Genomic DNA, 67,061 nt, shown 5'->3' with positions numbered 1-67,061 from the left:
ATGTTGGGAAGGGCTCAGAGGCCAAAAGAGAGTCGCTGGGCTCGCTGCTACAGTCTGGCATAAACAGTGCCAGCGATTTCCTCCAACTCTGCTGCTCGGGTGTGGGCCCCAGAGTCTCTTAGATGCCTCCAGCCGCGCTTGTTCTACCGGCCGATCAACGCGTGCGAAGTGTGCAGTGCGACCTGTTTCGTAAATAGATCTCATTTGGGCTGTGACTTTGAAAGCCAGCCAAAGGCCCCAACCTAAAATAGTCAGCCTACTGCCCTGTTATTTTCACGGCTTAAAAAAACAAAAAAACAAACAAAAAACCCTTCCAAAGCATAGCATGTATATTTTTATCACAGGCCTGCTTCGAATAGCAACACCTATTTACTTGGAGGGAGGAGACTGCGGGGCGACTTTCCGCGCTTCGGTTATTATCCAGACCCGGGGACCCAGTGCACTCAGTCCACAGAAGAGGGTCCTCCCCATCACAGGGCCAGTCCAGCGGCCTCTCCAGCCTTCACCCCTCACCCCAGTACACAATCCATATCCTGGCCCCCACGCACCTCACTTTCTACACTGCTCCTGGGCCTCCAGGTCATGACCACAGGCCTTGCTTTCATGCTGGTTGCCTCCCCTCAACCCTCAGACTGTGTGCAGCCTTCACCCTTTGCTTCTCTCCGTGGCCGGAGTGTGGCTCGTCTGTGGCCTGCGGCTCACGACCTAAGGAGCATCCATCAGCCACGAATAATCCTAATCACAACTGAATTTTTAGGGAGCACTCACTGGCTGCCAAGAACCATGCTAAGCATTTCTCCCCTATTATCTCACTGAATTTTTAGGCCTGTTCTGTGAGGTTCCGTTTTGCAGAAGGGAAAACGGAAATTTCGCTGAGCTGCCCAGGGTCACACAGTCAGAGGACAGGCTGGGAGACCTGAACCCAGCTGAATGGCTCCCAGTGCTGTGAGCTCTACATAATTCTCTCATCATTGTAGCTTTTTATTACATGCAGATGATATTATCCCATTTTGTATAACACGTATTTGTGACCATCTGCTAACATGACGCCAAAATGCTACTTCTGGGGAGGGGCAGGGAGTGAAAGTTTGAGACATTTTTTACTTGTTTCTTTAAATGTTCCTGTTTATTTTTTTATGAGCATGTATTTGTTACATTATCAGAAAAACAAACAATAGTTTGAGAAAAACAGATAGAAGCAAGCCCTCAGCATCTCTGGTAGAGGTAGTGTGTGTAGTGGCTAACAGCCCACACACTCAGGAGCCAGGCGCCCCTAGCATTGCCACTTCCCAGCTGTGTGACCTTGGGTAATTCATCTAGCATCTCTGTCCCTGTTTCCTCACTCATGGAATGGAGGCTAAAAATAACATCTACCTCATAGGCCGGGCAGGAGGATAAACGTGTTAAAAGTGCTCGAGGCAGTGTCTGGCACACCCTAAGGACTCCAGAAGAGCTTGACACCATCCAGCACCTCAGATTGTAGAGGGAAGGCAAGGAGGTGCAAAAGCAAAGGTCCTCAGGGACCCAGCAGGCATGGGGAGGTCAGCAGCTGTCAGTACTCCAAGGGGTAAGGCTTGTGGCAATCGGCAGAGTGCAAAATTGTGGCTGGAAGGGGCTGCAGTGTTTTAAGATCCAATGCATTTTCTGAAAGAGCTATAACTCCAGGATTTTATTAAAAGTCCCTTAAGGTTTAATGTTGCCTCAAATTGAACAACACAAAGAAGAACCTGCAGAGCCCTTTGGCCCCAGGCTGCCAGCCTGCAGCCTCGCTCCCATGGGCCTTCTGCTTCAATGGTGCTGGCTCCCCAGAGGAACCCTGACACCCAGCAGCTGACAGTGAGAGGCGCGATGAGTAACAGACACCTGTGTTTGGAGGGAAGCGGCACCAGCTAACTAGGCAGGGATCCTCATCTCCATTTCACAGATGACGTAACTGAAGGTCAGGGAGGGATAGCAATTTACCCAAGGTCCTGCAGCACAGTGTCTTATAGAGCCAGGATTCAAACCCAGGAACTTCTGATTCCACAGCCTGTGTTTCTAGGGCTATTTATGAGTCTCGTCCTTTCCTTCTCTAACAGTTCCTCCAACATCAGCTTTCTGACAACAGTAATTAAGAAAAGAAATTTGGGGACTTCCCAGGTGGTGCAGTGGTTAAGAATCCGCCTGCCAATGCAGGGGACACGGGTTTGAGCCCTGGTCCAGGAAGATCCCACATGCCGCGAAGCAACGAAGCCCGTGCGCCACAGCTACTGTGCTCTAGAGCCCATGAGCCACAACTACTGAGCCTGTGAGCCACAACTACTGAAGCCCGCGCGCCTAGAGCCCGTGCACCGCAACGAAGAGTAGCCCCGCTCACCGCAACTGGAGAAATCCCACGCGCAGCAACAAAGACCCCACGCAGCCAAAAATAAATTAATTAATTTTTTTTAAAATGGGGGAATGGTATTGCCCACAGTACCAGCTCAATTAAAAAAAAGGAAAAAAGAAAAAAATTTCTCCCTGTAGCATTTTTTTCTCTTAATTTTTTTTTTTTGCCTTGATATAAAAACCGTTGACTCCAACATCATCTCTAAATGAAATGAGGTTTTCCTCCACAGGGCATACAAATGGTTAGATTAAAGGTTTAGCTGGCCGCACACGCTGGCGCTGGCTTGCAGTCATCTGCCTCTACTCAGCATCTCTCTGAACACGTCAGCAACCGTTCTTGAGGTGCCCACTTTCCATGAAGGACTCTGCTAACTGTTAAGAAACTAATCAGAGCCCTGCAAGCACGAGAGGCTAAAGCTGGGTGGAGATGAGGATGCAAAGAGGACTTGTATCCAGTCAGCCCCCACTGCACGCCAGGCATGCTGACTCTTCCCAACAACACACTTCTAAATTATTGTGAAACCTCCTGGGGGTTTCCTGTGATGTGGGTATTACTATCCCCATTTTATAGCTGATAGATCCAAAGGTCTGAAAGAAGAAGGAATTCCCTCAAGATTATGTTCGTTGTAAGAGAGAAGTTACATCTCTCTAGACTCTCGCTCCTCCACGCATGGTCCCTGGACCAGCCACATCGGAATCACCTGGGAGCTTGTTAGAAACAGATAGTATCGGGCCCACCCCAGATCTGCCGGTCAGAAGCTGCATTTTACAGGACACTGCAAGGAGTCTCACGCACACCAAGGTCTGAGAGGTGCTGCCCTAACTAACCCCTTCCCCCCCAAGTCCTCTGTCTCCTGTGCATTTCAAATTCTGTGCTGGGGTACAGTTGGCAGCTTTCTGCTCTTTATTCCCTAAGTTCAAAAGTACTTTGGCATCAAACCTGAGAGTTGAAAGAAAATCCTAAACATAAGTACCACAAATCAGCATTTGTGCATCATTTCCTTAACGGTAGCTTACCCAGGACTGAGGGAGTTTCTTGGGATGCAGGATTTTCAGCGTTAAAACTGGGGCAGTTCTTGGCAAACTGGGATGGCTGGTCACCATATCCCTATTCCCAGCCTCTCAAACACAGGTAATTCCTTTCGTATAGTAGTTCTCAGCCCTGGATGCACCTTAGAATCACCTGGGGAGATCTGAAAAAAACAAATGCCTGCTCACTAACCCAGATGAATTAAATCAGAACCTCTGCGGGTAGGTCTGGCCACTGATACGTTAAAAAAGACTCCCCGTGTGCTTTGAATGCACAGGGTCTAGAGCCACTGTTCCTGCCTAAAGTTATTTTTTTGCTCTGAGTAGCACATTTTTCAGGAACATGAAGAACTGACTGAAGGAAGGAAAAGGGGGAAGGGACTCGCCCTTACTGGGTCCATGCCTCTCATGCTGGTTAGCACCCAAGTGCCAGAAGCCGAGCTACCTGTGAACTAGGAGTTATTTGTGTCCATTATGCAGATAAGAACACTGAGGGTGAGAGAAGTATCTCACCCAAGTTCACACAACTAGGAAATGGTGAACTGTGACTTCAGGTCTGTCTTCTTTTATAACCCCGGGAGGATGTTCTACACACTACCTCCAAGATACCTAGATTTTAACTTTGCCATTGATCATGAAGAGATTCTGAGAATGGTCTGCTGCAGAGTAGAAGATGAGGCCCACCTGTACAGGTGGACTATTTTCACGCTGGAAATTCCTTCACCATGGAGTCTTTCCCCTGAATCTTATAAAACCCAGGTAGACCCAGCAATCCCACTCCTTGGTGCCTACCCAAGAGAATGTTCATAGCAGCATTGTTTATAATAGCCAAAAGGTAGAAACAAGTCAAATATCCATCAACTGATGAATGGATAAAATGTGGTATCACTGTATAATAGAATATTATTTGGCAATAAAAAGTATTGATACATGCCACAACATGGATGAACCTTGAAAACATTGTGCTAAGTGAGAGAAGCCTGACACAGAAGGCCACAGACTGTAAGGTTCCATTTACATAAATGTCCAGAATAGGCAAATAGAGACAAAAGAGTAGATTAGTGGTTGCCAGGGGCTGGGGTGGGGAGGGGAGAAGGGAGGAATGGGAGAGATTGCTAATGAACATGGGGCTTTTTTGGGGGTGATGAAATGTTCTGGAATCAGTGTGATGGTTGTACAACTGTGAGTATCCTAAAACTACCGAATTATACACTTTAAAAGAGAGGATTTTAGGGTATGTGAATTCTCTCTCAATCTGCTAACAGGAGTTCTCATCCATAGCTGGTGGGAAAGCAAAATGGAGCAGACACTGTTGAAAACTGGAAGTTTCTAGTAAGGCTAAACTTACACCTACCATATCATATAGCAGTTCTACTCCTGCATACATTCCCAAGACAAACGAGTACTTAAGTCCATCCAAGGACACGTACAAGAATGTTCCTAGCAGCTTTGTTCATAATAGCCCCAAACTGGATGCAACCCGAATATCCATGCCGAGGAGAACAGATAAATAAACTGTGCTGTATTCATACAATGGATACCACAGAGCACGACAAAGGGACTACTTACTGCTACCTGCCAGACAAAAATGAATCTCACTGATATGATGTTGAGCATTAAGAAGCCAGACAAAAGAGCCCATCCGCTATGATTTCATTCCTATGAAGTTCAAGAATATGCAGAACTAATGGATGACGATAGAAGTCAGAGGAGCATAGACTGGGAAGAGGCACGAGGGAGCTGGTTAGGGAGCTGCAGGTGTTATACATCTTGATCTGGGTATTTGTGGATTGGGGCTGCACATCTGTAAGGATCACTGGGTTATACATGGAAGATCCATGTGCTTCGTGAACTTCACCATGTGTACGTACGTCATACCTAAAAAGTCCAGAAGCTCCTCAGCCAATGGTGGCCTTGTTCTGGGGTTCACTGACTGACCCTGGATGTCTGCACAGTGGACTGAAGAGGGCACAGACTGTGGAGACAGGTGGACCTGGATTCCAGTCCAGCTCTGCCCCCGTCTAGTCCCATGACCTTGGGCAAGTCACTCAACATTTCTCAGCTTCATGAAATGAGGAAGCAATCTCTAACAGGGACGGCCTTGAGCGTTAAGAGAAAAAATACATGGCAAGTCCCGAGCACAGGGCTCAGCCCAGGAGAGAACAGACGAATCCCAAGTGGTCAATAAACGGTGGCTCATACAAGACAGCTGCTCTGTCAGAAGGATGCAGAATCGCAGCCTTCTGGCAGGAACAGGGGCAGATGAGTGGGCACAGCCAGGACAGTTTATGAAACTTGTCCGGGTTGTCTGCCCTGTTGAAGAGACCACCAGGAGAGATCACACGAAAAGCCAAGGAGGGGGCTTCCCTGGTGGCGCAGTGGTTGAAAGTCCGCCTGTCGATGCAGGGGACGCGGGTTTGTGCCCCGGTCGGGGAAGGTCCCACATGCCGCGGAGTGGCTGGGCCCGTGAGCCATGGCCGCTGAGCCTGCACGTCCGGAGCCTGTGCTCCGCAACGGGAGGAGCCACAGCAGTGAGAGGCCCGCGTACCGCAGAAAAAAAAAAATAAAAGCCAAGGAGTGACAGAAGAGAGGCCCAGTGTCCTAGGGCCCCAGCTGAGCCCAGCTTCCGAGCTGTCCCCACCAAGGTGCAGCCATGTGAGTGAGCCGTCCTGCAGGAGGGTCCGGAGGATCACCGCCCCAGCCAACATGATGTGGAGCTGAGCCGGTCCGTCCACAGAACTGGGAGATCATGAACTGTTGCTGTTTTAGACTTCGGAGTGATTGCTATTCAGCCATAGACAGCCCATACAGGAATTGCTATCCAAGGGGGGGCTCCAATAAACAGCACTGAAAACATGGGACACTGGCTTAGGAACAGGGCAATGGGCAGAGGCTAGGGGGCCTTGAAGAGATTGTTACTGGAATGTGGAAGAATGTGAGAAATTGTTACGGGAGCCTGACCAAAGGGGACGCGACTTACGTACTGACAGAAGAATGTAGTAAAACTGTTCCCTGTAATAACGTGGAAAACAGAAAGTACAGTTCATAGCCTTGTTTTGGCTGAGGAGATTTCAAGGCAGAATGTTGAAAGAATCAACTGGTTCGTTTTAGCTGAGGGACGGATGGAGGATGAGCTAAAGAAAGAGCTGTTCCGTATCACAGAGGAATCTATAGGAAACGCTCCTTGCCTCAAGCTTGTTAGGTTGGAAAATGAGACCGTTTCTCATTCCCAACATCTATAGCCCAGTAAAGATTCTCAAAGGAAATAAGAACCTGGGGGAGGGAAGGAACCTGGTGGCAAAGATCAAATACAGGGTGCTTCCCGTGAAATGTGGCCTCCGGGTCAAGATCAGATGAAGGATGCAGATACAACAGACTTTCTTGAGAACTCAGATGCATTTCAGGGTACGGCATAGGTAGAGCCTCTCAGCTAGACAACAGGCTTCTAAGAACCTCTGAAGGCGTATCCCTCAGCGCTTGCATGTGGCCCAAAGGGTCTGTTTCAGAAAGAAATGTTAAGTGTGGCTTTTGTCTAATGGAGTAGGTCATTTGATACACAGGAAATGCACAAAAGCTTTCATTTTACTAATTTGGACTGAGGGGAACAGAGACATTATACATATATAGTTGTACCTAAGTATCCATGGGGGATTCATTCTAGGACCCCCGTGGATACCAAAATCCACAGATACTCAAGTCCCTTATATACGCGATGGCCTACTATTTGTATATAACCTAGGCACATCTTCCCGTATACTTTAAATCCTCTCTGGATTACTTATGATACCTAATAAAATGTAAATGCTATATAAGTAGTTGTAAATACAACGTAAATGCTGTGTAAATGCTTGTCGGAGGGGCAGTGCACCGGCTGTCCCGAGAATCTGTCTCTAGCTTCTACAGTGTTTGGACAGAACACCACCAGGGACGCCCCTTCTTCCAGCCTCCAACCACCCTCCAACTTTTTTCCCAGCCACAACCTTAGGCACCAACCTCTCAGCCAGCCTCGGCTTCAGGGACCAACCAACACCATATTCGGAGTTTCTCTCCGTATTGAGGATCAGCGGAGCTCCCACATTCCTCAGGATTATTTCCGTGCGGTGGAGGCCACAATCAACCACCCGGTCAACACGCGCCTGCGCGCCTCCCACACCCAGCTCTCTCTGGGCTTCTAGTTCCACCGAGACCACGTGGCTCTGGAGGGCGTGGACCACTTCTTGGGCAAGTTGGTGCAGGAGAAACGCGAGGCTGCAGAGGGTCTCTTGCAGATGCAAAACCGGCGTGGCTGCCGCACACGCTTCCGGGACACACAGAAGCCATCCCAAGATGAGTGGGGTAAAACCTGAACGCTGCGGAAGTCGCCACAGTCCTGGAGAAGAAGCTGAACCGAGCCCTCTTGGATCTGCATTCTCTGAGTTCTGACCCCCCATCTCTGTGAGTTCCTGGAGAGCCACTTCCTGGATGAGGAGGTGAAACTCATCAGGAAGAAGGGCGACCACCTGACTAACCTCCGCAGGCTGGCCGGCTCCCAGGTTGGGCTGGACGAGTATCTCTTTGAAAGGATCACCCTCCACTACGGCTAGAAGCCTCTGGAGCCCAGCGGACTTTGACGACCCCTCTGACAAACCCCTGGTGCCAGGGCTTCTGCCTGCCGCCACTAGGCAGCTTTTTAACCAGCCTGGAGCCCTCTCCCGCACCGCAGAGCGAATGGAAACAATAAAGCTTTTTGCAGGAAAAAAAAAATGGTTGGAGTGCAGCAAATTCAAGTTTTGCTTTTTGGAAATTCTGGAATTTTTTTTCCAAATATTTTCGGCTTGTGGATGGTTGAATCTGCAGATGCAGAACATGTGCACATGGAGGGCCAATTGTATGTGTGTGTATATGTAAAGTAAAAATACAGGGACTTCCCTGGTGGCGCAGTGGTTAAGAATCCGCCTGCCATTGCAGGGGACACGGGTTCGAACCCTGGTCAGGGAAGATCGCATATGCGGCGGAGCGACTAAGCCTGTGCGCCACAGCTACTGAGACTGTGCTCTAGAGCCCACGAGCCACGACTACTACTGAAGCCTGCGCACCTAGAGCCTGTGCTCCACAGCTAAGACAAGCCAGCGCAATGAGAAGCCCTCGCACTGCAACGAAGAGCAGCCCCCACTCAGCAACAAAAAAACCCAACACAGCCAAAAATAAATAAATAAATTTATTTTAAAAAATAAACATATAAGGTACATATACATATATACACACATTATATGTACTTTTATGGGTGAAGGGTGTCAAAAGGTAAAAAAAATAAATTTTTAAGAAAGGAACAGAAACATTATAAAACAAAATGTAGCCTCTATGACTTTCAACTGCCTAAAGACAGGAATCAGGCAAACATGAACCATTTCTTAAGTAAAACAAGGATGACTCAGAGGCCAAGAGCCAAATAGAGCCATTCCCAGGGAGCAGACCTGGGCCCCGATCAACATACATTCCCTAGCCCTGGAGCATGGAGAATGGTACCCAGAAGAATTTCCAAATTGTGATGGACCTATGACTGCCCTGTCTTCCCTTCTGGATGCGAGTGTACACTGTGATGCTGCACCCCCTGTCTCATTTTAATATGTTGGGTGCGTGAGGGCAGATAACTTGTCTCTGGTCCACAGGTCTTCAGATCAAGAGGACCCTTGCCCAAGTGCCTCATCAACAATTGGATGAGAAACCAGACTTCTGGCCTGCCCTTGAGGCTGAAATAGGATGAGAGTTTGGGGGTTACGGAAAGTGGGGGAAAACATTCATTCTGCACGAGAGAGGGAGCTTGAGGACGAGATAGGAGACTGTGGTGGCTAGTCTCCAAAGACGGTCCCAAAGGAATCATGCAACCCGGTGTTCATGCCTTTGTGCGGTCCCTTCCCATGCTATATCTGGCCTGGTCCAGTGACCTATTTAACCAACAGAGGCAGCAGAGTGATGCAGTGCCAGCTAGGGACCCATGAATTAAGGGGACCTGGCAGTTTCAGCTTTTGCAGTTTGAGGAGCCCTGAGCTGCTATATAAGAAGTCTGGCTCCCTTGTACCAGAAGGACTGTGGGAGGGAAAGGCCTTAGGGAGATGGGGAGGCTCTGAAATGCCTTGGAAAGAGACAGAGTTTCCGGCTTCCCAGTCCTGCTGAGGCCAGACTTCTAGCCATCCCCACCAAGCCGCTAGACGTGAGAGCACCATCTTGGGTGTTCCAGTTGAGTCCCCAGTGGACTACCCCTATGTGACGTCAGGTGGAGCAGAACTGACCCCAGATGATCCCAGTCAACCCACAGAATCCTGAGAGATGATAAAGTGGTGGCTTTTTTAAGCCTCTAAATTGTGACATAATTTGCTATGCAGCAATAGCTAAAACCCAATCCAAAATTAAAGAACAAGCAAGCCCACTCAAGGTATCCATATAATCGGCTTCCTGAGGCAGAGACCCAAGTGGAGGGGACTTCCCAGCAGTCCCGAGGTTAAGACGCCGCACTTACAATGCAGGGGGTGCAGGTTTGATCCCTGGTTGGGGAACTAAGATCCCACATGCCTCATGGTGCGGCCAAAACAAAAACCAAAAACAGAGAGCAGAGTGGAGAAGGGTGGAGAGGGGATTTGGAAAAGAGAGAGAAGGTCAGAGTAAGATGAAAATAGGGCCAAGGACTACTCCCTGAGGGACCCAACAATTCATAGTTAAGCCTTTGCAGGAGATCGAGCCTGCAGAGGGGATAGAGAGCAGGCAGCCAGAGAGACAGAGAACGCTAGGTTTGTTCACTGTCAGGGAAGCCAAGAGCAGAAGGTGATGGGAGGAGGGAATGGTCCACCAAATCTCACACCGCTCAGATGGCAAGTCAAAGGAGGATGAAGGATCCATTGAGATTGTGGCCTTCAGGAAAGCCATTTAAGTCCGCCTTGGGCTTAGTCCTGCACTCCCTCCCTTAGTAGGTAGCACTAAATGAGGGGGTCTGTGAAACCAGAACTGGCAAAGGAGCTGGGGCTGTTCCCAAAAAGTGAAAATCCAAATTGCTGGTAAACCCATGAAAAGGTGCTCAACCTCCTTAGTCATCAGGGAAATGTAAATTCAAACCACAATGAAATTCCATTTCACACCCACCAGACTGGCTATAAATAAAAAGCCTAACAATACCAGGATCTGGCAAGGATGTTGAGCAAGTGGAACTCTCAGGCGTTGTTGGTAGGAATGTAAGTTGGTTCAACCATCTTGGCGACAGTTTGATACTAACTAGTGTGGTTGAGGACGTGCACAGTGTGTTGGGCCAGGTTCCCTGGGACGCAGAGTCTGAGGAGGAGGTTTGCACACAGGAGCTTTACTGGAGGGCGCTCTCAGGAACACCACCAGCAAGGGAGTGGGCTAGACCTTCAGAACTGTTCTGAGTTGATGGTGGGGGGTCAGGCCCTTGTACCCCTGATTAGGCTACTCATTGGCTGGGGCTGCCCCCAAGCAGGGGTCCTAAATGTAGACAAGGCAGCCCCATTCATAAGACTCCGAACTCCCAATGCAGAGGGCCCAGGTTCGATCTCTGGTTGGGGAACTAGATCCCACACGCCACAACTAAGAGCCCGCATGCTGCAGTGAAGATCCCATGTGCCGCAACTAAGACCCAGAGCAGCCAAAACAAACAAACAAATAAATAAATATTTTTTTAATTAAAAAAAAAAACGATGGTCCCATCCATTAAAAGGCAAGACTCCTGATGGCTGGTGCCTCAGTCCCGTGGGAGATCAGGGTGCACACCACAGCATTCACTACAGTTCCATACCATCTGGATCTCCTGCTTCATAAGTTAACACCATCTGAGAACATCTCCAGGATTCTGATCCATCTGTTTTTCTGGGAAACTTATAGTTAGCGGAATTAGCTACAGCTCTCACACTCCAGCTGGTATAGTCATTATCTCCCTCCTTACTACCTGTTCTAGACCCCCTAACCATCAGCTGGCTCCTCTGCTGGTCAAGGTGGCGTACCTGGCCAGACAGCCCAGACCTTCATCCCTGAGATGTCTGAGACCCTGGTCACCGTGCTCGTCTTAGTTATGGCTGCTGCATCTGTCTATTTACCATCAAAATCGGTCAAAGAAGAACCAAGAAACACTCAAGAGGGTCACCTGGAGTGTCGAATGTATTTGTCTCTGTCCTGGTGTGTAACAGCAGCCCTGTCTCCTGCTGATGTCACAGTCAATTCACCCGCCAGGAGGGTGACTCCTCTTCTTGCTTGCTGGTCTCTTGGCACAAGGAGCCTGAAGCAATCAGGTAGCCGCTATGGCTGAAAGTTTAGTGGGATTCTTGTGTATCCTGGTGGAAGCATCCCCCTGCTGGGAACCCAGACCTCAAGGCCTAGAGCTGCGAGGATGGGAAGCCCACATTCTCCCAGTGGCTCATTCGGAGTACGAGGAAAGGAGTAACTCTTACTTCTACCTTCTGATCCCTAGGTCTGCTTCTTCTATGTACTGTAGGCAGCACCCAGTCACGGTTTTGGTTTAAGGTGAATTGTGGAAGAGGATGCTCCATCCACACAGAGTATCTTTTCACAAGTTGGTGCCTCAGTTGCATCTCTTTTTTCTAGCTAAAGTGTTTCCTTTTTAGACCTATCAAACTTTTTTTTTTTGCGGTACGCGGGCCTCTCACTGTTGTGGCCTCTCCCATTGTGGAGCACAGGCTCCGGATGTGCAGGCTCAGCGGCCCTGGCTCATGGGCCCAGCTGCTTCGCAGCACGTGCGATCTTCCTGGACTGGGGCACGAACCCGTGTCCCCTGCATCGGCAGGCGGACTCTCAACCACTGCGCCACCAGGGAAGCCCTATCAAACATTTTTAATATAATTCTTTTTTTAAAATAAATTTGTTTTTGGCTGCGTTGGGTCTTTGTTTCTGCGCACGGGCTTTCTTTAGCTGCAGTGAGTGGGGGCCACTCTGCATTGTGGTGCACGGCCTTCTCATTGTGGTGGCTTCTCTTGTTGGGGAGCACGGGCTCTAGGCCCACGGGCTTCAGTATTTGTGGCTCACGGGCTCTAGAGTGCAGGCTCAGTAGTTGTGGCGCATGGGCTTAGTTGCTCCGCGGTTTGTGGGATCTTCCCAGGCCAGGGCTCGAACCTGTGTCCCCTACATTGGCAGGTGGATTCTTAACCACTGCGCCACCAGGGAAGCCCAACAATTCTTTAATATACAAACTTCACAACAGCATCCACAGAGCAGGGGGGGGGGTGCGGAGGGGATTATGAAGGGGAAGGGCAGGTTTTCAGGTTCCTGACTGCTTCCCTCACCCCTATTGCCTGTGAGAACATGGTCTTCACAGAAGACAAGTCAGTTCAGCCAGGGGCCGGGGGCCACACAGCACACTCTAAGGTGGCCTGAGTGTAGCCGGCGCCTCCAAAATAACATCATCACCACCTCTCGGGAAAGCCAGATCCAGTTAGGAGACAAGAGGAAAGTGGTTGTTACTGAGAGCAACCTATCATTCCTCAGCATTCTGCTGATCATGCCTTTGGGGCACAGAATAGAGTTTTCTAGAGACGGCTGGATTGGAAAGAGCTAAAATCCTCCTGGGAGAAGAAGAGAAATTGAATGTGAGCCTACCTCCTACCAGGATGTCTTGCCTGTGACTCTAGAAAGCTAGCATCTTGGTCTGCTCAGATGTTTGCAAGGGGAAGGAATGACAGAGCCTTTGGCCCAACAGGGCTGGAAGTCTTGCCAGGTATTGACAAAGAAAGCCTCCAGGCAGGCCAGGGAGTCTGTGGGAAGCAGCATTTGGCCAGTGGTCCTCAAGGGAGCCTGGTAGTACATTAGCTTTCAGGAAGAATTTATTGCATGTGTGGAAGAGAGAAAGGATTCAAGTCAGAGAGTATTAAGAACTAAAATACCTCCTTCTTACAGGTCTGTGGGGGTAGAAATGAGATAATACTTCTGGGTTGGGGAGAGACCCAAAACCTGTTATCTTTTGGGGGCCCAGTTTGACTGGCTTGGATGTACGTTTTAGCCTCAAATTCCTCATAAGTCCAAAGCCTCCCCCAAATCAGCAGTTCCTGGGCAATGTGGTGTGTGATAAGTCCAGTGGGTCCCGTGGTCATACGTCTACTGCTGCACCTTCTTTGCTGTAAAGTGAGTCCCTCGGTCCAAGGTGATGTTTTCTGAGACCAAATGGCGGTGGATCAAACACTCTGCAAATCTTTAGATTGGCCGAGAACGTGTAACCAGGAAAGGTAACTTCATACCCAAAATATGTGTCAGTCCCACCCAAGACAAAGTGCTTCTTGGTAGAAGACGTCCAATGTAATCAACGTGCTACCAAGTGACTGGTGGGTTCCTTGAAGGGTGGTGCCATATTGGCAGCTCCATGTTAATCCTTGTTGCTGGAAAAGTGGACGTTCAGAAGTGGCAGTAGCCAGATCCTTCTTAGTGAATGCAGAGCTTCTATCCCTGCCACATAACCTCCATTCATGCGGCTATTGTGGCAAAACTGGGGTGACCAGTGACAGAAGCTGACTGCTGACCTAGCTGAATCACTCTTTCTGCTTGGTTGATCAGTACCTCTTCAATGATGAATGCTTTCCATGGACACCAACATGTGGTGCAAAGACCTTCACACTTTGTGTCCATCCCTGTGGGTTCACACACATCCCTCTTTCCCAGGCCTCTTTGTCCCCAGTCTTCTAATATTTATCCTTCCTTCTTTCCCCACTGCCCATGAGGTCTGTATTTATTCTTACCTCAGACCGCTTCTCTTGTCCACAGAGTGGATGCCCACATACACTGCCCAAAGCCCTGCCCACTGGGAAGATTCCACCTTATTTATTGTCTTTCAGGGTCACTTCGGAATGAGGCTGCAGTGTGGCCATCCTTCTACCCACATACCAAACAGATCCATCTGTGGATCAAGCTTGGCCCTTTCCCTCCTTATCAGGTGGCCATGGGGGTCCCATGCAGCCACAGGTGTGAGATGAAGGGGATGTGTTGGTGCAGTGCTGGTGGATGACATGGGGGTCTCGGCCATCTGCCTGGGCAGCTTACTTGTACCCTCTGCCCTACTTGTGCCCCATCCGAGATGTGCCATCTGACTTTGGATTGTTGTCACGCCCACCTGACCTCATGACATGGTAGGTCTGACAGATCCCAGCTTGTGAGGGGCTGTTTGGGCTGCAGGATCACTTCATGTTCCATGGTCAGGTGCACCGTCTCTGCCAGGGCCCACCCCAGGAGGACTTTCTCAAATGGTGATAATTCTGTGCTGTAGAGTGAACAGCCTTTCTCCAGAACTCTAGGGATCTGGGTTGTGATATTCCCATCAGGGCTTGCCATAAAAACGTGGCACCTTTTCCCTCTAACACTATAGGTTCTCCCAGGTTCTATGGCCCAAGAGGCAGAACTGCTTGCAGGACAGCCTGGCTCTTCTGCAGAGCTCTTTTCTGCCCGGGACCTGCTCAGAGATGGCAGCCTTCCACATCACTCAGAAAATAGGTTGGATCAAAATTTCCAAGTATCAGGACTTCCCTGGTGGTGCAGTGGTTAAGAATCCACCTGCCGATGCAGGGGATGAGGGTTCGATCCCTGGTCTGGGAAGATCCCACATGCTGTGGAACTACTAGGCCTGTGTGCCACAACTACGGAGCCCACGCGCCTAGACCCTGTGGTCTGCAACAAGAGAAGCCATGGCAATGAGAAGCCCGCGCACTGCAACGAAGACCCAATGCAGACAAAAATAAATAAAATTAAAAAAATAAAATTCCCAAGTATCAGGTACGCCAACCCCAGCCTGCAGAGGTCTACCAGCACGCTGGGCTTCCTTCTGGACGGTGGGAGGTACAAGATGCAATCAGATGTCCTTTACTTTGGAGAGGTTATCCCAGCATGCTCCAGACCACGGAACCCCCCAAACTATTGATGTGATGAGCCCCTGAAACTTAGAAGTGTTAACTAACCATCTTCTAGAGTGCTTGAATTCTTGTACGGTTTATCTACTACCCTCTGGAACCATGTCTTGTTCTTCGAGTCCTCGTCACACTATTTCACCAACAGAATGGAACAATGTGCTGTTTTGCAGAATGTCCAGGTAGTCCACTCCCTTCTGACTGTAGTAGGACAGAGGGCAGGAGAGTTAACATAGGCTGAGCTGGACAGTAAATGTGTACTGTTGTCTGCCCCACATAAAAGTGAACAGTTTCTGGTCCTTTTTCCTGTTAGGGATGTAAAAGAATGTATAGGCCAGATCAATGGTTGGATACCATGAACTTGGAGCTATGTTAACGTTTAGCAAGGCTACCACATCCAACACAGCAACTGCAGTTGGGGCTACTATGTGCTTGGGTTTGCAGTAGTTCAGTGTCAGCCTCCAGGAACCACCTGGTTTTTGCCTGGGTCAGAGTCATGAATTAAAAGGGGGGACAGATGGTGACCACTACCCCTGAATCCTTTGGCTCTTACATAGAGATCTCTGAAGAAAGTATTCTTAGACCCATTCGGCAGATGAGGAAACTGAAGCTTAAAGAGTTAAAAAAAAAATAGTTTACTTATTATAAAACTTCCTGCTTTGTCAAACCAAAGCATTTGCACTTAACCACTAAGCTACCCAATCAACAGCTGTAAATAGAGTTCATTTAGGAAAGTGAAAAACAAGATCTCACTGAATTGCTACATGTCCAAACACATCCATCATGTTTTTGTTAGTTTTCCTAACAAGTCTAATTTTGGAATCAGAGGGGGCAAATTCTACCTAATTTCTTAAGAGTAGAAAATCAAACTCAGTTGAGAAAGTTTTGTTAGCTTTTATTCCTGGCAGCTTTTGGATGAGCTGTATTTCCTAAGCTGTATGCCAGGATGTTTCCTCATTTGATTTTTCCAGGGCATGATGGAAAGAAAAAAAAAAGAAAAAGAAAAAGAGTTGCCACCCCAAATTAAAATATTCCCTTCCATGAGGAACAATGAAGCATGAGTCTGCCTAGAGCCGACAGTGACTCTTTTGTGCAAATGATGAAGCAGCCCCAAGGTACGACTACCCTCTGTGTCTTCATAGGCGAGTCACCTCGTGGGTCTCAGTTTCCTCATCTATACAATGGGAATAGTAATAGTCTCTATCTCATAGGATTGCTGTGTCTTGTTCATCTTTGAGTCCCTAAAATACCTGGCACAAAATAGAATTCAATGAATATATGCTGGGTTTTCCTGGTGGCGCAGTGGTTGGGAGTCCGCCTGCCGATGCAGGGGACACGGGTTCATGCCCCGGTCCGGGAAGATCCCACGTGCCGCGGAGCGGCTGGAGCCGTGAGCCATGGCCGCTGAGCCCGCGTGTTCGGAGGCTGTGCTCCGCAACGGGAGAGGCCACAACAGTGAGAGGCCCGGGTACCACAAAAAAAAAAAAAAAAGTCATTTAAAAAATGGAGGCACTAGAGTTAATTATGATTGTTCTCTTGGCCACCTAACTCTTCCCCTGTGTTTTCAATTTTTTGCCATCATAAATAATGCTGCCACCAATATTTGCATATACACTTTTCCCAAATTTCAAATTATGTTATTCAGATAGGTTCTCAGAAGGGGGGCTGCTGGATCGAAGGGCAGAAACATTTTTATGGCTCCTGCTAGGTGTTGCCAGGCTGCTCTTCCAAAGAGTGGCCACTGGTTTCCACTGCAACTATTAGAAAGACTGCCAGTTTCCAAACAGCCTCCCCAGGGTGAGGGATTATGATTTAAAATAGTTTTGCTAATTTAATGGAGAAAATAAGTTACCTTCCTGCTGTTTTAATTTTAATTACATTATTAGAGACAATTAACAGCCTCTCCCCTTGAAAAATAAACTAGTAAATATTTATTCTTTTGTAAACTGGGTTGGGAGGAAAGTTCTGGACTTCTCACCATTTAACTTCTTTGGGCTCCAGTTTCTTCATCTACAAAATGGAGTGATACCAGAGTGACTGTGAAATCAAGTGAGACAAAGTATGGGAAAGCTCTTATTAACAATGCATTCTGTGTGTAGGTGTTACTATCACCCACCCCCACTTAGCTTCAAATGTACCTATCTACTAATTTATTTTAAAACGTTCTGAAAACAACAACAACCACCAACAACTTTCTGTTTTGTAAACAATCCAGAAAACCTCCAATCACAACCCAAATCTTGAAAAGCCGTCTTTTTTTGTGATGTGGTACCTTCGAAGGCTGTGGGCAAAGCCCCTTTTTACTTTTTTCAGTTTGGTATTTTGTTCTTTTTTCTTTTCTTTTCTTCCTTTTCTTTTCTTCCCTCCCCTCCCCTCCCCTTCCCTCCCCTTCCCTCCCCTTCCCTTTTCTTTTCTTTTCTTAGAAACACTACGACCGTGTTTGGAGTTTTCTGGAGAAGGTCCCTCAGTCCAGGCCCTCGGATATCACTACCTGACTCTAGCAGGCAAAGAGCTCCGCGATGCGAGGGCGCAGCCTCCCGGGCTCTGCCGACCCTCCCTTGCCTTGGAAGAAGAGCACTTCTCATCAGGAAAGGTCAAGGACGCTCTCAGAACCAACAGAGACGCTTCATGTGCCAGAAGCGGACCTCGGGCCCACCTGGCAGGTACAGGAGCCAGAACACACTTGCTGACCCACTCTCAAGAATCGACCTGCTCAATGTCTTTCTCCGTTGCCAGGAAACCTCGCTTTCCCGCGGCTCACCAGTTAGAGCTCCCTCTTGCGTCCATGCCCTGTAATAGCACTTTCAGTTGAGCGAAGAACAAAGATTTTTTGTTTCTAATACTTGATTTCAGTCATTTTTATTGTGCAATATAATATGCAGAAAAGGATCCAAGACATACTCACATCTTGAAAAATGGTTATTAAGTAAACCCCGGGTGGCCACCACCTAGGTAAAGAAACAGCATTGCCAGCACCTGGGACACATTCAAACACCCTTCCCCCACCACACTCCTCTCTCTACAGATAAACCTCTCCCAATGCTTCGGGAATCCCTTTTTCGCTTTCCTTCATGGTTTGATTACCTGTACATGTGCCCTAAACAATATAGCTCTGGGTTTGTCTGCGGACTTTATATAAATAAAACCGCATGGTTTTACTCAATATTATAAGTTCCATCTGTGTTGCTGTGTACAGGTGGAGTGCATTCATTCTCATTGCTGGGTAACTTTCCAGTACGTGACTGTGCTACAGTTTATTCTCCTGTTGATGGACGTTGGGCTGTTTCTAGTTTGGGAGTATTTTGAACAGTGCTGCTGTCTCAGAGTGAAATTGCCCAGCAACAGAATGTGTATCTCTGACTTTACTAGATAATGCCAAACGATTTTCTGAAGTGATTGAACAAATAAATGTTCCCACCTGGCATCGGATGTTCGTTCCCAGTGCTCCATGGGGCTACAGTTGATATTGGCAGACACGAATTTTTCCAATCTGGTGAACGTGTAGTGGTATCTCATTGTCATTTTAATTTGTATTTCCTGGTAATTAATCAGATCAAGCACATTTCCCTATGTTTACTGCCCAGTTGGATTTCCTCTTATTTGGAGTGTCATTAAATTTTGTATCCATTTTCTTTTGGGTTGTTTGTGTTTGTAGCAGAAATCTGTAGTTCCTGCACTTTGCCAGTCTCTCTCTGCCTCTCTCTGCCTGGCCTCTCCCAATGGCCAGCTTGGGCTTTCTCACTGCAGGAGGGCTTAGGACAGTCAGATTTCTTACACGGAGCCTGAATTCCACTAGGAAAAGCAGAAGCTGCCAGGCCTCTTAAAGGTTTGGCCTGGGTTAGTCGCATGTCACTTCTGCTCCATTCCATTGGTCAAGGTAAGTCACAATTCCATCTGAGAGTCAGGGGTTGAGGAAACAGACGCCCCCCCCGCCCCGCCCCACCCCCCAATGGCGGAAGCAGCACATGTGCAAAAGGAGGGGAGAGATGGTTGGGGTCCATGTGGGGAGACTCGTCACCTTGTGACCGGGTTCTGTTGAGTGCTGAGCCTGGATTAGTTGGTTTACAACCTCTGTGGCTGTGTCAGAGAGACCCAGAAAGGGAAAAAGTAAGAAAAGATGCTGGGGGACAACCAGTGCCCCTGCCACATGCCCAGCCCTGAATCAGTGACTAGGATGTGACGACTGGCTAAAGCCCCTCAGTACCCACCGCCAGAGCAAGTGTGCGGTTGACCCTCCCAGAATCCATTAGATGCAGGTTTCTGCGGGGGGTTTTTTGGTGGTAAAAACACATAACATAAAATTTACCATTTAACCATTTTTACGTATATAATTCAGTGGCATTTCTAAATTCACAGTGTCTTATAATCATCACCACTATCCATTTCCAGAACTTTCTCATCACTCTAAACAAACTCTGTACCCATCATGCAAAAACCGCCTCTCTCACCCTCCCCATCTCTGGTAACTTCCGTGATACTTTTTGTCTCTGTGAATTTGCCTATTCCAGTATCTCATATAAGTGGATCTCATATCTCATACAATATTTGTCCTTTTATGACTGGTTTATTTCACTTGACATAGTGTCCTTAAGGCCCATCCATGTTGTAGCAGGTGTCAGAATTTCATTCCTTTTTATGGCTGAACAATATTCCATTGTGTGTGTAGAGCACATTTTGTTTATCCATTCACTCATCCGTTGATGGACACCTGAGTTGCTTCCCCATTTTAGCCGCTGTGAATAATGTGCTGTGAACATGGGTGTGTAAATACCTGTTTGAGTCCCTGTTTTCAATTCTTTTGAGTATATATCTAGGAGTGGGATTGCTGGGTTCTATGTTTAACTTTTCGAGAAACTGATAAACTGTTTTCCACAGTGGTTGCACCATTTTTTTTTATATTCCCACCAGCAGGGCACAAGTGTTTCAATTTCTCCACAGCCTCACCAAGACTTGTTATTTTCCCTTTTTTTTTTTTTTAACGTAATAGCCATTATAATGGGTGTGAAGTGGTATCTCATTGTTTGTTTTGATTTTCGTTTCCCTAATGACAAATGATACTGAGCAAAGCAGATTGCCCTCCCTAATGTGAGTAGGCCTCATCCAATCCGCTGAAAACCTGCCTTCTTGTGCTTACTGGCTATTTTAAAAACATCTTCTTTGGAGAAATGTCCATTCAATTCCGTTGCTTTTTTTTCTCTCATTTTTGAATTGGGTGGTTTATTTTGTTGTTGAGTTGTAGGAGTTTTATATATATATATATAGTCTGGATGTTAAACCCTTATCAGATGACTTGCAATAACTTTCTGTCCTACGGGGGTTGTCTTTTCACTCTTGATAGTCTCCTCTGATGCACAAAAGAGGTTTAGTCTTCAAAGGAAAATTGCAGTGGCAGAAAAAACACCGGGCAAATACCAAATACTGGCTACAACCAAGTGACCCCAACTGGAGCTCCGGATCATCCTAGACTCCTTTTTTCCCTTCACTTCATTCATTCATTCACTTGCTTAATCATTCATTCATTTATTTATCGAACAAACTCAGAGCCTAGTTGAGAAGACCAATATGGACATAGAGGACTACCGTGCTGCATGTTGAGAACGCCAGCCATGGGGAAAGGCCGGGGGGCTGCGGTGGGAGCACACTTCCAGCCATACAGTGGATTAGACCTTCATGTCTCCAAATTTACCCTTCTGCTCTGCTCCTATCGCCCCTCTAGTCTCATTCCATTAGTCTGGGCCCTCTGAGAAGCTAGCACAGGATGAGGTGAAATATGGAAGGATGTCCTTAGGGAAGACACCTATGGGAGAGAAAAAGGGAGGGAGGGGAAGGCTGGGATGACGCAAATCTAGCCCCAGGGGAAGAAGACAGGGAAGGAGGGTCAGGTGGAAGGGTTTTGTCTGCTGGATATGCTAAGGAGAGTTCGGCCGGCGTCAGGGAGTCCTCAAGCTGAAGTCAACTGTCAGGGGAGTCCTGTGTCTCCCAGGAAAGGGCCTGCTTAGTATGTCTCCTGAGTCAACGGGGAAGAGCATCCCACGGGAAGCATGGCCTCGGGGCACACAGAGAGCACAGCAGCCCTTGGTCCATTATCTTCCCCGTAGTTGGAGGTCATGCTCATTCGCATGGCCCCCACAGGGCCACCAGAGTGATCTTTCTAAAATGCAATCTCACCATGCCACTCCTCTGCTCAAACACCTTCCATCGCTCCCCACTGTCCTCAGGCTAAAGCCCAGCTCCTTACCCCAGCTCTCAAGGTTCTCCAGGGGGAAGCAGGCCATTTGCCCTGTGTGGTATCTTGCCCACTAATCCTCACTCCTACCCAGCCATGCTGGACTGATACCTGTTGCCCCCCAGACATGCTGTCCTTTCACTCCTCCATGCCTTTGCCCACCTTGGGCCCTCTGCCCGCAAAGCCCTTCCCTACATCTTCCTCACAAAGCCTAGCCTCCACGTCAAGTACCTTCCCCAGCTTCCCAGGCTCAGTCAGCAGCATCCCCTGGCTCCATCTCTGGTCCTGCCTGGGTCCTCTGGAGTAGACGGAGGATTCCTGGGGCCATGTCAGGAGAAGGAGACAACTGCCACAGCACTGCTGGGCTTCCCTCTTTTCCTCCCAGTGCAAGCTGGCTTGGATGGCCTCGAAATACCCTCATACCCGTGTCCTCCTCTGCTGTGGTCACAGCAGAAACCCAGTGCCCAGTGTCCAGGGCAACCAGAGATAGAAGCCCAGCCCATCCAAGCCCTGCTCCACCTCCCCACTTTGCAACCCTGCCTTCCTGGACTCAGGATTCAATGCTTTATTTTTAGACCACTTGTTGGACTGGGGCTCCAGGAATCTGCCTGACACCTGGGGTGTAACCAGACCCCACTGGTACTGGCCTTGAGCTGTAGCTCGGCAGAGAAGCAGTGAGGGGTTCCAAGGGCAGTGCTGGGGGCTGGGGCCCCAGGGAGGCAGCACACTAGGGCAGGCAGACCCTCCACTGAGATCTGGAGGTGGGGGTCTTTCTCTCCCAGCGCATGAGGGGACCCTAAACCTGACCCACCTGAGCCCCTCCTTTGACACCTGGGCCCAGAAAGCCCAGGGATACCAGCAGCAGTTCGAACTCACGTCTTCACAGGCAGTCACCCTTAGGTCAGGTATCGGCTCCCTCAGCCCCCTCTCTTCCCCGCTCCACACTGTTCTACACCGGGCTGAGTTTGCCTGCCTGCCCCTGAGGGCCTTAATATGTGCCTCTGCCCAAATCAAGTACCTCTACTCTGTGCCAGAGATGCAATCATCTCACATAACCCTCACCACACACTGTGAGGTGGGCGCTGCTGGGATCCCCATTGTACAGATGAGGAAACTGAGGCTGGGACAGGGAAAGCTAACCACACTGCCCTCAAGTCAGCAAGTTCGTTTCTATTGTGAAACCTTGCATGCTGTTTGTTCATTTGATAAATATCTTATCTGTGCACTCCAGGCTCCCTTTTGAGGAAAGTAAGTTATACACAAGTGCTTGAAATCCAAACCTCAGAAACTAACTTTCCGTGTCTTAGTTTTCCTGTCTGTACAATGGGGATCGTGGACAGGTGCTACCTCTCAGGGTGGTGATGAGGATGAAACGACACGGTGTATGCAGAGTGCTTGGCTCCACATCCAGCACAGAACAAGTACTGAACAAATGTTAGCTGCGGATATTATCTTCTAAGTATAGACGGATTATTCCGTAAAGCGTGAAATACCCAGTGGCTGGAAATGATGCTTAGGGAGAGTATGTAGGAACGGAAAAATGCTTATTATATATGAAAGAGAAAAGGGCCCAAAATAAAAATAAATGCCCTCATGCACTAAAAAGACTCACAGGAAACACACCAAAATACCATCTGTGGTGGATTTTGGTTCTGGGATTTGGGGCAATTTTTTTTCTAACAAAATGTAAAAGGAGGTAATACATCACTAAGAAGAAGCACAGTTCTCTTCACACTGATACTCAGGTGCAGTGCAATCCCAGCAGAGCTCCCAGCGGCTTCCCTGCAGAAGTGGACAAGCTGATCCCAAAACTTGTGTGGAAATGCAAGGGACCCAGAACAGCCAAAACAATCTTGAAAACGAGGGACAAAGTTGGAGGGCTGGGCCCCAGGTGCTGCTGTCAGGGCTGAGCTGAGAGCCGAATGTTGAGATAACATAGCCATGACTATCAGGAACATTCCCTACTCGTGGGTCATTTGTTCTGTTGAAAGAAGGCCTTAAGCTTCATTGACAGAGGCGTCTTAGCACAGAGCAGAAAAATTCTTGCAGTACAAGGTGCTTTGGGAGGTAGCAAGCCTTTCATCCCTTGAGGTGTGGGAGCTGAGTTGGAAAACCCCCCAAATGAGAGAATGTAAAAGTCCTGAGGAGTTCTTTAGTCTCACGGTTTCCAAATGATAAAATTTTCACCAGACCACAGTGACTTGAGGGCAAAGGACACAGAGTGAAATTTCCATAAAGCTTCATTTTTCATTTTAAGCCCCATTTTGTTTCTGATGACAATTTCCCTGCTTTTCTGATGCGGGACGATCCTTTCTGTTATAAAATCATGCTGACAGTTGATGTTTTTTGCTATTTTTATTTCCTTAATTGGCAAGATAAGGAGTTGGCAGCCCTCCTTTTCTCACTTTATAAAAATATTCTGGGGGACTCCCCTGGTGGCGCAGTGGTTAAGAATCCGCCTGCCAATGCAGGGGACACTGGTTCGAGCCCTGGTCTGGGAAGATTCCACATGCTGCGGAGCAACTAGGCCCGAAAGCCATAACTACTGAGCCCGTGTGCCACAACTACTGAAGCCCGCATGCCTAAAGCCCGTGCTCCGTAACAAGAGAAGCCACCGCAATGAGAAGCCCGCTCACCGCAACTAGAGAAAGCCCGTGCACAGCAACGAAGACCCAATGCCAGCCAAAAATAAATAAATAAAATAAATTTTTTAAAAATTAAAAAACAATTCTGTAAGTCTGAGAACTCCCAAATCTGGGAAATACTGGGAATAAACTGCAGCTGCCTCAGGGATGCTCTGCCTGGGGTGGGAGACTGCGCTAGCCAAGCTCTGTCAGAACACAGGCTTGGGTTCCACTCACAGCTCTGTCACTGACTTGCTGTGGGAACTTGACAAGTTACTACAACTCCTCGAGTCTCTGTTTCTCCATCTGCAAAAGGAGGATGATAGGATGATGTACACATCTCAAGGCTGTTGTGAGAATTAAACCACATAACGGACCTGGACAATCACAGACACTTGAGAAAGTGTCTTTCAGAGTCCACGAGCTCAGTAAAGGTCCCCATTTTTTTCTTCGGCAAGTCAAAGAGTTGTCACTTCTTCAATTATTCTTTACATCCCCACTCTAGTTTCTTCTTCCGTGTATTCTCTAGTTTGTCACTGTCACTCTTGATATATGAATCTAGAACATATTCTACTGGCGTGGTCTGGCTGTGTACAAGAGAGAACCTACTATCACCTCCTTCAGTCTAGACTCTATACCTCCACTAACACAACCCGAGTTTGCAATGGATTTTTCTGTGCTCTTATCTCACTTCTTTGGTATTTGTTGAGCTGAGAATACCTAACAGCTCCAGATCTTTTTCACAAGAACGTTTGCAAAACCCTGCCTCCTATTCCAAACCTCTGCAATTGAAGTCTTGGACCTAAAACGAGGGGCTTTTTGCATTTATTCCCTTTTACACTTTGTCCAGTAGGACAAGGTGCCCCCTCTGACTAGATGGGGTCAAAGAAGACCTCAAATGTATTCTCACACTCAAGAAACTGAAAGGAATATTTAGCTGACTCTTTTTAGTCCAGGGAAGAGAATGTTTATTTGAATCTTAATGGAGTCCAAGGACAGCAGGGCTGGCACTAGGTAATAGGAAGACATGGATGCTGTGGATTTAGTTCCCCCAAATCTCACCTGTATTGGGTTCACCCCAGGGGCCTGACGTGGTACTTCCCTGCCTCAGGGCAGTGGACCATCTGTCTGTCCCGGGATGGCCTGGGGACTTGAAAGAATTCACAAGCCCCGACTAATTACACCTTGCAGAGCCCAGAGGTCTCCCACTGTCTCCTGAGAGGAGTGATGTCCCAGGATCCTCCCGCTGATCCAGGCCCCGGGAAGGGCACAGGCCCGCACCCACCCTCTCCTGCCATCCTGGCAGCTGGGTTGCATGCCAACACTGCCTGAGGGACACCTTGGCCCAGCTGGTGCCAATGTTCAGACCACATGGAAGGCAAAGCGCTCTCTTTATTGCTCTAGCTTGGCCCACCAGCGTGTCTCCCAGGACGCTGCTCTGTCCTCGTGGGCTGAAAGGATGCAGTGGTGGTCACACCGGGGCCTGGCCTGGCTGCCCACCTGGCACTGGCCTCAGTCGGTCTTCCTGAAGCCTGGAAGGCAAAGCCCACAGAATGGCATGAGATTCTGAAAGCAGTCAGGCCTCCTCCCCACCATTACCCCAGATGCCCAAATGCCCCTCATAGCTGGGATAAGGCAGTCATGACCCACAGCCATTGCAACAAATTTCCCCTTTATGCATGAGATGGATTAAAGGAGACAAAAGTTCATGACACGGAGGCACACAGCCCCTGGTCTCTCAGTTTTGTGATTTAATGGTAGACACAGAGCTGCTGGTCAAGAAAGGGGATGGGGATCTTCTTTAGCCTGCCCAGCCACCCTAGCTGTGTGATTCTGGGCAAGTCACTCTACCTCTCTGATGAATGTAACTGACTAATGAGTTTCCTCATCAGCCAAGTGTAAGATAACTGAAACCCCCTCTCACCCCCAGCTGGGCAAATAAAATCACAAAAAAGATACTGTTTGGAGAGATGCAAAGTTCTATGAGAGAATGAGGAATACCCAGGTCCCCTCCACTTTCCTACAATGGTTCAGACTTAAGGACTTTTACATCCATTCCTCACTTGATTTTCACAACACCTTTGTGCTGTAGGTATTATTACACCCATTTTCCAGTTGAGGAAACTGAGGCTAAAAGAGGCTCTAGAGCCCCAGAAATGCTAAATTGAAGGAGGCAGGACTTGAACCCAAGCCCATGACTCCAGGCCCTGTGCTCTTTCCAGTATGCTAAGCCTCATTTGCAACAGAAGACCCTGGCAGGGAGAGAAAGTGAACATAGAAGAATGTAAAAGTTACCTATCAGCCTAAACTTCTGAAAGAGGGGAATGAAGCCATGCAGGACGCTGTGGATCCGGTACACTGTCAAGAACGGAGGAGAAAAAGGTGATGGAGCTCTGTGTCCCCTCGAAGGAATCGGGGTCAGACCTCCCCCTGCCTGCCCTTGAACAAAGGTCTAACCCATAAAAACAAAGCTCTGATGGTGGAATTTCAGGCTGCAGGTTAAGCTTAGATAATGGTATTGAGTACTTATTATTAAAAACAACCATGAGCAGCAATAACAATGCCAGGAAGCTCAGAGAATTCAGTACCTCACTCCATTAACTGCCTTGTTTTCAGTATCTGGCTAATTCTGTTTGTTTGCCACTTTAAACTGTCTTTGTTGTATTTTTATGGAGCTGCCCATTTTTTCCATGGGGTTTTGCCAACGACCTCACATTGACCTTGAAAGCGGTCAGGAAGCAAACACGAGCATAAAGAAATCTTTATAAAAAGTTTAGGTCGTGGCTTTCCAGCCCTTGGCGAGCCCCTGCGGCCAGCCCAGCCGCTGCCCTCCCAGAGACAGGGTGCGAGGGTCTTACCCAGGCCAAAGTAGATGCCAACGGTCTCCAAGGAGGCGAAGGTGAGCAGCCCGACCCCAAGGGACATGAACCAGTCTGCAGGGGCAGCGGGGGAGAGAATGGTCATCCTGCAAGTCTGGACCTCTGCCCCCTGTTCTCACCCCCCACACACACTCACCTTTATAATAGTGATAACACACCAGCAAGGCCCCAATGGCAAAGCAGAGGAGGACGAAATGGAAAAACTCATCTGTAAAGGCAGAGGTGAAGATTACTGTTTGCTTCTTTCTCTCTTTTTAATTAACTAAAATATTCCTGTCTCTGCTCAAAGGGAGCTTTATTCAGAGAAGCTGCTCCTGACCAGCCCAACAAAAACAGCACCCCAAGCCCCACCCGTTTCAGCCCTCACCTCACTTTATTATTTTTCTAACACTTATCACCACTCAACTTGCTGGATTTTCACTGCTGTGTTTATCCTCTGACCCACTCTGTAGGATGGTGGTTGGGGATTTTGCCCATGATCTAAAGCGGCGCCAGGCATGCAGAGGTGTCCGACGCCTTATTTGTCGAATGATGCTAAATACAATTGTAAAAAATGCACGTGCCTAGTTTAAAAGTTTCCCATTGCTCCATTCTCCCTTCCTAATCCAACTCCTTAAAAGCAAGCAGTGATTGACAAAACTTTTCCAAGTATATACATGCACATTCAAAAAAAACAAAAGCAGGATCGGTTTGTGTACCTGCTGCTCTATGGTTTGTTTTCCTCTCTTTGATAGATTGGGGCCATCCTTTCTATCTCCGAGCATATACAGATCTGCCCTGTTCTTTTATATATATATATAAATTTATTTATGTATTTATTTTTGGCTGCGTTGGGTCTTCGTTGCTGCGTGTGGGCTTTCTCTAGTTGTGGCGAGCGGGGGCTACTCTTCGTTATGGTGTGCGGGCTTCTCATTGCGGTGGCTTCTCTTGTTGTGGAGCACGGGCTCTAGGTGTGCGGGCTCAGTAGTTGTGGCTCGTGGGCTCTAGAGCGCAGGCTCAGTAGTTGTGGCGCACGGGCTTACTTGCTCCGCGCCATGTGGGATCTTCCCAGGCCGGGCTCGAACCTGTGTCCCCTGCATTGGCAGGTGGATTCTTAACCACTGCGCCACCAGGGAAGCCCCTGCCCTGTTCTTTCTGATGGCTGCATAGTGTTCCATGGCATAAACTTACCCTAATTTATGTAACTAGTCTCCCACTGAGGAAGCTAGAAGGGACTGATTTTCTGCACCAAACATCACCGCACATGAATGTGTCTGTGCCCTTGTGCGTGCATTTCCGTGGGCCTGGTGCCCAGAAGCAGCATTGCAGGCTCTTCCTAGTAGTTAATGGAGGTAGAGAAAGTAGCTGGGAGGCAGTGCCCATGCCCTGGGCAGGAATTCAGGGATGGTTTGTGAAGGAGGCCCCCCTGCCCTTTGCCAGGCGCTGCGGGAGTCATCAGGGGAGAGAACACAGGGGCCTTGACCCAGGCAGAGGGCTGTGATAGGGAAGATGCCAAAAAGGTTTTTAAAAGAAGAAAGAGAGGACAATTCAGAGACGGTTCCCTGGAACGAGGCAGGCTCTCTGAGTGGCCAAGGCTGCTGGGAATGTGTCCTACTTTAGTCCAGTTTGGCCATTGATGTGCTGTGAACTTTGGACAAGTGTCCTGACTCCCTTGAGCCTCAGCGTTCTCATTGATAAATCAAGGAGAGCAACCTCTACACCACTGACGGAGGGATGGATGGGGGTCTTGGAGGGGAAAGTCCTTTGTAAATGGTAAGCAGAGTGAGACTACATATCACTGCTGTCAGGCGGCATGTGGAAGGCAAGTGAACAGAAGTGAGGAGGGTATTTCTGGTTTTGTTTTTGTTATTTTTTTTTGGGCGGGAAAATCAAAAGATTATTTCTAGAACATTCTTGGCTCTGAAATCAATTTGTCCTTTAGGGGAAAAAAAGATGTCAGGCAGAACTAGACTTAACGTCTAAGAAAGCATTAGGCTTAGGTCTGTTCAGAGATGTGACAGAGTGGGGGTGAAAACTCTTTCCTCACCCAAATCTTCAGGAATGCAAAATGAATTCCTAGCAGAGAATTTCTCCCTGATCTTTCCCCCATTTTCTTATGAGTAAATACTTAGAAAATACAAGTGTTTTTAAAAAGAGAGAGACTGCAGAGAAATGTAAGACCAAACAGAGGGCTGGACGGGTAGGGCAGCTTAGTTTGAAAGAGCAAAAAATTAGAAATAACCTAAACATCTATCAAGTGGGGAATGGTAAATACATTATAAGGTACCCACACTGTGGAATTGGATTCAGTTGTAAGATGTCATAAGCATTCAGGACTCACCATATCTGGGGCAGGGATTAATGGAAGAAAGAGAGTTTGAGGTAAGCCTTAAAGATAGCCAAGGCAGTAGGAGTTGGATGAAAGGGAAGATTTTGTGTGTGCGTGTGTGTGTGTGTGCGTGCGCGCGTGCGTGCGCATATTCACGTGCCATGAGACAGGTAAGAAGGTGGGACCAAGGCACAGACCCAGTACAGTGAAGGCTTCAACCAGGTGAGCGCAGGGTAAGTGAATTTCTGGGAAGAGAACTTCAAGTTTTAGGGAACTAGAAGTTTTGGGGGCTGAAGAGATCAGGCCTGGATAAGGACTCCAAGGTGTATTGGAGCCAAGAGGGACCTAGGGGATCACCCTTGTCTGTTTTTTCTGATTTCAGCCATCCACACACCACCTTTGTGGGTTTTGCCCTTTCTACGTAGCACTGCTTATGACCTTCACGATTTCTTGCTACCCAAGGACCACCTGTACTATTTACTTAAAGTTTTTCTTTAAGCAGATTCTTATTTTTCCTTAAATAGATTTACTTGAAAAGGAAACTTCATGTCACAACACTAAGTGGAAAACTAGGATCCCATGTCTTAAGAACAAACACAAGGCCCATAAAGCAAGACGGTGAAGGTCTGCCCGCCGCTGCCTGCAGATGGCTCTGCGCACAGTCCTGATCTCTGTGTCCGGAGCAAGGGTCAGGGTGGCGCTAAAGGCCCAGGGGCTCCAAGCAGAGAAAGAGAGGGGAAAGGGCAGTCACCTTCTCACTTGGGGGTATAATGCCATGTCCTGAAGCAACCTGGACATGGCCTGCGCTTTGGGAATCTCGGTTTTAGTGGGATGAGGCTCACTTCATAGCCCGGGACAGCTCGACAGCACGTCCCGGTTCATGTAGCTTGATGGAGGCAGAGCCAGGGGCTCGGACACAGGTCTCCCACTCCCTAAAGGCGGGCTTTTGAACAACTCAAAATATTTCTAGAGGGCTTCCCTGGTGGTCCCGTGGTAAAGAATCCGCCTGCCAATGCAGGGGACGTGGGTTCGATCCCTGGTCGGGGAACTAAGATCCCACATGCCGCAGGGCAGCTAAGCCCGCGCACCGCAACTACTGAGCCTGCACTCTAGAGCCCGTGCCCTGGAACAAGAGAAGCCACTGCAATGAGAAGCCCACGCACCGCAACGAAGAGGAGCCCCCTCTCGCCACAATTAGAGAAAGCCTGCACACGTATACCCAACACAGCCAAAAATAAATAAATAAATTTATATATAAAAAACAAAACAAAAACTATGGTCTCGGGAGTTCCCTGGTGGCATAGTGGTTAGGATTCCAGGCTTTCACTGCTGGGACCCGAGTTCAATCCCTGGTCAGTGGACTAAAAAGATTCCACATGCCTCGCAATGTGGCCAAAAGAACCCCCCAAACCCCCCCAAAAAACATGGCCTCCTTTCCCACCCTTACCCTCCTCCCTGAAGCCCCCACGATTCCAGGCCTGGAGTCGAGGCAGCCCCTCCGGTTCTCATCACTCCTTCCCTAGAGTCCTGTCTAATCTAACCTCACAGCTTCCTCGGCCCAGCCTGTTCCCAGCTCCCCATTATGGCCATAAGGTCTGGAGGGCGTTTATCATGCTAGTGACTTGGCGTACAGCAGAAAGAGCACAGGACCAGGATCCAAGCCCAAGTCGTGTCACTCACTAGCTGTAAGACCACTCCCCGTCCTTGAGCCTCAGTTTCTATATCTGCAAAACAGGAAACATCGTACCACCTTCTCAAGGTGACTCTAAGCTGAGGATTTTGCAAACCGCAGGGCCCACAGCAGAGACGGGCCATGATTACTGTCGTTCCAGGCCACCAGCTGACTTTCTACCCAGAGAAATCTGGACCAGACAAAAGCAGCAGCCCTGGAACCCCAAGTTCCTTACCATCCTTCTTTATATTTAGTCTTCTTAACTGAGAGGGCTCCACTTCTCCTTGGGAACAAGAGAGAGACGAGGGTTTAACTCTGACACGGTATAGCTGGTGGGATTCTCGCTCCCCTGCCTCACTGAGAATGGCTCTCCCAGGTTCTATTTCCTGGATCAGAGGGCACTCACTGCAGGACCGGTCAGGGCAAAGCTTGAAGGTGGGGTGGCTGTCCTTGGACCTCCACTGATGCCCTCCTCCTCCACAGGCATGTGTCTGTTCTGTTCCATGTCCCCTGAGCCCGGAGGCCCCTTTCCTGGATCACAGTGACACTCTGGCTGGTGACGGCATTGCTGCTGGGACTGATCTCCCTCCCCCCCCAGGCTGCCTGTGGTTCTGTCCCAGCCCCTGGAATCCAGGCCGCCTCCCACTCCCCTCTTGGAGCTTGCATATTTACCACTCTCTGGATTAGAGCCTCTCCTTCGGAGTCCTGGAAATTAGAAACTCAACATTAGTGCCCAGGCCAGCTTGGGGCCTTAACGAGTGCCACAGGTGACTTCTGAAAACGCCCCTGTTGAATTCTCCAGCCCCCAGGGGATCTTTCTATCTATAGATTGTTATTAATAACCCCTTTGTTCTTGCCTGGACCCCCTTTCTAACCCCACTGGCCCCCTGTCTCATGCTACAGCCAGCCCCGCCTGCTTGCTGAGCCCAGGTCAGAGCCCCAGGCCCCAAGCAGACTTGGAGTCCCATCTCTCACAGCCATGCACCTGATAGCACCTGCCTCTTTTGGGGGAAAGACGGTGCCCAGACCTCGTTCAACACCAGTACCAACGACCCCTCTCCCCTAAAAGACACTCACCTGATTCCTCAGATGTTACCACCTCCCCGGGGGCACCTGCACAGAAGGGAAATCAGTGACTGCATATTCATATCCTCTGGGTGGGGAGAAGTTACACTGCAGAGAGACTTCCCATTGATCTGCAGGGGGCACTGGAGCAAACTGGAGGGTTCCTCTTTCATCTAAAGGGGCAGGCACCACCCCACAGTCCCCGAAAGCTGCCGCAGCAATGCCTGCCCCATGTTACAGGTCTTCTAATTTCCCACGAGAAGCCAGAAATCCAGGTTTTTATATAAACTTCTTGACTATAAAAAAAAGCTGGCAATTCATATTCCATCGAAGCAAAGATATCACGGTTTGTGAGAATGACGTCATTTTATGGAAGGAAAACTACTGCCAATTATAACTGCAAGTTGCCAGTGATTTTAAGAGGCACCCTGATTTCACAGATCTCCAGATGTGAAAAACTGTTAGTTGTAGACGTGATGAAATATATTAAGAACAGTAATAATAATAAAGATACTCTGTGGGCCAGATAATATACATCTGTACACACAGGCCACCAGTTCGCAATCTGTGCCTGTTTATTCCTATCCAGATGCAGGTGAGGACACTTCGCCACGTGGCTCCAGCCCCACCAGGCCCTGAGCTTGTGGAAGCCAAGCTGGGTTGTACCATGGGGGCCCTGGCTCCTGACCCCAGTGTGGAGCTCCTGTCTGGGCTGCCTAGGGTGAATCGAGCCCTATACCTGCCCTGAGGTGCAGCCTTCCCTTTAATCTGGCCTGGGTGGCCCTCCCACCTCATTCACACTCTAGTTTTTTTTTTTAAATATTTATTTACTTAGGCTGCGCTGGGTCTTAGTTGTGGCACGCAGGAACTTTAGTTGTGGCATGCAGACTCTTAGCTGTGGCATACATAAGGGATCTAGTTCTCCAACCAGGGATCGAACCCGGGCCCCCTGCATTGGGAACGCGGAGTGTTTCCCACTGAACCACCAGGGAAGTCCCCACCCTCTGGTTCTTGGCGTCTACTCTATTCCCAGTGACTTCTCTCCTAGCCTGTCACCTTCTTCCCCTCAAGGGGAGGCAGGAGTTCCCACTCTGTACACTTCCGCCCTCCAGATCAGCCCCAGGACACAAACACCTGAAGGGGGCACTCAGCTCATGGCAATAAACACTCAGTATGCTGAACTGTCTTTAGGCTAATGTGCAAACAGGAGCCAGTGTCTGCGAGTGACCAGAGAGGCCAGCACCAAGGGTACAGAAGGCAAACCAAGAACGGCATGAAATGAGACTCCGGCCGTGTAATTACCAAATACCTCTGGTGTCTCGGGAGGGGGGAGGTGGGGCGGGGAATTCATTACTTGGGGGAACTAATTCACAAATACGTGACAATATCTACGTTTTCTACAGTGAACATGACTTACTTTTTGATGAGAAAAAAACATTAAAAATGTATGTATATGTAACAGTTTCTCTCTCATTTTACACTCAGTGAAAACTTTCTTATACTACTTAATTAACAACATTTTAAAAAATTAGATAGTACCTGTTTTTGTTTAAAAAAAAAGAAAAAGAAAATCAGAAAATTCAGATGAAAGAAAATAGTATGGAGATTACTCACAATGCTGCCACCCAGTGGCAGCCACTGGTAATACCTTGATGCAGAATATTAAGGTATTTCATTTCCATTTCTTTGAATGTATTTGTGTTTCCCGTTGTATTTCTTGGGTTATTATCTGGCATTAGGAGACTAAGCGGATTATGTAAATGTTGGATTAAACAAAGTTAAACAGGTTTTCTTATCTGGCAGTGTTCATTTATGAGGCTTTTTGGCAAACTGGTTCATTCCTACAAACTCCTCCATCTCATCAAAGTGCTACCAAGCAAAGTGCCATAATATTTATATCTGCTCGCTGTAAAAATCATGATGCTTAGAGACAATTACTCCGTAATTTGAGTTTTGTAGAAATCGGGTCCTTAATTTTCCCTTGCATGCTTAAACAACCCAGTATTCCAAGAGAGAGGGTACTGATTAAGTTCCATCTTGCTGGTTGGAAAGCAGAGGCCCAGAAAGGTTGGGTGACTGGTCACAGTCAACCTGCAAGTCAGGGTTATAGATCAGAAGAGATTCCAGGACAGTCTGACTGTGGCAGAAAATGCCTGCCCCCACCTCCATCTGCCCATGTTATAACCACTCACCTTGCCACATCTCCTATATCTGCCCAGGACTTTGAGCTCATGAAACACCCTCATCACCTTGTTTCCTCCCAACAAAGCCCTAAGCCTTCATGTCCTTTGTTTAATTCTGTTTCCCCCAAAGCCACTGGACAGACAATCACCTTCATAGAGTTGAAGCTCATCCTTCAAAACGTCAGGCTCCCCATGCTCAGCACCTGGGTGTAGACAAAGCCTGTTAGTCAGCTCCCCCCAGTTACAGCATCCCAGAGTGGCTTCTCTCTCCTGGTGTCGGAAGCCTTAAAAAGTAACAGTCTTTGCGCTGGGGGTGAGGTGGGCGCTCTTCAAGAGGCAAGACAGCTGTACAAGAGCTTTCCTGATGCTCTGTCTGACGCCCCTCACACGCCCCGAGGTGACTGTGTTCCGCTGACTAAAGAAGAATTGGGGGCCTGAGAGGACCTGGGCCTCGTTCAAAGTCAGTAATAAGAGTTGCCATTTTTTGAGCACTTACTATGTACCAACACTGAACTAAGTAATTTATAGTTAATATTTCATTTGATCCTCTTGGAAATGCTGTGAAGAAGGTATTAATGCCTCTCCCTCCCCATTTTACAGATAAGGAAACTGAGGCTCACAAAAGTTAAGTTATTTGCTGAAAGTCACACAGTCAGGAAGCAGAAATTCCAGGGTTCAAACCCAGGTCTGTCACCAAGGCCTGCATCTCTAATCATTTTTATCTCCAAAAATAGAACCCAGAGCTCAGCTCCAGAGTCATGAGAGCATTTATTAAACACCTAAGTGTGCCAGGATCTGTACTAGGCATTAATCCAGGCTCTTTCCCCCAAGTTCTTTTCTTCCCACAATCAATTTAGGCTAACATTTATTAAAGTTTTTTTTTAAAAAAACAAAATTATATTCTTCTGGTTATAAAGATAAAAAAGATTATTGTAAAATATCTATGGTATAAGTCAATTCAAAAAAAACAAGAAAATGAAAATCACCCATAATTTAACCATCCAGAGATAACCACTATTAACATTTTGATATTCTTCCTTCCAGTCTTGTTTACAATCATGTATGTGTGAATTTTTACAAAGTGTATATGAGATCAAATGAATTCTATGATTTGAATTTCTCTTTTTCACTTTAGAGATGTATGAAGACCAGAGCTCTGACCAGGACAGGGTGTAGCATCACTGCTCTATGTTGCTGTTGTTGGACGTTAGGTTGTTTCTATTGTTGCCCTACTATAAATAACACTGCAAGGAACAAATTTTCACACCGGGGACTTCCCTGGTGGTGCAGTGGTTAAGAATCTGCCTGCCAATGCAGGGGACACGGGTTCAAGCCCTGGTCCAGGAAGATCTCACATGCCACACAGCAACTAAGCCCATGCGCCACAACTACTGAGTCTGTGCTCTAGAGCCTGTGAGCCACAACTATTGAGCGCGTGTGCCACAACTACTGAAGCCCTCACACCTAGAGCCCGTGCACGGCAATGAAGAGTAGCCCTCGCTCGCCACAACTAGGGAAAGCCCGAGCGCAGCAACGAAGACCCAACGCAGCCAAAAATAAATAAATAAATAAATAGATGTATTTATTTATTTTAAAAAAAAATCTTCACACGGACATGCTCAGGCCCACTGAGAAATTCAACCATCAGCCAAGTGGGCAAAGGAGAAATGGCGAGGCCTACTGCCTACTGGGTGAGCTGCCCCTGCGGGGGAGACCAGCCCCCGTCTCTGCCAACGTCTTCCAGTTACTCAGGGGCGCTAGTCCTCATTGCTGCTCTTTGCAGGGAACAAACACAAGCTGTGGGAGAACCTCAGCCTGGATCGAGCCTGGAATACCTCATTCTGGTGTCGGTTCTCAAAATTTAGTTTATGTGAGGCGTGTGGTCTGGGGGAAGAATTCTGCTTTGAGGGTTAGGGGACAGGAACTGCCATGAACTTTCTGTGTGACCTCAGACAAATCACTTACTATGTTCAATACGGCTTTCACTAAGATGAGACAAGGTCCTGTGAAGTATTGTGTTACTGAGGTGCTTTCCCTCCTGCCCAGTGTGGGGGCTGCATCACCTGTGATGCCACCACCGCCACGCTGACTCTGGGTTTGCTCGTGCTCTGTCTCCCACCTGGAATGCCCTTCCCACTTGCTCCCTTATCCTGAAGCTTAAGCTGATGTCACACCTCCTGGAGAAGGGCTTTTCCAGCTGCCCCAGCTCACACGCACCTTGCCCACCCTCCTCTGCGGTTTCTATAGCATCAACTGTCTGTGCTTGACACAGTGGGCATGAGGGTCCCTGGTGGTGCTCATCCCTCCAACCACCTTGAGCTCCTGAAGGACGAGGCCTGGGTATCACTGTCCTAAGGCTGCCCCGCCTGCAGCAGGAGTTTGATTAAAGCCTTGAAGAATGACCGCGTTGTTGGCACTCTTGGATTGGTCAGCATTCTGGAGATTCAGGCCTAGGAGTTTCTGGCTTCAGGTCCAGAGGACTCCCTTTTCCTCAGGATGACCAAGAGGGCCCCAGCAGTCCCGATGTTCCTCAGCGGGCTTGGGGACCTCCTGGTCTATCATGGATAAATTTTTTAATTATAGGAAACCAAGTTAACTGTGCTTAAAAATCAGTGCGGGAAAAAAAAACAATCAGTGCATATGTGATCTCAACTAGGCACAGAAAAAGAGGTATCAGGAAGTACATCAAGATAACAACAGCAGTATTTATCTCAAGAGATGGGATTTTGAGTGGCTTCTATTTTCTTCTTTTCTGTATTTTACAAATATCAATGCCCCCAAAAGGCTTTTTCATCATATTTTGCAAAATATCAAACAATACAGAAAATAAGAAAGCAAAAATTACTCCAAATTCTATCCAACAGGGACAATCTCTATTAACATTCACATGAATATTATTTTAGCTTTCTCCATGTGGACCGGGACACGAGCCCACGTCCCCTGCATTGGCAGGCGGACTCTCAACCACTGTGCCACCAGGGAAGCCCCATAAGATATAATTTTAAAAACTTGTTCAAGGATTGATTTTTTTCCTTTTCCATTATGGTTTATTACAGGATACTGAATATAGTTCCCTATGCATAATATATAATTTTTAACAAAAGGTATTGTAGAATTGTATGCTGTCAAGAATGAGGATAATTTTTCTGTGTTCTAATTCAATTGTTTAAGAAATTAACTCTGGCAGAAAGAATCACGTTTGTTTCTGGTGTCCCGAGTATCCATCACTGAGCCTGGCACATAGTTGATGCTCAATAAATATTTATTGAATAAATGTAAGGAGATACACTAATATGTGTTTAGTGGTTATCTAACAGAGCAAAGGATGATTTTTTTCCTTCTTTCTACTTCTTTGTATGTTCCATATTTTCTACAATTTGCCCATGTGTAATCTTTCATAATGAAAAAACGTTTGAATTTAAAAATAACAGGATAGGGACTTCCCTAGTGGCGCAGTGGTTGGGACTCCATGCTCCCAATGAGGGGTGCCCAGGTTCGATCCCTGGTCAGGGAACTAGATCCCACATGCATGCTGTGATTAAGAGTTCACATGCCACAACTAAGGAGCCGGCAAGCCTCAACTAAGGAGCCCGCGAGCCACAACTAAGATCCAGCATAACCAAATAAATAAATATTTTAAAAAACCCAAACAGGATACATTAAGAACAAAAAGCTGGGCTTCCCTGGTGGCGCAGTGGTTGAGAGTCTGCCTGCCGATGCAGGGGACACGGGTTCGTGCCCCAGTCCGGAAAGATCACACATGCTGTGGAGCGGATGGGGCCATGAGCCACGACTGCTGAGCCTGCGCATCCGGAGCCTGTGCTCCACAACGGGAGAGGCCACAACGGTGAGAGGCCCGCGTACCGCAAAAAACAAAAACAAAAACAAAAAAAAGAACAAAAAGCTATGTAGGGAGAGTGGTGCTGCATGCTAGACTCTGAGTTAGGGCCCTAACGTGGAGGAAGGTGGGGGGCTGCTGGGAGGCACTCAGGCTTGGGGCCCAAGGACTAATGGTCACCGTCTGAGCCTGAAGAATGGGCAGGGTCTGAGTTCCAGCAGCAGGCCAACCAGGGTAGGACCAGAGACCAGGATCCTGAATGTCAGTCTGTCTCAATGCTTCTAGGACTCCATGTTTATTTTCCTGCTGCTTTCTTTTAAGTGTTCAGTTTTGTTAACTACGTCCAGTCCCATGTGTATGTACTCTGGAGACCAGAAGGAAGGAACTTATGGCCACACTTGGGGGAGAACATTTGTGGGGGAGCAGCAACTCCTGAGGGTCAGAATCAGAAGACAGAACGTCCCTTCCCACCTAGGGAGGACAAACAAAGGGACAGAATCCCGTGTTGTAGCCCTCCTGCCTCTGGAAGCTCTTCTAGAACTAAACCTCACTGGCCTCGGTTTCCTCACCTGTAAAATGGGAATAACAACAATGCCTTCCTCATGGGTTGCTGAGTATTAACTGAGTTATTCCACATAAAGTGCTTGGAACGCTACCTGGCACAAAGTAAGTGCTCAATAAATGCTAGCTGTGATGTTGCTGCTGCTATAAATTCAGCCTTACCTTTTGAGTTAAAAGAATAAAAGTAGAGAGACATCCTGCTTCTTTTCAGAGAATAATGCGGCAATTTGTAATCAAAGTCCAATTAGAGATGCTCATCCCTCTAAACCCATTAAAGTGCTTGTGGGAGTAGATATGTAGGACTTGATTTGTATGAAAAATTCAAAAAGTAAAGCCTTTTGTGCAAGGATGCTCTTGAGCATGACAAACTGGGGTGGGAGGGGGGAAATCTTAACAATAGCAGTTACTTTTAGAGCTATTACTATCTGATAGGTGCTAAGCCTTTGCACCTGTAGCATGTAATCCTCACAGGTATCCTATGAGATAACTTTTGTTACCAACCCCATCTTATGCATGAGGACTCCAGGGCATACAGGGTTCAGCAATTTACCCAAGGACGCTTAGCTAGTTAGTGGCAAAGAAAGGGTATGAACCTGCAGGCTGCTTGAATGGACACATGCACTGCCCCTGATTCCAAAGTGCTCCTACGAAACTTACATGTTCCTTTACATGAGATGCAGTCACTTGAGGGGCTACTTGGGAAACATGAAAAATAGCTGCTAAGATATTATGGAATAACATGGCAAAATGCTTAGGATAAGATAGCAAAAAAAATTGTAAACCAAAGACAAAATTGTCTATACGGTAATTTTTTGGGTTCTTTTTTTTTGGCCACACTACGTGGCATATGGGATCTTAGTTCCCTGACCAGGCATCAAACACGTGGCCCCTGCAGTGGAAGCACGGATTCTAAACCACTGGACCACCAGGGAAGTCCCTATATGGTAGTTATAACTGTGTACAAGTTACATGTACAGAGAGGCAAGCTCTGGAAGGGAACATGGAAAAAGAGAGCTGTAGTACCGAGGTGGGAGGTTCAGGAGACTGGTTTTTCTTCTTTTCTCTTTTTGTTAATTTTTTTCTTTTTTTTAAATTTTTTTGGCTGCGTTGGCTTTTTGTTGCTGTGCGCAGGCTTTCTCTAGCTGTGATGAGCGGGGTCTACTCTTCGTTGCGGTGTGCAGGCTTCTCATTGCGGTGGCTTCTCTTGTTGCGGAGCACAATCTCTAGGCGTGTGGGCTTCAGTAGTTGTGGCACACGGGCTCAGTAGTTGTAGCTCGCGGGCTTAGTTGCTCCACGGCATGTGGGATTTTCCCAGACCAGGGCTTGAACCCGTGTGCCCTGCTTTGGCAGGCAGATTCTTAAACACTGCGCCACCAGGGAAGTCCAGGAGATCGGTTTTTCCATGTAAATGCTTGTCTTTAATATTTTAATATAGATTTATTTAATGAAATCATTGCTTTACCTGAGGAGGAGGATGAAGAGGAGGAAGACTTGCCTCTCTCATCTTGGTCTTGAGAATAGAGCTCAGCCTCCTCGTCTTGCTTGTGGAAATCCGTCTCTCCATCTGGGAGGCACACACAGGCAAGGATGAGTGTTTCCTGCCCTTCCCACCCCAGAGACCACCCAGGCCTCCCCAGGGGTCTACTTGGATGTGGGGAGCCAGGAGTGACTGGATTCACTGGGACACTCTTCCCAAACCCCTAGGGCCAATGGGAGGTACAGGAGACCAGGGATCTCAGAGGCCCTAGAGGCTCTAGGAAGGCCAAAGGCAGACTTTTCTCTGAATGTGGAGCCCAGAGAGGGGCTTCTAAGCCCTCCATCCTTCCCAAGAGACCACTACACTGTGTAGAGCAGTTGCCAATTTAAAATTCTCTGTAAATTACAGGGCAGGTGGGATACGATCAAGCCCTAAACCTTCACATTCCCCATTCTGGGGCCATGCAGGACGCTTCCCACCTTCTGAGGACACTCCCTAGTGCAAGTCCAAGCCCCCAGAGCCTCTGAGATTTGGGGAGCAACTGAGGGTCCACACAGCTAGAGAGTACTGGGGGACAGACTGGACCAAGCACACACATGTGCATGTGTGTAAAGTCACTACTTCTCTAGAGGTTTTGACCGTAACTTGGGCCATTCATTGTGCCGCATGAGCTGAGCAGGGTCTTCTGTTCCACCTACTGCTGGACTTCACCTCCCATGCGGCTTTGCCCAGAGGGTCAGAGAGAGCAAACATACGGTCTAGATCTTCTGATTCTCCGTGGACTCGACTGTGGTCCTGAAGTGATCCTGAAGTCTCCATGGCCTCCCCTGTTGGAATAACAATAGTAATTAATATTACCTTAGTTAATATGTTTAATATATAAAGAGCTTGGCAAATAAATAAGAAAAATATAAACATCCAATATTCAAAGGTACAAGAACAATTTATGAAAAAAGAAATACACAATTAGGGAAATTTGAATAATGATCACCTTTTGATACTATTAAGAGCTTATTTTTTAAAAAAGAGACTTTAGTTTTTACAGCAGTTCTAGGTTCACAGCAAGACTGAGTGGAAGGTAAAAAAAAAAAAAAAAAAAAAAATTGAGTGGAAGGTACAAAGGTTGCCCATATATCCCCTGCTCCTAAACGTGCATAGCCTCCCCTGTTATCAACATCCTCCATTAGAGAATTTATTTTTTTAGGTGTGATATTTATATTGAAGTTATATTTATTTAAAGTATTCTTACATTTAGAGATAAATACTGCAATGTTTATGATGAAATTATATGATGTCTAGGACATGCTTCAAAATAATCTGATTATTTGAATAAGGGAGTTGGAGGGCGTAGGTGGGGGTCCAAATATAACAAACACGACCACGAGTTAATAATTGTTGGAGCTATAACAAAATATAAATAGTAGTTAGATCTCTGAGTGGTAGCATTATGGGTATTTTTACTTTGCCTTTTCTAAATTTTTAGCAGTATTGCTTTTTTCTTTTCCTTGTTTTTTCTTTTTCCACTATAGTTTATTACAAGATATTGAGTATAGTTCTCTGTGCTATACAGTAAATCCTTGTTATTTATCTATTTTATATATGGTGGTGTGCATCTGTTAATCCCATACTCCTAATTTCTCTCTCCCCCCATTTCCCCTTTGGTAACTGTTAAGTTTGTTTTCTATGTCAGTATTTCTTTTGTTACAATAAAATAACCAATAATTTTTCATTACTTAAAAATGTAATATACCACCTTATATCAGTACAGTACTTAACAGTTTTACAAAGGGCTTATGTGTCTGTAATTCCATCTGAGCCTGATCACAAACCAGTCTGTTAGGAATTGGAATTAATTACTTCACACCTGAATTGTAGTTTCTAGACAACAAAACTTCCCCAAAGATTGTTTCACTTGACTTCACTGTGCTCCGCGACGGGAGAGGCCACAACGGTGAGAGGCCCGCGTACCGCCAAAAAAAAAAAAGTTGGGAAGGCATGGGCAGTGGAACACAGCATTACGCAGTGATTCCACAATACAGATAAAACAGATGTCAAAATCTCAAGGGCCTAGGTAATGGGCAGAATGTGGCAAAATTATTAGGAAGTGATACATTTTGAGTACTTATTAAACTTTTTTTAACATAAATTAGTTATTTATACATTTATAGAATTTAATTTAAAAATGGTTGTGTTTAACAACCGATTCCCAGCTCTGGGCTTATAAACTTCTGTGCCTTCTACCTTCTCTCTCCTGCTTTTTGTATGCTGGAATGCAGACATGGGGTGGAGAATAACTTCAATCACGCAAACTGAGCCAACACCCCAGGGAATCCCTGAGAAACAAGGCAAAGGAACCTGGGCCCTAAAAGGCCTCACGCACAAAGCCGTCTGTGCACATGGACCTGTCTCTGGTCATTTATGTGCACAGGAAATGAGCTTCTCGCTTATGTAATCCCAGGGATTCGGTCTCTGTTACAGCATCTCAGCCACGCTGTTGCAGGCATTGTTCTGAAGCACCCCCCTGCCATTTCTTCTCCCAGCTCTGAGACTAAGGCCTTAACTTCAAGAGGAGGTAGATTCACTCCTCTCTAACAAGTTTAGACCTTGGTTCCCAACCTCAACGCTCCCCACGTTTGGGACCAATGATCCTTTGCCGGTGTGTGCATTGTAAGGTGTTCAGCGGCCTCCCCACTGGATGCAGGTAACACCCCACCCAGTTGTTGTGACAATCAAAAATGTCACCAGACATTTCCAAATGTCTCCTGGGGGCAAAAATCACCCCTACTTGGGAACCACTGGCCCAGAGAACCTACTCTTTTTTTAAAAGTTTAATTTAATTAAACATTTTTATTGAGGTATAATGCTCATATAACATTATATTAGTTTCAAGGGTACAACATGATGATTCGATATTTGTATATGTTGCAAAATGATCACCACAGTAGTCTCGTTAGCATCTGTCACCATACATCGTTAACACAATTTTTTTTCTTGTGATGACAACTTTTAAGGTCTGTTCTCTTAGCAACTTTGAAATATGCAGTACAGTATTATGAACTATGGTCACCATGCCATACATTACATGCCCAGGACTTTTTTATTGTGTAACTAGAAGTTTGTACCTTTTGACCCCCTTCACCTATTTCGCCCACCCCCAACCCCCCATCTCTGGCAACCACCCATCTCTTCTCTGTATCTAAGACTTTGCGGGGGTTTTGTTTGTTTTTAGTAGAGAATCTACTCTTAATCCACCACAAGACCTTGACAAGGCAGCATCCTTCCCCGTGCCTCAGAGCTGGATTGCCTGGCTGTGAATCTGATCTGACACTTCTAGCTGTGGGATTCTGGGCCAGTCACTTAACCTCTTATGTGCCTCAGGTTTCCCGTCTGTAAAATGGGGACAATGATAGTGTTTACCTCATAGTATTGTTGTGAAAATGGCATGACTTAAAATCCATAAAGCACTCAGAACAATGCCTGGTATAGAGCAAGGGCTGAACAAATGCCAGCTGAGATGATGATCATTATTATGACGGGGCGCGGCAACAAGACAGCATGTGCTTTGGGGTGAGACTGACCAGGGTCCAACCCCACTTCAGTCACCTGTGCACGAGATGACCTTGGCAGGACAGGCTCCCTCTCCAAGCTCTAGTTACCTCAATTGTGAACTGGCGATGGCAGCACCTTAGAGAAGAAAGATGGCCAGTGCCTGCCCATAGGAGGGCTTGGTGAGTGTGAGTTCCCTCTTCTACAGACCTCCTATGACCCCCGGACATTCGGGGTCCAGACCCAGCCCCACCCATCTCCCATCTCCTAGGGCCCAGGCTCCATTACCCCTTTCTAGAATAAAAATTCCTATTTCTCGGGGCAGAATTCAGCTAAGCATTAGGAGGTCAGTAGCCAATAAAATGAATCGATATCCAGGTATGAATGACTGATGACCACAAGCCTTCAGGGCATATTTATATTTTGAAAAGGACTCTTTGTTCATAGCAGGTGTCCAGTATGTCTCACTGGCTGAGATCATCTCTCATGGTGCAATTTCAGGTGGAGTGGAGGAAGAGACTTAGAGCTGTATGGGGGCAAGAGAGCTGCTGGCTGACAGCAAATACACCGACAGTTCGCCAAGCTCATCCTACCTCTTTCCTGCTCTAGCTGTCTCGGTCACGTGGCAGCCCCTGGTGACACTCAGCATTTTCAAGCCTCCAGACTTCCACCCATGCCATTCTTCCTAGTTACCAAAATTGTATCTGACTTTCCAGGCACTGCGCAAATACCACCTCTTTCATGAAGCCCTCTGCTGGTTGTCTAACCAGTACCCACCCTCCTTACCCCCACTCCCTTATTCCTTCTCCCCCCTCCATCACCCCTGGACTTCTTTCTTGCGAGCAAAACTGAATTTTGTTCTTCCATATCAAGTAGATACTTGTTTTCCCAGCTAGGAGTGGCCATGTGATTCAGTTTTGGCCAAAAAGAAGTGAGAAGCCTGATGGGGTTCTGGGAAGGAGTTTTGCTTCTCCTGAGCAAAGAGGCCAACAGTGTTGGTGCTGTGTCTTGCCTCTCCTTTCTTTCTTGAACATGAGTGTGATGGCAGGAGCTACAGTGGCCATCTTGTGACCATGAGGAAAAGCCAAAGCAAATGCAGGGTCACTGAGCTGATGAGCCCTTGACAGCAGCTGCCTGCTTTCTTGTTATTTAAGAAAAATAAACCCCATTTTGTTTAAACCTCTATAGTCAGGATTCTCGGCATTTGTAGCTGAACACAATTCTGACTGATACACCTTCCCTCCCCTACCTTCATACATTAATTGAGCACCTACTGTGTGCTAGCACTGGGGATACTGTGGTGAACAATTTGCAGCCCTGTCCTCAAGGAATTTCACAGTAGACCCAGGGGGTAGTCCCATGGGAGCCAAGGGGCCAAATCAGACCAGGGTCAGTCAGGGAAAGTTCCAGAAGGAGGGAACGCTGCGGGTGAGTTTGGAAGGGCCAGAGGAGCCATGTGCAAAGGCACAGAGGTGAGGGGCCTTGGCCCACATGGGAGACAGGTGGCACGAAGAAACTCCAAAGAAGGATGGGATTTGGGGGAGGCCCAGAGGGCACATTGCTCTCCTGAGCCTTCATCAGCTGTGCCTTGTTTCAGACTCTTCCTTCTTGAGGGAGGAGGCTTGTTGCACAACTGCCGGGGCCACTGTTCCTTGTTCACCTTCAGATCTCCAGTCAGGGCCCGGCAGAGGGTCTGACACACCCAGGGTGAGTCTCTTCCACTAGATCACTAACCAGGCAGGGTAGGGACCATGGCTGATTCATCTCTGTGTCACCTGTGCCCTGCACAGGGCCCAGCAGAAAGCAAAAAAGATGATACTGAGGATGATGAAGACAATAACAAATAAGTGCTTCCTATCTACCAGGCAAGGGTCTGAGCACATGACACACGTGCCTCACATATGCCTCACCACAACTCTATCAGGGCTCACTGTGGTTGTGCTCATTTTATAGGTAAGAACATTGAGGCACAGAGAGGCAAGGTAACTTGCCCAGGGCCAGAGAGCTAGTAAGTGGTTGAGCAAGGGTAGTCGCTCAGCCCTTGTTGATGCTGGCACCTCTTCCCAGGCCTCTGTCATTAGCACCAGGAAAGAAGCCACTAAGTCATCGAGTGTTATGCAAATGATGCTGACTTGGCTTCTATTTAGTTCTGGAGCCCTGAGCAAGTGTCCCCAGAGCCCAGGGAACCTCCTCGGGCAGTTTTTCAGCACACTGATCCATCAGGAGGGGAAATAGAACTATCATGGAGGCAGGACCTGAGGTAGCCCTGTTTCTCCTTTTAATGTCCTTGCCTCATCCTCCTCCACCCATATTTCTGCTGTAAGAAAGGATAAACAGAAATGTAAAAATTTAAAACTCTAAGATCAGTGTGTAGGGCAATGCTTAAGACAAAAGGACAGCACACTAGTGGTGGGACATCAGGCAGAGGGATTGCCGTGAGAGGCTTCTGAAAGTTCAAGTTCACAGCATGTGACCGCCTTTGAGCCAAGATGGAACTCGGAATTGAGACAGGAGAAGTGAAGACAGAAGAAAGCAGAGAGAGGAAAGAGCACATGGCGCAATCCCCGTGATCTTATTTCACCCTTGCAAGTCTTATTTTACACAAAAAGAAACTGAGGTTCAAAGAGACAAATGACTTGTCCAAGGTCTCCCAGCTTACAGATGGACTCGAATCCATCCCCTGCCCTAACAGAGAACCCCCGTTCCCTGGCCCTGGTTAGAGGCCCGTAGGCCTCCCTCTTTCAGGTGCCCCCCACCCCCCCACCATCTGAGGCTGTTCCTACAAGGAAATGCAATGCTTAGCGCTTTTCTCCAAAAAGCCCAGCCCTGCTGAGTCACTGGTGGTGCCAGGGCCGCTGCACCCACAGGCTTTGCTAAACTGGATTTCCACTTCAGTTCAGCCCAGATTTCCTAAGCTCCTGCTATTACAAGGGCCTGGGTCCAAGGTGGGAGGGATAGTAGGGGACACCAGGCCATCACAGCCTCACAGAGCTTTCCCCGCTCAGCTCACTGGATCCTCACGCTAACCAGGCAGGAAGCAGGGTGGAGATCCGTGTCCTAGTTTACGGAAGGGGAAACTGAGCAATGGAGAGGAACTTGCACAGGATCGCACAGAGATTCAGGGGCAAGGCTGGCTCCAGAGCCCTGTCTCCTGATTCAGGGGCTGCCTCTCTTTCTCGGGTGTCCCACCTTGGAGGAGGGGGCTTACTAAGATTGAGTTGGATTTTAACATGTGGCCAAAGTGGGATGAAGGTTTAGTGGAGGGGGTGGGTGGCAGTGGGCTGGTGAAGGGGTAGGAACCCCGTGAGGCTGGGGAATCATCCAGGGCCTTGAACGCTTGGCTAATGGCCAACTTTCCCCACAGGTGGACTGAAACTTCACCCCTGAGGGCCATCAATGTTGGACCAGCTCAGTTAAACACGCCCAGGGCAGGAAATGGGATGGGAGGCCCTGGGAACAGAAACAGCAGCTAAGAGGGGGACAGAGCCAACAGAGGGGTGGAAACTTACTGATTTTGCCCACCTGGCATCAAAGCCCCTTCTGGTGATTGCAGCAAAGGAGAAAGTCAGAGCCCTGGATAATCTCCAGCTTCCCAGCCACCCCAAACAAGCATGTGCCCTAATTCCAAGCACATCCTTGTCAGGCAGACACTGCTCCAGGACAACCGTATGGGAACTCTGGAGGGGTGACTGCCCTCCACCCAGGCTAGACCATCAGCTTCTCCCTCCCGGGAATCGGTCTAGTGACATGAGTGACACAAAGCCCTCAATCTGTGGGCACTGGTCTCCCCTGAGACAGGGCCCTCCGTATCCTCCCAAGAAAGTCCTGTTATGGTAGCCTGTGGTGGTTTCTGTTACTTGCAACCAAACCATTTGAGATGAGATGAATGCGGGGGGAGGGGCTCTGAGAGTGCAGGCAGAGCGAAGCGGAGCTCGCTGGGCAGGCCAGGGTCCACAGATTTCACTCCAGCCCCCAGGGCGGGACGGGCAGGGCCCCTGAGGCCCCCCGCCCCATTCGACGTGTTCTGTCTCAACTCCAGGCTGGGCTGGGGAGCTCCCGGGTTTCCCCAGCACTGTAACTGCCCAAGTCAGTTGTCCTGAAGATCTTGCCCTAGAGGCCTGCACACTTGCTGAGGACAGAGACCATCTTGGAGCTGGTTCAGCTCCTCACTGGTTTTCTATTTCTTCTGTAACAAATTCCCACAAACTTAGAGGCTTAAAGCAACACCTGTATAGCATCTCACAGTTCTGTAGGTTACAAGTCCAACACTGGTTCACTGGGCTAAAATCAAGGTGTCAGCAGGGATGCCTTCCTTCCTGCTCTAGGGGAAATCCGTTTCCTTGCTGCTGCTTTTTCTCCTTCCCCTTTCTCTCCCCCTCCTTCTTCATTTCCTTGCATTGTCCAGCTTCTAGAGGCCACCCACATTCTTGGCTTGTGGCCCCTTCTTCCATTTTCAAAGCCAGCAATGTCAGGTCAAGTCCTCACACTACACTGCTCTGACCTCTTCTGCCACCCTCTTCCACATTTAAGGACCCTTGTGATGACACTGGCCCCACCCAGGTCACCCAGGATCATCCCGTATGTGACGGCCAGCAGATGAGCAACCTCAATTCCATGTGCAATCTTCATTCCCCTCTGCTGTATAACCCAACAGAGTCGCAGTTTCCAGAGATCAGGACATAGGCACCTTTGGGGGCTATCACTCTGCTTATCAGAGTCTCTCCACCGCAGTGTGTGCCTCAGCCCGGAGCCCTCAGATGCTGACCATCTTCCTTCCTAACTTCTCTGACTCCACCACCCTCCTGGGCCCCTAAGCTCCAAAGGCAGGAAGGATGACACGGCTCCTCCCTCCACAGCCAGCCAAAGCCCAAGCCTGTCCCATCTTCCCTTCAAGAGGAGCTGGGTTCTCTACTCCCACTGCCTCCCTCCCAAGAGATCCTACAAGGGGACTGAGGGTTTGGGACTTGGTTATAACTGTGTTCCTGTCCCTGTTCCTTTGCTGCCAGACTCCACTCAGCTTCTATAAAATGGTGTGTTAGTATCTATCCTCCAGAGTGTTGCGGGGATAAAAGGCTATCGTGCCCACAACAAGCCTAGAATACTGGCAACTTAATAAATGAGAGTTTCCCCTTCCTTTCCCATGCTCAGTGTCTCTCAAATTTGGGTAATGGTCAGATGTCCTTGGGAGCACTGTTGACAGGGCAGATGCCCAGGACTCTCTCACTCAGAGCATCTGGTGTTCAGAGCAAGGTTAGGGTTAGGGTGTGGCTCAGGGAAATCCGTACTGTTAACAAAGGCACCACATGCTAGGCAGAGTGTGGTCCACTGAGGCCGCCACAAACTCTCCCCTGAGTGTTACAACAGTCTCCCAACAGGCTTGTCTGTCTCTGGCCTCCCTCCTCCAAACATGTTGCTGCACTGCCCTGGCCTTCAGTTCCCACAAATGGAGAAGCTGGGCTGCACCCTGCAAGGTTCTTCCAGTTCGGACGTTCTAGGATACTAAAGCTCTGGTCCTGTTAAAGCAGTCAGGGTTCATCCACTCAATCGGCAAAGGCGCTCAGGGTTGATGTGACCCAGGGGAGGGCCCAGAAGAGCATGTTCTAACAGTAAGATACATACAGTATCTTGTGGGGCCCTTGAAATGCTCCAAGAAAAAAGTGGATTTTATGTTCAAAGAAGTTTGGGCAACACTGCTTTCCATAGCCCCCCACCCCACCCCGGAGCTGCACGAAGTGCAAGTTGTACATTAAAGGCTCTGAGAAGTCCTGCAGGATAGAAAGCTCTTTCACTCTAGTTAATCCAATCCTTCCCCAAACTACACAAGAGCATAGTCCTTTTCCCCAGAATGTGATTCAATGTCTTTTGGTACAGCTTTGGGAAATGCCATCTGCTTCAATCCCTGCTGTGCCTGGGGCCCGTCTTTTTGTCCTAGAATCCAGGCCTGGGCACTCTCGCTGGCCCCTCTGGACACTGCCAGCTTCCCAGGTCCAGAGTTCCTCCACCCGTCAAGCAGGACAGTTGGGGAGGGGAGTGAATCAGAAACAGACCCTGGGAAGCCAGAGGCATGGAACAGAAACCGTCTTTTCAGAGCTCCAGATCCCAAGGTATGGGTGGGAAGTCCTCTGGGCACCCTCAGGGCAGGGGCTGGGAGGAAAGAGAGTTAGCTGCTGTGAGACCAAGGGCCTGGCCGGGCCCTGCCACCAAGCCCTGGGCACATCGCTTCTCTCTTCTAGGTCCTTTTTCGCATTTTTGAGACAAAGAATAGTGTCACTCACCAAGGGTTTTGGAGCTCACCTGGGGCTGTGGACAGGACAGTACATAGTAAAATGACATGCTATTAGCCAATACTCTGCACTGAGAGGTATCCTGATTAAGTCACTCTAGCAGTGGGGTCTGACAGAGCCCACTCCAAATCGTGCCTCATCACTTTACTCCCCAGCTCGGTGACTTTGGGCAAATAACTTTACACTCTGAGCCTCAGTTTCCCTGTCTGTAAAATAGGGATTGTGTCACTATCTTGCAGCGTCGCTGTGAGGATTCAGATAAAATGGACTTAGATTCTGGGCTCCCTGGGATTAGGAATCACGTTTTTCTTGCTACTATATTCTAGCCCCTGGCTTAGAGAAAGTGCTTCAGAAAAAGAAGCCGTAAAGTGCTGGATTTAAGAGCTTAGAGAAATAATGTTACGCCAGCAGTGTCTCAGCATCTCCCCCTTCCCTTTATAAGATCCTCCGCTTGCTCCCGTCCCCCTTCTTCTTCAGCCCGCTACACCTCCTGCCTCAGCCTCACCTCCCACCTCACCCCACTCCCCACTCCCCAGGCTTGGCCCTCTCTCTCTTTCCCCGAGCTTGAATTCCACATAGTTACAGCCAGGAGATCAAAGCTGAGGCCCAGAGAGGGAAAGGGGCTTCCCCACAGGCCACGAAGCAAATGATATGAACTCGGATCTGAGGCTGAAGTCCAAGCACAAGGGGACCCTCACAGAGGAAAAGAATGAAGACGCCACCGTTCCCACCTCCTCAGCCGTTTGTCTCAAGTCCATCCAGGCAATTTAATGGTGGGATAACAACCCAAACTGCTCAGCCAGCTGCCCACAAGCTGGACGGACCTGTCACGAATCTGGGTGAACCCTGTGGCCACAGCACATCCAAGGATGCAGCGAGGGCCTGAGAAGTGGGGATGGCACCGAAAGAAGAAGGTAAAAGGGACAAAAATCCAGTCTGTGCAGAAGGAGGATGGGTGGGCCCAGCTTGGAGGCTGTTCATACAGAAAGACCTAGGATTTTAAAAACACTCTCTGAAAGATAAGTACATTTTAGCACAAGCATCTGACTGGACTCTAGCACACGAGAGGTGCACAACCAATGTCTGTCAAAGTGAAATACGAGTCACCAAGGTGACAGAGCAACAAAGCAAAGCTAACACAGCCTTAGGTCATATTAACAGAAGCACAGAGTGTACTGTGAGGAAGGTGACCTATACCTCACCAGCTCCTATCCTAGGCTCAATCCTAGGTCCTGAACAGAACAGAGTCTGGACAAACCAAGATAATCCAGAGGATGTGAGTGGTACGGAGACCACATCCAAGAGCAGTGGCCGGAGGAGCAGGGTGCTCAGCCTAGGGATAAGCACTGCATGAACAGACCTGGTCACTGTCCCCAGGTCTCTGCAAGGCTCCTCCAGGACAGGACGACCAGGTGGGGCTGTGAGCCCAGAGGGAGGGGTTGGGACCTTGGGGAGTCACCAGGGCAGATGCCAGCTCAATATGTAAAGGAATTTTCTAAAAATGAGAGCTGCTTTGAGTGGTCACGAGCACCCTGCCATGAGAGGTGGCAAGCGAAGGTGTGGCAGAGGTGGGCTTAGATGTCTTTAGTTCAGAACCTACTAGTCTCTCAAATAATAATCTCCAAAGCACAGGAGGAAAATATTAGGTCATTATTTCTACTTAAGTTTTAGCTAAAAGTAGTTAAGAGTATATAGCTCAGGGCTTCCCTGGTGGCGCAGTGGTTGAGAGTCTGCCTGCCGATGCAGGGGACACAGGTTCGTGCCCCGGTCCAGGAAGATCCCACATGCCGCGGAGCGGCTGGGCCCGTGAGCCATGGCTGCTGAGCCTGCGCTCCGCAACGGGAGAGGCCACAACAGTGAGAGGCCCGCGTACCGCAAAAAAAAAAAAAAAAAAAAAAAGAGTATGTAGCTCAACCCTGATGTGCACCCTTGGCCATATGTCAGACACCCAGTGCCATGTCCATTAAGTGGAGTCTCCAGAGGCCAAAGGCAGCCCACAATGCAGACAGGTTTGCTATGCCCATGTCTTCTGTTCCTTTACATTCAGCCTACGGCTGTATACTGTAGTGTCCTGGTGGCGGGTTCGGTGGAGCTGAGGATCAAACAACACAGCTGTAACTGAATCAATCCTTGTAGTGTGGACAAGTGACTTCTAAAAGTCCCTGCCAAGAAACCATGGGTGGAGATAACGCTAATCGAGAAAGTGCAAGCCAGCGACAGGAAAAGTGTAGGACAAACCCACCACTGTTCCTAGTTCAAGCCCTGCAACAGCCACCCTAACGTTGAAAACAATAAAGAATGGCATCTCACATACACATTATTGCTGACTGAAATCACAGTAAGAAAACTCCTTGAAAGGTGGACTTCTGTCCACTACTGTTGGTGATGAAATTGACTCCGAATATATACTGGGCCTTGAGACATTAGTTAATTGTCACAGTACTTGTACATAATTTCTAAATCCATATATATATATATATATGTATATATATATACACACACACACACACACATATATATTAGTTGTGGCTCACGGGCCTAGCTGCTCCGCAGCATGTGGGATCCTCCCAGACCAGGGCTCGAACCTGTGTCCCCTACATTGGCAGGCAGATTCTCAACCACTGCGCCACCAGGGAAGCCCTAAACATTTTTCTTGAGCAGAGAGTGACATCAAAAAGTGTGACGGGGCTTCCCTGGTGGCGCAGTGGTTGGGAGTCCGCCTGCCGATGCAGGGGACGCGGGTTCATGCCCCGGTCCGGGAGGATCCCACATGCCGCGGAGCGGCTGGGCCCGCCAGAGTGGCTGGGGCCGTAAGCCATGGCCGCTGAGCCTGCGCGTCCGGAGCCTGTGCTCCGCAATGGGAGAGGCCACAGCAGTGGGAGGCCCGCGTACCGCAAAAAAAAAAGTGTGACAAACACACAAAAAAAGTGTGACAAACACTGCTCCGGATTCTTAGACCCAGCTAGACACTAGGGGGATGCTATTCCCTGTTTAGGTTTGGGGGTCTAATCAGATGTTTCGGATTTAGAGACGAAGAAAAACCAGGAGGGAGTGTGCTCCTCAATAAACTTTTTGAGGCCCCCAAAATGTTTGAAGAGGAATGGGAAGAAACCAAAAACTCTGAAAAGAATTTTCCCTGGCTCTGACTCTCCAAGGTGGGTGTCTCGTTAAACAGCCAGTGCCAGGCCAGGCTCCTCTTTCTCAGCCTCTCAGGCCAGTTTCTCTCTGTCTCTGTCTCTTCTCGCTCTCTTTTCATCTTTTTCTCTTGGTCTCTCACATTCCCTCCCTCTCTCTCTCTCTCTCTCTCTCTCTCTCACACACACACACACACACACACACACACACACAGACAATTGACAATAGCAAAAACCAGAAAGATCTCTCTCTCTCTCTCTCTCTCACACACACACACACACACACACACACACACACACACACACAGACAGACAATTGACAATAGCAAAAACCAGAAAGGAGGCACCCAGTGAAAGAGAAAGAGCTTTCTGGCTCTTGAATATCAGACAGACCTGGACTCAGTTCCTAGCTCTACCCACCACTGACTGTGAGATCACTGCAAGTCTCACCCATTCTGGGAGCCTCAGAATCCTCCCCTGGAATGGGCACGCCTACAACTCAACAATAATATGACATCCTAATTTTAAAATGGCCAAAGGATTTCAACAGACATTTCTCTAAAGATGTACAAATGGTCAATAGCACATGGAAAGTTGCTCGGCATCATTAGTCATTACGGAAATGCAAATCAAAACCATAATGAGATACTTCACATGTGCTAGGATGGCTAAAATAAGAAATACAGACAATAACAAGTTCTGAAGAGGACGTGGAAAATTTGGAGACTTAACGTATTGTCAGTGGGAATGTAATATGGTGCAGCCGCTTTGGAAAACAGTTTGAGCTCCTTACAATGTTAAACATAGTTTCACCGTAAGACCTAGCAAGTCCTTAGTATTATATCCAAGAGAACTGACAACCTGTGTCCACACAAAGACTTGTACATGAATGTTCACAGCAGCGTCATTCATAACAGCCAAAAAGTGGAAACCACCCAAATGTCCATCAACTGATGGATGGATAAACAAGATGTGATATAATCATACAGTACAATATTATTCACCCAAAACGAGGAATGAAGTGCTGACACACGCTAAAACATGCATAGACCTTGAAAACATTATGCTAAGTGAAAGAAGCCAGTCAGAAGAGATCCCCTTTTGTATGACTGCATTTACATGAATTGTCCAGAATAATCAGATCCATAGAGACAGAAAGTGGATTAGCGGTTGCCAGGGAGAAGGGGATATGGTGAGTGACTGCTAAAGGGTATGGGGCTTACTTGGGGAGGATAAAAATGTTCTAAATTGGACAGGGGTGATGGTTCACAACTTGGTGAATAAACTGAAAACCACAGGCTTGTACACTTTTAAAAGGGTGAACTTTATGGCATGTGAATGATATCTCCATAAGGTTATTTTCAGCTGTTATGAAAGTGAAATGAGTGGTCCCTGGTCCTGACATGTGGCCAGCGTGTGAGAGATGTCTCCCTAAGAAGGTGGCCTGGTGAGGAGTTCAAGGAACAGGGACCCTAGCCTTTTAGAGGGCTGCACCAAGTTCTGGGAGATCCAGAGACAGGAGAGAGGTTCGTTATTACAGATTCGCTTGGCTTGGACTCCGAACAGGACACACACACACTCCTGACTTCACTTTTCTCTCAGTTTCTAAACAAACCAGGTCAAAATGATAAGCACAACCCCATAATCTTTCTTGTCCCCCATAAAAGGAAAATGGGTTGGCTTCCGGCCCAAAGGCTACCTCTGAGGAGAGAAGCCGGGATGCTCTGAGCACAGGTGGGTCCTCCAGACTCGGGATGACGGCCTGGGGAACCGGGGTGGCTGGGGGCTTCCTCTAGGCCTCACCCTCCACCCCGTGAGCCTCTGACTTAAGCGGGTCTCCCAGCGCCTTCAGCTCTCTGTTCAGCACTTTTCCCCCAGAGATGCCTTTGAGCCCGAGGCCAGGGCAGCTTCTGGGGGCAACAGGAGGGCGGCTGCCTTCACTCGCCGGTCAAAGCGCAGAGGCCGGGCGTCTGTGAGGAAACACCGTCCAGAGCTGTAAGTCCCACGAGGGCAGAGTGGGAGAAGCCTTCCGAAGCTAGGGGGACCCTTCACCTCACGAACGGGACGGGTCACCTGCGGGGGCGGGGCACGGGCTGGCTGGAGGCTCACAGCACCCCTGGAGAACTTCACCCTCCCCTGATTTTCCAGAGATGGAGACACAGGCGCTCACCCAGCTGGGAAGCCACTGAACTGGGACTCAAACCCACGCCCACAGGTAACCACAAAATGTCAGGCCTGTTGAAGAGCCTGTTCCTCCCCAGTTCTCTTAAAAATCACCCCCAACCCCCCTCTCACGCTCCGCGTGCCTCTTACCTGTGTTCCCGAGGCCCGGTGTGGGCTGGAGGCTAGCGGCGCTCAGACTCAGGGGGCGGGCGGGGCGGGGCCGGGCAGAGGGCAGAGAGGCGGGGCCGCCCCCATGACAGGCAGGGGCGGGACGTGACGTCGCCCTGGGCCCCACGCTCACCCGCCCACGCGCCCACGCTCAGCCGGGGGGCCCTCCTTCCTGCGGTGCTGTAGGCGCCAGGCCTTCCTGTCTGACTTGACTGCCCCCCGGATGTGCCAGGAGGGCAGATGGGGCGGCTGCAGACCCCAACCCGCCCCGGGCCGGGGCCATGCCCTCTGACTTCAGGGGTGGTTACGTGGGGGCAGTCGTACCACCCTGACGGTGCCAGGCTCTGGGCGGGGAGGAGGTGGCGTGTCCCAGATGCTCCCCACCCGCCTGGGTGAGGCCGACTCAGGGCCCAGCCATGTGGGCCAACCGGATGCTCCCCCAGAGGAGTGAGGTGGGGCTGGCAGCATAAGAGGAGGCCCTGGGGCTCAGGGCTGGGTGGGGGGGACTCCTGTGGGTGGGATTGGCAGTGCCCTCTCCTGGTGAGGAAACTGGGCAAAGGCTAGAACATCCACTGCCTTGTGGATCCCAACAGGGTAGGGGGTGGGGACTGACCTCTCAAAGCTGAGGACGGTCCTCTCACTCACCTCTCAAACACTCTGGAAGCAGGACAGTAAACAAGTCCTACACTGCCATGGGGAGCACCCTGAGGGAGACAGGCCACGACAGCCCCCATGCGGGCAAGGCCCAGGGAGTGATGGGTTCCCAGGAGGACTTCCTGGAAGAGGAGTCATCTAAGCTCAGGAGTCATCCTTGGAGTCATCCTTGACCCTTTGCTCTCTCATACTCTGGTTCTGACCTATCTGGAAAACCCTGTTGTCCCCACCTTCAACATATTCTGAATCCAGCCTCTTCGTTTCATCGGCTTGGCAACCACCCTGGTCTGGCCACCACATCATTAGTCTCTATGCTCCTGTCTGTTCTCATCATGGCAACCAGAGGGATCTGGTTAAAACTCAAGTCAGCTCATGTCCCTCCTCTGCTCAGCACCCTCCCAGGGTTCACACCTCACTCCCTCCCGTATTTACACAGCCCTGTATGATGTGCCACTCACTCCTTGCTCTCTCTGATCTTGATTTCTATGACTTCCTCTCTCACTCCGCCCCAGCCACCCAGGAATGTGCCCCAAACACTCCAGTCAGGCTTCCTCCTCAGGGCCTTTGCACTGGCTGTTCCCTCTGCCTAGAATGCTTTTCCCTAGACAGCCACCTGGCTCCTTCCCTCACTTTTTCAGGTCTCTCTACTCAAATGTCACCTTCTCCAAGAAGCCTTCCCTGACACCCTGTATACAGTAGTAACCGCCTGCACCACCTTTCCCTTGCATCCTGCTTTACTGCCCACTGTCTGACACATCGTATATTTTCTTGTTATGCATTTTTCCTTCTTATGTATTGGTTTGTTCCAGGATGTGGGACAGTGTCCAACACATAGTAGGTGCTCAATAAATTTTGTTGAATGAGTGACCTGAAAGGGTAGCCCAAGATGCGTTCCAAGAGTATCTGAGGCAGAGGGAACCAAGTGTGGAAAGGTTTAGAGGTAACAGGCACTAATGTGTTGAGGATCTGTGAATACTTCAGTACAGCAGGAGAGTGGGGGGCTTGGGGGCTGGAGGAGGGGAGAAGGGAAAGCAAGAGAGGCCTCAGAAGCCAGACCAAGGAGGCCAGACCTTATCGTGAGGGTGATAGGGACACGATCAAATCTTACGTTTCAGGCAATGATTTGGCTGCCGTACTGTGGACTGGCAGGCAAGACATGAGGGGCAGGAACCTGGTAAGCATGAGCCGTGGCAGGGCAGCTGAGTACTAGGAACAAGGTCACTGCGCTGTCCAAAACAGTAGCCACCAGCCACGTGTGGTTATGGAGCCCTTGAAATGTGCTGGTCAGAATTGAGGTGTACTTTAAGTGTAAAATACACACTGGATTTCCAAGTCTTGGCACGAGAAAAAAGAATACACAATAGCTCCTTAATAACTTTTGTACTGATCACCTGTTAAAAAGATAATATTTGAATATAGTTGGGTTAAACTATATTATTAAAATTAGTTTCACCTGCTTCTTTTTGCTATTTTTAATGATGCTACTGGAAAAAATTTTTTTAATTTTGTACACAGAGCTCACAATATATTTCTATTGGACACTGTCGATTTAGAGGGTAGAATGGACAGGGCTTGGTGGCTATGGACTGTGCAGGTGAGGGAGACCTTTGGTCTAATTGCAAGTCTCCTCTCCCCTCCAATTGCTCCTTTTTGATGATATCATGCAGGCCAGAGGCATAGAGAATGAGCCACAGAGGAGAGCCAAGAGGGTTAGTTTTCATCGCAACATAAGCACACACACACGTCATATCTTCACAGTAAAAACTACCTAGAAATGAAATAGGTTGACAGAATAGGCAATGAGACCTCCATCCCTGGAAGAAGAAACTTGAGAACCACCATTAAACGAGGGAAAGGAAGTTGAACTAATTAGCTATTCTCAAAGTGTGGGTCCTGGACCAGCAGTATCAGCATCACCTGGAAACTAGAAATGCAAATTCTCGAGTCCCACCCTAGTCCTAATGAATCAGAAACTCTGGAGGTGGGACCGCAATTTGTATTTTAACAGCCCCCCCACCCCCACCCCGTGGTGATGCTATGCTTGTTCATGTTTAAGAACCACGGGTCTAAATAATAATACTTCCTACCACTTAAAGGTTTCAGTGACGGGCACATAGTGCTCATAAGAGCCAGTCATGACCTTGTGTTTGCCTCCTTCTGGTCCCAGGTTAGGGTACTTCCCCTCTCTGAGCAAATAGGAGTTCACCTCCTGCAGCATCTGGCACAGGGTGGAGGCACAATCTCAGGGCATTTCCTACCTCTCTGCCATGGGCGGATCTCCAGGGCCCCGACAGAGCTGCCAGAGGCGCAAGGCAGGTCCAGCTCAGCTCCATCCTGAGGTGACCTCACTGCCCTGCATGTGTATGTGTATGTGGGGGGGGGGGGTTGATTCATGGGGCAAAACCCCACCATCCTGTGGCCACAGCTGACAGCCCCAGGGAGCCAGCTCAGCAGCTGAGTGTGGCATCTGGCTTCCCTGCATTCTAGAACTGACAGCCAGGGGGGCCCCCCGACTCAGCAGGCATGTGAATTCTGGAGGCAACAGTTACACAGCTTGGCCTCAGTCTCCACATCCATAAAAATGGGGAGACAGCAGTCCCAATCCATGGTGAGATTATTTGTATGAAGTACTCAGGGCAGTGCCTGGACACAGTCGGCCCTCCCCAGGCCTTGACACTCTTGTGATGAGGCCTGGGATCCCTCAGGCTGATGGGAACTCCCCAGAGACTTCTTGGGTCTGAGAATGATACCCTGTGGGTATAGAGGGCAAAGAATGTGCCCCTACTATGAGCACCCTGGAACCTGGTTCTTGACATGAGTTTTTACTTACTCAGCAAATGGATGCCTCTGAGAGCAGGGCCTGTCTTAACCACATTAAAACATTTATCAAATGAATGCTCTAAATCAGGGACTATCACCCATTTCATGGATGAGAAAAGTGAGAATCAGAGGGGTGAATGATTGCTCAAGGTGATGTAACTGGGATGTGGCTAAGTCAGGACTTGAATCCCGGTTTCCTTGACTTCAAAGGCAGGACTTTTTTCACTCCTCCATGGAGAAACTCCAACCTAACCTCATTTAGAAGCCCCTGTATGTGTCATTTAAATCCATGTTTGAAGAGGTAGCCTCTGGCCTAGATTGGACTCTTTGCCACTCCATATTCTTTGGGAAACAATGGCTGTATCTGATGCAATTTGAGATGGAGTTTAAAATATTCCTAAATCTAGCTTAAGCCTGACTCACCCTGGGCCTCTGGATCTCAGTGGTTTCAACTGTTGGTTCTAAGGAAAACCTCTGCAGCTGAAGGCAGAAGTTGGACCTGGTCATCCTGAAAGTCCTCTGACTCTCAGATGCCAGTGTCTCAATGCCTCTTCTAAAGAACAAGGACTAAAGTTAAATTTTTTTTAAAAAGGGGGGGTGGCGGGGAAAAGGTCAACCCTAGCTCATTCTGACAAATGCAAAATGAGGGTTCAGACTCAATTTAAGTGGCTTTCAAACTTCCTTTTTCTTTTTTTAAGCAGGAAGATCCTTTTAACAAATAAAATTTAAGACGTTCTAGTAGATCAGAATGGACTTCTTTCTAGTTCAAGTGGGGATCTTGGGGCTATTGATGGAAGCACCTGCTCAGCATCACCTTGCAGGCAGCCACTGGACTGCCCACTGAGAACCCAAAGGCTCCAGGGAACCCAGTTTGACAACCACTGGAGGGCAGCAACGCAAACTATCCCTGGAAATCTCTTTGAGGGGGACAAATAGGTCCAGAAAATATTCCCTTTGGTTTCTAGGGGAAACTACCTCTGCTTGGCCACATTTTCTTAAAATTAAACTTTTTGAGATAATTATTTGAGATCACCACATGCAGTTTTAAGAAAGAACACAGAGACCCCCATGTACTCTTTCCCAAGCTTCACCCAATGGGAACATCTTGAAAAACTATAGTACAATTTCCCAACCACGATATTGACGCTGATACCATCAAAATACGGAACATTTCCATCACCACAAGGACCCCTCATGCTGCCCTTTTATAGCCACACCCACTTTCCTTCTCACTCCTCCCCTCCCTGATCCCCGGCAACCACTAATCTCTTCTCTATTTCTATAATTTTATTTCAAGAAAGTTATAGAAAAGGAACCATACCGTTTGTAACCTTTTGCGATTGGCTTTTTTCACTCAGCGTTAATTCTCTGTAGATTCATCCAGGTTGTTGTATCAGCAGCTTGTTCCTTCTCATTGCTGAGTAATACTCCATGGTATACAGGTAGGGCCCACCCCACCCAGGGCTGCTGGACCCGGTACAGAGGTTAACAGGGAACCTGGCCTCATCTTGAGGGCCTACTGTGAGCTAGCTTGAGTCCAGCACACAGCGGGAGGTTTTAAGAAGGGGTAGGATGCGTTCCTGTGTCCATGCCCCTTATAGCCCATCCAGGAAGCAAAACATGTGAAGTGCCACAGTTGTGGAATTCAGAGCCATGAATTTCGTGAACACGCTTCTAACAAAGTAATTGCCAACAGACATCTTTGACACGATCTGGGAAACCTGAATATGGACTAAATATTAGATTATTTATGGGTTTTTGTTATTTTTGTTAGGTGTGACGTTGGCACAGCAGTTCTGTAAAAATACCATCTGTTGGCATGGCAGGCTGAAGCGATTACTAGTGACAGGACATTGCGTTTGGTATTTGCTTTAAGTACTCCAGCCTCGGGAAAAATGGGGGAGGGGGAGAGAGGAAGCACGACTGACCAACATTGACAGTAGCGGAAGCTGGGTGATTCGTACGTTGGAATTCATTATATTGTTCTTCCTACTTCTGTGTACGTTAGGATATTTCCATTTAAAAAAGGTCTTGGAGCATGCTGTGTTACTGGACTTACATTCCACATCTGGAGAGAGGCGGTCTTGTCCTACCATAGTGTCTGGACTGTGGTTTCCATTGCTTTGCTTGAAGCCAGTATTTAGCGACCAGACACCAGGAGACTCCTGGCTGCAACTGCTGTTGTGGAATCTCCCACTTGGGATTGTATCAGCCTTGGTCATCCCATTCTAGTGCTGTCTGGTTTGCAAGTATAGTTCTGCTCTTGAGGAGGTGTCACGAATCTCTGTAAATAAATGTGTGAGTTGTTAACCTTTATGATGAATAGAAAGACTGGAAGGAAGAGAGGGAGGTAGAAAAGAAGAAGGGAGGAAGGAAGTAGGGAGGGAGGGAGATTTTTTAAAAGGCTCTTGCGAGCATCTTGAGATGCAAGACCCAAATGTTTGAAACGGGCTCACCTGTGCTGGAAGGACCCAGAGCCTTCAGCCTGGGAATTCTCCTAAGAGCTCGGGCAGTGACTCACCTGTGAGCGATGTCTGAGTAGACTCAAGCCTGGGCAGATGTCACAGGACACATCTGTCCTGTAGGCGTGAGGGGCAGACCCAGGGCACCTGATGATGGAGCCTGAGGTTGTGAGTATATAGGCATTCGTGTCTGGAATGCTGGCCCGGTTCTCTGCCTGGAGGATGTACTGCTCCTCAAGGCCTGGCTCACACGTCCCATCCCTCTCCTCTGTGTCCCCACAATCCTTCCCTCGACCATCATACATCAGCATATGTCTCCCCTACAAGGTGTAACGATAATAAAAACAACCAATAGCTACCATTCGCTGCAGGTTTGCCATGTGCCAGGAATTCTGCCAAGAGCTTTGCCTTATTGGGTGGGTGCTATTATTTCCATTTTATAGACGTGGAAACTGAGGCTCAGAGGGACTGAGTCACTTGCCCGAGGCCCCACAGCTAGAGGTGACTCAAATTCAGCTCTGTCTTCTCACTAAGTAGTTGTTCTTAACCACATCCCTGATCAGCTTTCCTCTATACCCCGCTGTGCTTAGCACACGGCCTGGATCTTTGGTAAGTGCTGTCAGGAATACTCACTGCTTGGATCCTTGGCTCCCCCCACAGGCTGGGGGGCTGTCACCCTCTCCCAGCAACCTGCCTGCCTCGTTCACTCCTAAAAGATGTGATAGAACAAGAGTTCAAACTTGTTTGCTTCAAGCCACAAAAATCTTTCTCCATCCCAGAAAGAAGTGGTTTAGTATTATGAATAGCCCTCAAGTGGTTCAGTATTTTAAATAGCTGGGAGACCCCAATTTGAGTGCTGGCTCTAGCTGTGTGACCTCAGCCAAATCACTTAACCTCTCTGAGTCTCAACTTCTTCATAGGTCAAATGGAGAAATCACCTGCCCCACAGAGACAGCACCTGAGAGTACTAAGCAAGTGTTCCTTTTTTAGTTCTCCAGGAGGAGGCCAAAGGATTCCTTTAGTGCCCCTCTGAGGTGGACTGGCATCTCACAACTTGGAATACCAGGAGATGGGCAGAAGCCCCTGCTGAGGTCCAGACAGAAGAAGTGGGACCCAGAGGGAGCAGCCCAGCCTCTCACACGGCCGAGTGAGATGACTCCTGGGGCAGGGGCTGTTTCTGGGGGGGAAGGGAGTGGTTCTGCTGCCGGGGCCTTCTCCTCAGGCAACACCTCAAGCCCTGGCCATGTACGAGTGGGGAGAAGCATTTGCCAATAAATTCCATCTTCAGACCCCTGTGGGGCACCTCCTGGGGGGAGGGTCCAGGAATGAACCAGTCCTGCCCCCCATGCTAGGGGTATAGCGGGCACATGGCCACCAGAATAAAGACTACATTTCCCAGTGCCCTAATACCTATGGGTGGCCAATGGGTTGTAAGTGAAGTATCAGCTTCTGAGAACTTTCCTTAAAACACATCTGGCAAATTGCCCCTTTTCTCTTCTCCTCAATCCAACTAGATGGAACGTCGGTGTGTGACAGGAGTCACAGTAGCAATATTTGACTATAAGATGATCTTGGGCAGTTTAGTTATAGTGAGAGGAGGAATCTAAACAGCAACAGGATAAGTCAGAAAACAAAGAACAATGTCTTCAAAGTGCTGAAAGAAAACATCAACTTAAAATCCTAAACCCACCTAAATATTTAAGAGCAAAGGCTTAATAAAGACAATTGTCAGGCAAAAAACTGACAAAGTTTATCATTCCCAGATTCTTGCTCAAAGAACTTTCCTCATTCCCTAGATGAGGAAAAAAGAAATTGAATATGGAAGTAAAGAATCAAAGAAGGAATTGCTGGGCTTCCCTGGTGGCGCAGTGGTTGAGAGTCCGCCTACCGGTGCAGGGGACGCGGGTTCATGCCCCGGTCCGGGAGGATCCCACATGCTGCGGAGCGGCTGGGCCTGTGAGCCATGGCCGCTGAGCCTGCACGCCCGAAGCCTGTGCTCCGCGACAGGAGAGGCCATGGCAGTGAGAGGCCCGCGTACCGCAAAAAAAGAGAAGGAATTGTTAGCAAAGAAATTGGTAAACATAGGTAAATCTAAGTAAGTGCTCTCTAAAATAATAATAAACAACTTGAGATGTATAAACAAAAGGTAGAATCCAAATTCATATTAAACAATAATATATATCAGACTGGAATTATTAGAGTTAAAGCATTTTAAGATCCTCATATTATTCAGGAGGAGGGTAGAGGTATTGATTAACTTACAAATTAAATTAAGTTATAAATGATTTAAATTACAAGTTTAAATTGTTTTTAATAAAAATTTAAATCTAATTTTTAAAAATTAATTTGTTGGGCTTCCCTGGTGGCGCAGTGGTTGAGTCCGCCTGCTGACGCAGGGGACGCGGGTTCGTGCCCCGGTCCGGGAGGATCCCACGTGCCGCGGAGCGGCTAGGCCCGTGAGCCATGGCCGCTGAGCCTGCGCGTCCGGAGCCTGTTTTCCGCAACGGGAGAGGCCACAACGGTGAGAGGCCCGCGTACCGCCAAAAAATAAATAAATAAAATAAATAATCAAGTTGTACTCTTAGGATTTTTGCACTTTGATGTATGTATGGTAGATTTCAATTAAAAAAATTTTTTTAAACCTTTAAAAAAAAAGAATATAAGTGAGGATAAAAGTCGACCAACCATATCAGTAATCACGACGAATATAAATGGAGCAGAGTTGCCACTTCAACAAATTGGACTTAAAATATTTAATCTAGCCATCTCAGCTCGCTGTAGCAAAGGTAAATTATTTTAAACTTCTAATTTTGATACAAATTATCAACTCAAATAAAGTGGCAGAAATAATACATAGAGTCCCATGTACCCTTCACCCAGGTTCTCCCAATGGTGACATCTTATATAACTGTACTACAATATCAAAGCCAGGAAATTGACACTGATACAGTACCATTAACTAGACTATCAGCCTTACTCCATTTTCACCATTTTTTATATGCATTCATTTGTATGCACAGTTTCTATGCATTTTAGCTCATGTATAGATTCATATAACCACCACCATCATCAAGATACAGAGCTGATACACCACCACAAGGAAATTACTTTGTGCTATAAACCTTTATATTTGTGGACATTTTAATAAATGATGCTGAGGCAACTGGGTAACCATTTGGAAAAAGTAAAATTAGATCCATATCTCCTACCATACAGAATAACATATTTTTTAATTGCATGGCAAAAATCATCGTAAAGTCAAAGACAACTGACAAACTGGAATAAAACGTTTGCAAAATATACCATATATAAATATACCACATATAAAGAAGACTTCACGATTGACAGGACTTCCAGTTTTAACACCAACACACAAAGAGCTTGGAAGCCATCATTCCCATCCTTGCAACAAGAAAAGGCTGAACAAACTGAAAATCAACAACTTTTCTTAGACCCAACTGAGAAGTGAGGTCGAAGGGCAAACACCACCCCAAAATTTAAAGAGGCAGGAGAATCTCGAAAGTTACAGCTGAGATCTGCTTCCCTATAGCAAAAGCCACTGGAGCCATAAGCTGGTAGGAACACTTTTACGGCAATTTTGACAAACTGAGGGAGGCTGACTGGGAACTAGCGGGAGAGTGAGAAACTCCTGCGGCCACAGCCTTAAGGGAGCCCCCCACACTTTTGTGGGTTTTACCTCCAGGCACCTCACTAAGTTCTCATAATGAAGAGAGCTCCCCTCTGAGTTCTGAGAAGGGGAGGCAAAGAGTAACCTCTGCAAAATACACCCAGAGTGTTCTCCATAACAAAGGCCTACTCTCCAGGAAAAAAGTCTTTACAAATCCTTATCCCACCTGTTTTTGGTGATTATAAATAAAGCTGCTATGAACATTTATGTACAAGTATTAGTGTGAATATATGCTTTCATTTTTCTTGGATAAATACCTGAGTGTAATTGCTGGGTCATATGATAAGCATACTTTATAAGAAACTGCCAAACTGTTTTCTAGAGTGGCTGTGTCATTATTTATTCTATTTCTATAACATACCCAAATCTGTCCACTTCTTCCCACCTTCACCACTACTCCCCTCATGCAGCCCCCATCACACTTGACTGCACGACTGACTGCTCAGCAGTCACAGGGGTCTTTCCAAAACACCAATCATGTCACCTCCTTGCTTAATGCCCTCCAGTGGCTCCCTAGAGATATGACATAAAATCCTAACTAACTCCTCAGCTTGGCCTGAAAGGCTGCAAACGATCTGGTTCCTGCCCACCTCTCTGACCTCACTTCCTCCTATACTTGTTCCCACCTCAGGACCTTTGCACTTGCTGTTCTCTCTGTCTGAGGAGCTCTTCCTGCAAAACTTTGCCCAGCTGCCTCCTTTCGTCTGTTCAGGTCTTAGCCCAAATGTCTCTTCCTCAAAAAAGGCCCTCCCTGAGTAACATGGCTAAAGTTGCCCCTCCACACCCAGGCACTCTCTATGCCCTCACCCTCTTTTGTTTTCTGTATAGCTCTTATTTTCCTTATCTAATCGCTTACTTCCTTAATGCTCACATCCTCCATTAGAATGTATGGTCCCCAAGGGGCAGAGGCTGTGTGTGTCTCGTCCCCTGCTGTGTCCCTACTGTCCAGATATGCACTGTCCACTATGGTAGCCACTAGCTGTAGGTGGCTCTTTAAAGTTAATTAAAAGTAAATAGAAATATGTATTCCATTCCTCAATCATACTAAGTCACATTTAATTTAAGCCACATTTCAAGTGCTCCATAGCCACATGTGACTGATGGCCACCATAATGGACAGGGCAGATGTATAAACTCTCCAACACTGCAGAAAGTTCTGTTGGACAGTGCTACTCTAGAGCCCAGGAACCCATAATAACTGGTACCCAAGAAGTGTGTTATAAAATAAAGATTAATTTTATCCCTATCTTATGGGTGAGAAGAACATAGCTCAGAGAGCTTGTGTCATTACCCCAAGTCCACACAGCCAGGAAGCAGCCTGGCAGAGATTTGAACCCAGGGTTGTCTTGCACATGCGACTCACTTTCCCAAGAGCCAGCAGCCTCCTGGCTGTTTGGAGAAGTTCTGCCACTCTCCTCGTCCTCCTACAGATTCTCCCACCCTGAGCTTGTACATACCTGGGGAGAAACTGTGCACAGCTTCATTCTGGGTAAGAACTGTTGCCCAGTCTGGGGTGAGTCCTGATTCCATCCCAGATTCACTGGCCATGTGACCTGCAGCAAGTCCCTTTGCCTCTCTGGGCCTCAGCTGTGTAGCTATAAAATGAGGAAACTGGCCGTGATGTCCTGAGGGTTGGAGGTGGCAGGCAGGAGGCCTGGGGCGATAGGGTCCACTCCATATCCTGTCTGGCTTTGGGGTGGACCGCATGCGGAGCAGGGTGGGGGTGGAAGTGCTTTGGTTGGCTTGACCTACAATAGCAGCTCCTGTTCCTTGAATGCCTACAGATGAGAAAGCTGAGGCTTAGAGAGGTCAAGTAACTTGGCTAAGGCCTCACAGCAGCAGAACTGACGGAGGTGGGGTTCGAACCTGAGACTCTCTGTTACCATGCCTGTGTCTCGCGAGCAGGGTTGAGGCCCACAGGAATCATAGAGAGAGGCTGTCCGGTGATAGGTGGTGAGCTTCACGTCTGTGGGAGTGTGCAAGCCGGTGATGGGCCGTCTGCAGGGCTGGCGCCGGGCCGAGACCACAGAGCTA

General features: G+C 48.2%; 1 protein-coding gene and 1 pseudogene across 4 annotated transcripts; one reads left to right on the top strand and one right to left on the bottom strand.

Moving 5' to 3' along the window:
• Positions 1–7,229: 7,229 nt before the first annotated feature.
• LOC112407268 (ferritin light chain pseudogene) lies at positions 7,230–7,979 on the top strand (annotated as a pseudogene).
• A 17,521-nt stretch (positions 7,980–25,500) lies between these two features.
• TMEM40 (transmembrane protein 40) lies at positions 25,501–55,445 on the bottom strand. 4 transcript variants are annotated; one of them, XM_024756462.1, is made up of 11 exons: positions 55,386–55,445; positions 40,864–40,935; positions 40,094–40,195; positions 34,382–34,435; positions 32,062–32,097; positions 31,657–31,689; positions 31,220–31,267; positions 27,141–27,212; positions 26,984–27,058; positions 26,421–26,483; positions 25,501–25,657 (listed from the first exon to the last, which is right to left on the bottom strand). In XM_024756462.1, exons 2-11 carry the CDS (start codon positions 40,925–40,927, stop codon positions 25,638–25,640), a joined length of 567 nt encoding a protein of 188 aa, XP_024612230.1. In that variant the 5' UTR covers positions 40,928–40,935; positions 55,386–55,445; the 3' UTR covers positions 25,501–25,637. The 4 variants fall into 4 exon arrangements, with proteins under 4 accessions (XP_024612230.1, XP_024612231.1, XP_024612234.1 ...); XM_024756463.1 differs by lacking the exon at positions 55,386–55,445 and adding an exon at positions 54,772–54,825; XM_024756466.1 differs by lacking the exon at positions 34,382–34,435.
• Positions 55,446–67,061: the final 11,616 nt, after the last annotated feature.

This window comes from Neophocaena asiaeorientalis, unplaced genomic scaffold (assembly GCF_003031525.2).
Source record: "Neophocaena asiaeorientalis asiaeorientalis breed wild unplaced genomic scaffold, Neophocaena_asiaeorientalis_V1.1 scaffold392, whole genome shotgun sequence".
Taxonomy (NCBI): domain Eukaryota; kingdom Metazoa; phylum Chordata; class Mammalia; order Artiodactyla; family Phocoenidae; genus Neophocaena; species Neophocaena asiaeorientalis.
This window is presented reverse-complemented; position numbering and strand designations above follow the sequence as displayed.

Coding starts and splice junctions, on each gene's coding strand:
- TMEM40 (XM_024756462.1), bottom strand. CDS start 40,927: ATGGAGACTTCAGGATCACTTCAGGACCACAGTCGAGTCCACGGAGAA. Junction 34,436..40,093: donor CTCTTCATCCTCCTCCTCAG/GTAAAGCAATGA, acceptor GTCTACACCCAG/GTGCTGAGCATGGGGAGCCT. Junction 32,098..34,381: donor TGAGCTTCAACTCTATGAAG/GTGATTGTCTGT, acceptor CCTTCTGTGCAG/GTGCCCCCGGGGAGGTGGTA.